The sequence below is a fragment of the Panicum virgatum genome, chromosome 9K (genome assembly GCF_016808335.1).
Source record: "Panicum virgatum strain AP13 chromosome 9K, P.virgatum_v5, whole genome shotgun sequence".
In the NCBI taxonomy this organism is placed as follows: Eukaryota; Viridiplantae; Streptophyta; class Magnoliopsida; order Poales; family Poaceae; genus Panicum; species Panicum virgatum.
In genome coordinates, this window is record NC_053144.1 from 25,112,222 (window position 1) to 25,181,523 (window position 69,302).

The 69,302-nt window shown below is 48.1% G+C and overlaps 7 protein-coding genes, 2 long non-coding RNA genes and 2 pseudogenes across 9 annotated transcripts; 2 read left to right on the forward strand and 9 right to left on the reverse strand.

Annotated features, from left to right (window-relative positions):
• Positions 1 to 9,451: 9,451 nt before the first annotated feature.
• Positions 9,452 to 10,488, reverse strand: LOC120648613 (annotated as a pseudogene).
• A 3,516-nt stretch (positions 10,489 to 14,004) lies between these two features.
• Positions 14,005 to 15,249, reverse strand: LOC120648614 (expansin-A31-like). The gene is made up of 2 exons (XM_039925341.1): positions 15,051 to 15,249; positions 14,005 to 14,903 (listed from the first exon to the last, which is right to left on the reverse strand). Exons 1-2 carry the CDS (start codon positions 15,184 to 15,186, stop codon positions 14,272 to 14,274), a joined length of 768 nt encoding a protein of 255 aa, XP_039781275.1. The 5' UTR covers positions 15,187 to 15,249; the 3' UTR covers positions 14,005 to 14,271.
• Positions 15,250 to 17,714: 2,465 nt separating this feature from the next.
• Positions 17,715 to 18,532, reverse strand: LOC120648615 (expansin-A31-like). The gene is made up of 2 exons (XM_039925342.1): positions 18,415 to 18,532; positions 17,715 to 18,301 (listed from the first exon to the last, which is right to left on the reverse strand). The coding sequence occupies exons 1-2, from the start codon at positions 18,530 to 18,532 to the stop codon at positions 17,715 to 17,717; spliced, it is 705 nt and encodes a 234-aa protein (XP_039781276.1).
• A 12,155-nt stretch (positions 18,533 to 30,687) lies between these two features.
• LOC120648616 lies at positions 30,688 to 31,261 on the forward strand. The gene is made up of 2 exons (XR_005665016.1): positions 30,688 to 30,828; positions 30,955 to 31,261. It is a non-coding gene; the product is annotated as an uncharacterized LOC120648616 (long non-coding RNA).
• A 332-nt stretch (positions 31,262 to 31,593) lies between these two features.
• Positions 31,594 to 32,595, reverse strand: LOC120648617 (annotated as a pseudogene).
• A 3,508-nt stretch (positions 32,596 to 36,103) lies between these two features.
• On the reverse strand, positions 36,104 to 37,435 carry LOC120647868 (expansin-A31-like). The gene is made up of 3 exons (XM_039924689.1): positions 37,428 to 37,435; positions 37,158 to 37,222; positions 36,104 to 37,010 (listed from the first exon to the last, which is right to left on the reverse strand). The coding sequence occupies exons 1-3, from the start codon at positions 37,433 to 37,435 to the stop codon at positions 36,379 to 36,381; spliced, it is 705 nt and encodes a 234-aa protein (XP_039780623.1). The 3' UTR covers positions 36,104 to 36,378.
• Positions 37,436 to 39,263: 1,828 nt separating this feature from the next.
• Positions 39,264 to 40,081, reverse strand: LOC120648618 (expansin-A31-like). The gene is made up of 2 exons (XM_039925344.1): positions 39,964 to 40,081; positions 39,264 to 39,850 (listed from the first exon to the last, which is right to left on the reverse strand). The coding sequence occupies exons 1-2, from the start codon at positions 40,079 to 40,081 to the stop codon at positions 39,264 to 39,266; spliced, it is 705 nt and encodes a 234-aa protein (XP_039781278.1).
• Positions 40,082 to 52,267: 12,186 nt separating this feature from the next.
• Positions 52,268 to 52,841, forward strand: LOC120648619. The gene is made up of 2 exons (XR_005665017.1): positions 52,268 to 52,408; positions 52,535 to 52,841. It is a non-coding gene; the product is annotated as an uncharacterized LOC120648619 (long non-coding RNA).
• Positions 52,842 to 53,088: 247 nt separating this feature from the next.
• LOC120648620 (expansin-A31-like) lies at positions 53,089 to 54,168 on the reverse strand. The gene is made up of 2 exons (XM_039925345.1): positions 53,962 to 54,168; positions 53,089 to 53,869 (listed from the first exon to the last, which is right to left on the reverse strand). The coding sequence occupies exons 1-2, from the start codon at positions 54,083 to 54,085 to the stop codon at positions 53,238 to 53,240; spliced, it is 756 nt and encodes a 251-aa protein (XP_039781279.1). The 5' UTR covers positions 54,086 to 54,168; the 3' UTR covers positions 53,089 to 53,237.
• A 3,453-nt stretch (positions 54,169 to 57,621) lies between these two features.
• Positions 57,622 to 58,940, reverse strand: LOC120648621 (expansin-A31-like). The gene is made up of 2 exons (XM_039925346.1): positions 58,738 to 58,940; positions 57,622 to 58,590 (listed from the first exon to the last, which is right to left on the reverse strand). The coding sequence occupies exons 1-2, from the start codon at positions 58,871 to 58,873 to the stop codon at positions 57,959 to 57,961; spliced, it is 768 nt and encodes a 255-aa protein (XP_039781280.1). The 5' UTR covers positions 58,874 to 58,940; the 3' UTR covers positions 57,622 to 57,958.
• Positions 58,941 to 61,200: 2,260 nt separating this feature from the next.
• LOC120648622 (expansin-A31-like) lies at positions 61,201 to 62,146 on the reverse strand. The gene is made up of 2 exons (XM_039925347.1): positions 62,026 to 62,146; positions 61,201 to 61,912 (listed from the first exon to the last, which is right to left on the reverse strand). Exons 1-2 carry the CDS (start codon positions 62,141 to 62,143, stop codon positions 61,281 to 61,283), a joined length of 750 nt encoding a protein of 249 aa, XP_039781281.1. The 5' UTR covers positions 62,144 to 62,146; the 3' UTR covers positions 61,201 to 61,280.
• Between the last annotated feature and the right edge of the window lie 7,156 nt (positions 62,147 to 69,302).

A 69,302-nucleotide genomic window follows, 5' to 3' on the forward strand; every position in this document is an offset into this window, starting at 1 on the left:
CTTTTCTCTCCTCTGAGAAACTCTTTCTCTAGGAAAACTCCGTTCCGAGCGACAAACACTTTGCCCTCAGATCGATTGTAGAAGTAATACCCTAAGGTCTCCTTTAGGTATCCCACGAATATACACTTATCCGATTTGGGTGCAAGCTTGTCAGACTGGAGTCGTTTGACAAATACTTCACAACCCCAAATCTTTAGAAAAGACAAACTGGGAGTCTTGCCAGTCCATATCTCATATGGTATCTTATCTACGAATTTTGATGGCACCCTATTTAATGTGAAAGCTACTGTTTCTAGAGCGTAACCCCAAAATGATAACGGTGGGTCCGACTGGCTCACCATTGATCGAACCATGTCCAACAGAGATCGATTATGTCACTCAGACACACTGTTTCTCTGAGGTGTTCCAGGCGGCGTAAGTTGTGGAACAATTCCGCAACTCTTTAGATGATTGCTAAACTCGTGGCTCAGATATTCACCTCCACGATCAGATCGTAAAGCTTTAATTTTCTTACCACACTGATTTTCAACTTCACTCTGAAATTCTTTGAATCTTTCAAAAGTTTCAGACTTATGCTTCATCAAGTAGACATAGCCATATCTACTCAAGTCATCAGTGAAAGTTATGAAGTATTGGAATCCACCTCTAGCAATCGAGCTCATTGGTCCACATACATCAGTATGTATGAGTTCCAGTAAGTCCAATGCTCTCTCTAGAAAACTTGTGAATGGCGTCTTGGTCATCTTGCCTAGCAAACAAGCTTCGCATGTCTCGTATGACTCAAAATCAAACGAAGTTAGAAGTCCATCCGAATGGGGCTTCTTCATGCATGTCTCGCTTATATGATCGAGACGACAATGCCACATGTAGGTAGGATTCAAATCAGCAAGCCGAGGCCTTTTAGCATTAATATTACAGATAGGTGAATCATCAAGATTTAAAACAAATAGCCCATTCACAATGGACGCAAAAGCCACAAACATATTATTTTTAGAGATTGCACAACCATTATTTTCACTCACAAAAGAATAACCATCCTTCATCAAACATGAAGGAGACAGAATGTTTCGACTCAAACTAGGAACAAAATAACAATTACTAAGCTCCAAGACAAATCCTGACGGTAGGTGAAGTTGCATCGTCCCGACGGCCACAGCAGCAACTCTTGCATTATTGCTGACGCGAAAGTCAACTTCTCCTCTTTCAACACTTCTACTCTTTGTCATTCCCTGCATCGAATTGCATATATGAGCAACCGATCTGGTATCAAATACCCAAGAATTAACATAAGAGTCAGCGAGAAATATTTCTGTAATATGAACAACAAGCGTACCCGAGGTGAAAGAACGGTTCTTCAACGAGGCGAGGTACAGCTTGCAATTCCTCTTCCAGTGTCCCTTCTCATGACAATGAAAGCACTCATTATATGCAGCTGGACCAGGTTTAGCCTTGGGTGCAGGGTTTGGCTTAGGGTTCGCAACCTTAGCCTTGCCCTTCTTCTTCCAAGAAGAACCTTTCTTCTTGAAAGCAGGACTTGTTCTGGACAGCCATCACATGGCTGCCGCTTGTGCTCTTCTTGATGTCACTCTCTGCTGTCTTGAGCATGCCACACAGTTCAGTCAGACCCTTTTCAGCCCCATGCATATGGTAGTTCGAGATGAAGTTCCCATAGCTTGGCGGTAAAGAGGCGGGAATGAAATCAGTGGCCAATTCTTGGCCAAGTGGGAAGCCCAGCTTCTCCAACCTCTGTGTGTAACCAACCATCTTGATTACATGCGGACCCACTGCAACGCCTTCTGCCAGCTTGCTCTCGACAAAGGCCTTGGACACATTGAACCTTTCAGTCCTAGCCTGAGTTTGAAACATGTCCTAAAGCACCACGATCATATCGTGTGCCTCATGGTTTGTCTCGAACTGCATCTGTATGTCAGGTTCCATGCAAGCGAGCATAAGACAGCTTATTTCAAGGTTGTTGTCACAAGCCTTTCTGTAAGCAGTCTTTTCCTCAGCAGCTGCATCATCAGCAGGCTCTTCTGCTAATGGGATATCCAGAACATCTTCCTTTTTCTCTGCCCTGAGAACAATTCTCAGGTTGCGGATCCAATCCACATAGTTAGTCCCATTCAGTTTGACCTTCTCAAGGACCGAACGTAATGAAAAGGATTGAGTGTTATTACCGACCATGATCTACAACAAAATAATAATGTAAAATACTAAGACAAACATATTCATGATGGAGTAAACGACTTTAAGCAATTAATAGAATTTACTCCCACTAAAATCAATATCCCTCTATTGATTCTTAGCGATTCAAGACCCACAACTATCAAGTCGACTAGTGAGCTTTAGCATCACCGCTAGAAGACTAGATAGATCGGTAAGCAACTATTTTCTAATCATATCACATATGACTCTTGTTGTTGGGTGACATCTCCATGTCTCGCTCCCAACCTTTATGCCCTTAGGTCCTTAACCGCTAAGATGACCTTGTCAAGCTAACCAACTCTTTATGCGTGCATGTATCCGATACAGCCTGTCTAGTCAAGGAAAACCAGTGGCGCCCTAATTACATAGACCCACCACCAATCGTACAAGACATGTGACAGTGCAAGGTTTAGTTGGTAGGGCATGATAGCTCGAAATTTGTGAGAGATCGTTCTACTTCTACTCTGACGCACGTATTAGTAAAACGTCAAGAACGGCAAGCACATAATTGTGAATTAGTATGACCCTTGTTCTTCTGGTGATCTCCATCTCCATAGAACTTGTTCGCCATGTAGATCTCCATCTTCATGGAACTTGTTCACCATGTTGATCTCCATCTCCATGTACATGTGCACCATCCTTCATGTGATGAAAACTCCAAAAACTAGAACTTGCTATTACACCTAATAGCTAGTAAATAAAATTACATTCACGACTTGGATCATCACAGGTTGGCACGCAGGCCATTACATCAAAGGCAACAATTCATATGGCTCCAGCCGAATTGTCATAATCACGACACGCAGGTCATGGAACAATTACACACATGCATCACATACACATAGGGGCCATACCGATCACAAAACCTGCAAAACAGAGTTATGCGATTCCGACGTCCGAACTTAAAACGCCAAAAACTCTATCTTCTGGGCCGAATTTCGCAAATCTAAATTTTGCGAAAACACTCATTTTGTTCTGAACCAAATCTAACTTTTTCTGTAGATACAAATCGATATAAAATTCGCCTAAATCCGAGTTCGTATGCAAAAGTTATGATTGTTTTACTGTAAAACAATCATAACTTTTGCAATAAAACGGAATTCGCAGTAGATCTGGCTTATGCCCTAAGTTTCGATTCGACCAATCACATTGATCTCCAACCGCAGCGACCGGATTTATGTGCATCACTTAACTCCGATGGCGGAAAACCGACCGGTAGGAGTATGCCGTTGCACAACCTTCGCAGCTAGTTTACGAAACTAGGTCATAGATCGATCTGAAACTACGCATATCTCCATATGCACATATCCGAATCTATAACGAGACAGCACTGGCTCTGATACCACTGTAGAAATATGGAGTAGTAAAAATAAAAATTTTCTACCACATAAACCAGGATTACTGCAGTTATAGATCACGGGATTACCACTAGACGCGCGGTTGCGGAACTTCTGTAGCGCGTCGGTATAGTGCGGATGGAAGCCGGCAGTGCAGTTGCGTGAACCTCCTCACGAACGGCTCGTCCTTGTGCAGCAAGCACAGCACATCCACGAAGTGCACACGTACGGGAAGAAGTTTCGCACTCCGGATTGCTAGATCCGTGAGAACGAACTAGGGCTAGATGCACTCCGGATTGAAATGATTCGTCTCGCGATATACAGCCCATCTATGCAAAAAAATTTGTAAATAGACTTCATTTAGTACTCCATGCATGTGTCAAAGCATTCGATGTGACGGTTTTTTTGCGTTTACGGGTTTATGGGGTGTGAACTAACCAGGGTCATAGTTGGATCTCCTAGTAAATTTCTTTTGGAAGAAAAAAGCGGATCTTCATTTTTTTTTATGTACTCTACTGGAGGCGGCTTTGCGTATCAGAGGCTATCAGCTTGGTACTCTGAGCAGGAGGGGCCCACAGGAAGCGGCAGCCAGCACTCCCACCAGCGTGGTTGCAATTAGACGCGGGGTGACCAGCGTGGTTGCAATCGGACGGGGGGTGAGAACAGAGAAGCCAGCCCGTGTGGAGATTTTTGCGTGGGTGCGGTGGACGGAAGTGAAAAAAATAATCCGTTTTCAGTAGAAAAATTCTCTAAAACTTGCAGTTTTTATGGGTATATGCCCTTCCTCCCACCTTCGCCAACCCGACAGGGGTCCAGCGTGAGGGTAAAGCGAATCCAATATAGGTGAGAATTATTTTAATTATTTTCGATTTTTATAGTATAATAAATTAATTGATGAATGAAAAAGTGTAACAGTGAGGTAAGCGTAAGCCCCACAGTTTTTTGTTAAATAACATTTTTCGTGTTTAGAGGACACACGAACTCCTTTGCTCGAGGATTTCTTTTTTAAAACTAGTCCCGTAAAAATTCTCTCTCGCAAAGATCTGCTAGGTGCTACTCCAGTGCTCTAATCAGTAGGGTAGAGGCTCTCTCACTTAATTGAGTAATTAAGCATGTGACAAAATATTACGTTGAATTACACATGATGATCTATGGCATCTCTTGGTAAACCAGGGAAATTAAACAAAGTACCAATTTTAGTACGAATACAATTCCATTCTACCAGCATATGGTAGAAAGATGCAGAGTAGGAGCAACACGGAGGGGGAGGACACCCATATATAGTAACTGCCTGCGGTCACTAGAACTGGCCTGGCCATCTACAATACTACGTAATAGAGTTGAGTATGAGTGTCAAGTGTCAACGCGACCCCTCAATCCTGCTAAGTCCTAATTCCTAAGGCCATTCTCAGTAGAAGTGTCATCGACATAGTTATATAGACTGGAATCTTAAGAACTGTGCCAGTGGAGTGTCATGCTGATGACACTTGTCGGTACCTCTGGACTAGGGTACCCCCTCTTGCTGTGTCAAGACTCGCGTAGTTATTCGTAACTACGCCCTAAAGAGCTTAACAGCCGGACCCCTGGGGTCCGACTCCATCTCACCGGACCAACGGTCCCGGACCCGCTTTCCGCTCAGGGGAGCGCTCAGCCAAAACGGCCGGGGCCCCGGACCACCCATCGGGTCCCGGAACCCCAAATACTATCTGGACCCCTCAGCGGGAGGGAACAGACACTCCGCCTGGGGGGTCCGGAGCCGCCACGTGTCCGCAGGCGTAGGCACGCGCGCATCTGCAAAGCTTCCCCTGGAACACTCGCTCACCTACCGCATTCAATGCGGTAGACGTAAGTGCGCTCTGCCACAACAGAGCCCGAGGTGACTTTTGCCAGGCGGTAGTATTGACCGCGCGTTACCAAGGCGCACAGTGTAGCCTCTGGCGCCGCACACGCCACGTTGTCAGTCTGCAACGCCAGTTAGACACGACAGCTCGGCGACGGGGTATCATAACACCTACGCGGTAGACCCAACAGTCTACGCCGCAACCTACACCGCCTCAATGGGCGCCTCGCCGATGGGACAGGTGAAAACCCCCCTCGGTCAGAGAGTCTACAGGGCGATGAAGCATATCCGGAAAGAGATTCATAAAGCACTGTTAATGTCTTTTTCATAGTAAACTATACATCCTTGTTGGGCCCACCTATCGGGGTCCAACGCCTGTGTACGCATCCTCCTTGCGCTATAAAAGGGGGGCGTCCGCTAGAAAAAAGGGACGGAGGAGCAGAGGACAGACTCATCCTCAGAGAAAAGTGCAATAGAGGTCTCAGTGGACGTAGGGTATTACGCTCCGGCGGCCCGAACCACTCTAAATCCCCGTGTGTTCTTGTGTTCTTGCTTCATAAGTAGATCGGTAGAATCGCTTGCACATCCTCGAGAAACCACCCTCTGGGATTAGGCGGGTGCACTACGCCACCCGGCTGTGGCCCTCCTCCTTGAGCCACGACATCTGGCGCCGACCGTGGGGAGCGTGCAAACGTTGGCCAGATCTTCGCTCACCTCCCGGCTTCTGAGGTTGAGCTCATCCTCTGCAACGATGACAAGAAGATGAAGAGTGGCACGGCGTCACCTACGCCGCATGCCCTGGCACCGAGGCAGCAGTGTCCTCGGTGCGGTAGCGCACGGCAGCGGTGCCTGCTATGCATCGCCACTGCGGCACCTCAGAGCTGGCACGGTGGCGCGCAGGGGCGACGCCTGCTGTGCATCACCCTGCGACACCTTAGCGTCGACTCAAGGTTTTCTCTCAAGCAACCACCGGGGGTCCCCTGCGCAGCACGGCGTCGGCTCAAGGTTTCCTCTCAAAATGAAACCTGGAGCCGACGGCTGTGGCTCGGGAAGGATGTCTGTCGCCTTCTCCCTCGCCTGGCTCAGGCCTCCATTGGAGCTGCTGCAGACAGGCGTCGACCTCCGCCACAAGACGAAGGGGCCCTGTGCGAGCACCAAGGTGAAGCCGGCGAACGACCGCCCTTCTCCACGCTCCGTGCTCGTCCAAACGAGCACCCGTCCTTCCGCTGCGACTGGGCGGCAAGCCAGCTTCAGCACATCGAGAGCGGCCATTGGGCTGGCTTCCGTCGGCCGCTGGCAACGGCAGGGCCACTCCCATTCAAAGCCAAAGAATTTGTTCCTATGCTATCTGAGTGTGGGATAGTTCTTGTACTGGGAAGGGCCCTGCAAGCTCCCGAGGTGATGCTGGATGATGCTGTACAGGCACGTCCAAGGCGCTTTCGCCTCCAACGACTAAGAAGAGCCCCCAAAGTGGCAGTTCCACTCCAGCTAGGAACGTACATCCCTTACGGGACGACGGCTGAAGGTTACCCCTAGATAGGATTGAGCGTATTTCTCCTTTGTAATGATGTGGTACCTACGTGTGGTCCAGAGCGGTAAAGGTCCGCCCTTGTAAACCCGACCTCTGGCTTCATCGCACAAACAGGCGACACCAGCGAGTGGTCCAGAGCGGTAGAGGTCCGCCCTCATAATCCCGACCTCTGATATACACCACAAATCAAGTAATAAAGGAGATTTGCTTTCTCAGTCTTATCTTTACATTAACTTAATTGCACTCGTCTGTTCGGCTTGCATGTTTTTCCTTCTCCAGTACGGAGTCCTTTCTCTTTTCGCTAACATCCAAATTGAGTTGTTGGCTTGTGGACAGGTCGGGACACCCCTTCTAGCTGGAAGACGGTCCAACTTCAACTTCTAGGGACCGGCTCCGGGGAAGTGGTGCTTGTATCCTGAGGTGGAGAAGTTCTGCGTAGCCGCTTAGCCTGGTAATGTACCCTAAGCCTACGCACTTCACTGCCCTGTTACAAGTACCCTAGTATCCGAGGCTGCCGTTCCTAGAGGTCCGGACCCCTTTCTAGTATAAGGCATGGTTTCCTATGCCCCACCACGAGGTTCGGTAACGTATCTCGGTGGATCGATGGCGACAGCTCAAGTCCACTCCAGTGGCCCGCTCCGGCGGAGACCGCTCGCCACGGTCGCTCAAAGTCCACTCTGGTGGCCCGCTCCGACGGAGATCGCTCGCCACGGTCGCTCAAAGTCCACTCCGGTGGCCCGCTCCAGCGGAGACCGCTCGCCACGGTCGCTCAAGTCCACTCCGGTGGCCCGTTCCGGCGGAGACCGCTCGCCACGGTCGCCTGGAGACAGGTCCGGGGAAGTGCTTGCTCCCTGGAAGGTTCGAGGTCCGTGCAGCCGCTTAGCTTGGTTTCGTACCCTAAGCCTGCACCTTCACCGTCCTACGGAGCGCTCTAGTACCTGAACCTGGCAACAAGTCCTACGGCCTTTAGGGGGTCCGGAGCACCCGCTCGCGGCATGAGCACGCAGCACAGCCAAGTTGTGCCGGAACACATCACGATAACGACCCCACCTGCGGGTTCGTACCTCCCCCGAGGTGGGCCCGGGGGCCACTATCGGTACCTCTGGACTAGGGTACCCCCTCTTGCTGTGTCAATACTCGCGTAGTTATCCGTAACTACGCCCTAAAGAGCTGAACAGCCGGACCCCTGAGGTCCGACTCCATCTCACCGGACCAACGGTCCCGGACCCGCTTTCCGCTCAGGGCAGCGCTCAGCCAAAACGGCCGGGGCCCCGGACCTCCCATCGGGTCCCGGAACCCCAAATACTATCCGGACCCCTCAGCGGGGAGGGAACAGACACCCCGCCTAGGGGGGGTCCGGAGCCGCCATGTGTCCGCAGGCGCAGGCACGTGTGCATCTGTGAAGCTTTCCCGGGAAGACTCGCCCACCTACCGCATTCAATGCGGTAGACGTAAGTGTGCTCTGCCACAGCAGAGCCCGAGGTGACTGTTGCCAGGCTGTACTATTGACCGCGCGTTACCAAGGCGCACAGTGCAGCCTCTGGCGTCGCCCACAGCATGCGCGTCAGTCTGCAACGCCAGTTAGACACAACAGCTCGGCGACGGGGTATCATAACGCCTACGCGGTAGACCCAACAGTCTACGCCGCAACCTACACCGCCTCAACGGGCGCCTCGGCGATGGGACAGGTGAAGACCCCCCTCGGTCAGAGAGTCTACAGGGCGATGAAGCATATCTGGAAAGAGATTCACAAAGCACTGTTAATGTCTTTTTCATAGTAAACTATACATCCTTGTTGGGCTCACCTGTCGGGGTCCAACGCCTGTGTACGCATCCTCCTTGCGCTATAAAAGGGGGGCGCCCGCTAGAAAAAAGGGACGGAGGGGCAGAGGACAGACTCATCCTCGGAGAAAAGTGCAATAGAACTCTCATTGGACGTAGGGTATTATGCTCTGGCGGCCCGAACCACTCTAAATCCCCGTGTGTTCTTGTGTTCTTGCTTCATAAATAGATCTGTAGAATCGCTTGCACATACTCGAGAAACCACCTTCTGGGATTAGGCGGGTGGACTACGCCACACGGCTGTGGCCCTCCTCCTTGAGCCACGACAACACTCCTCTCACATTTCATGACACTCATCTCTTCTCTCTCCTTACACTATTAGTACATATTAGCAAATTTAATATCTATGATATTCTTATGATACTTCCACTGAAATTGGTCTAATGGACGGTTGGTGTTGCTGTGACCCTGTCACTAATTAATACTAACTACTCATGATGACCGAATGACGGTTGCGTCTCCTTTGGTGAGGAAATCACATGGTCAAAGCCTAACCAACGGCTTACGAATTTAACCGGGAGATTCGTGCTTATGATTGCAAGAATATAATAATGCCACTACTCAAGTTTGGAAGTCTGATATAGAGTGTTGAAAGAGCTTTACATTTGGTATATATGTGTTATATATATATATGATGTATCGCAAGATTTTAAGAACAATAGTATGAGTTGGTAACTACAGTGTAGGGGGAAAAAATCCTTTTCGACCTCCTGCAGTCGAACTATCGCCGATCTATGCCAGTCAGTCGTCATCACCAACGATGCACTGGCAAGTTGACCGCATTGTATAAGTTTGGAAATCTTAGTAGTAGAAGTTCTGGTTGGTGGTGTAGGTCTCGCCGAACTTCCACCACGCCGGGACGACGTTGAGGAACTGAATGTACTGCCCGCCGGTGCTGGTCACGGCGAAGCTGAGCCCCTGGCCGACGAGCCCGGAGAGCGCCTGCCAGTTTGCTCCCCAGTTCCTGGACATCTGGATCCACCCGGTGTTGTCGCCCTTGATCCATGCGTTGCCCACGGAGCCGCTGCCACTGAGGTTCTGGATGTTGATGAGAAGGAAGTAGTTGAACCCGGCGATGCTGAAGCGCACGCCGCCGCTGCGCCAGCACTTGACCTGCTGGTACACGACGGGGATGACGCCGGCCTGGTAGACGCCAATGTGCTCCCACGCCGGCTGCGACATGTCGAAGTGGGGGCGCCCCGGGCCGCACCAGCCGCCTGTTGGGCAGCGCGAAGTTGGCCGGGCACAGGTTGGTGGCCGAGACGGTGATCGACGTGCCGGGCTTGCAGTACTCGCCGCCCGGGCGCGACCCGTCGCACGAGATGGTGTAGCACTGCCCGCACGACGCGCCTCCCTTGAACAGGGTCTCGCTCAGCGCCGCGTTGAGAATACCGTAGCCAGCGTTGTACAGGTTGCCGTACCCGCACGCGCCACCTGATGATCAGTACGATCAGAGTAAGCAAAATGTGTGCATGTATATACAGATCTTTCTTGTACCGGAATTGGTAGCAAACAAGGCAGCTTACCCATGGTGTCGGAGCCGTCGGGTCCGCCGTAGAACGTGGCGGTGCCAGGGTTCCACTGGGCGGCGGTGTGCGCGAGGCACGCTGCAAGGACTGTGCACAAGATCAGAGACCTGGCCACGTCCATGGAAGCCTATGCAAAGGTAGCTGCAGAGAACGAGATGGAAATGGAGGACGAGGAGAGAGGCTAGGCAATGGAGCTAGGCTGACAGCTTTTGTGGGATGAGATACAATGGCGTCAGGGAGACTGGTGCTTAAATAGGGGATCGAATGAGGCGCCGAGGCTAACCGAAGCTACAAGAGTATGTTAATCACAACAGGGGAATAATGGTCTGGCCGATCGCTGGAAATCCGTGTTCCATCGAAGCACATGGCATCCGTCCGGACGGACGTACGGTAGATCATCTGGATGCTAAGCTCCAAGTAAGGCCTCTGACTTTGGCGTTGGATTTAATAAATAATTATATATAGGATGCACGGCTAATAACTATAAATTTTTTCATGTGTTCCGTCACCGTCATGAAAATTCGCGGGCAACGAACTCAACCAACCCGTATTCCTTCCACATTAGTTGGTCAGACCATGCTTCAGAGTACTGTTCATTGCAAGCCACACGTTATTTTAATCTTACTCGTTAATGTCCTGTGATACAATTAAGCCGGGAATCATTGTAGAAAGATACAGTATAGTAGTAGCAGTACAATTCAGCAATTGAAGCTGCCTTGCCGGCGCTAGCAACGTGCCAGTTGTAATTATGCCATGTCGGTTGTCCACTACCACAAAATAACCCATCACCACCGGTATGATACGATCCCGCGGTGATAGTTTATCGTCGCCACATATTAATGTACTACTAAAAATGATTTGTAGAAGCATCTTTTTTTCCAAGAACGCCGCAAAAGGTAACCCGGCCGCTCCTACAAAAGAAGCGGGGTTACAGTATGTAGCATCCGACCCGTCTCTGAAAATGCATTTTTAGAGATGGATGATGCTGTCACCCGTCCCTGGAATGACCACCATGATTGGAAAATAGAAGCATGGGCTTATCGGTTACTACTCCCTATATCAATTGGAATGACCACCATGAAAATTAAGGCACATGATTGGTTCAGCACCTATATCAACAACTTAAGCTGGAGAGAATTCCAAGTCTTATTTTTTCCTTACTCCCTCCATCCCAAAATAGTGTTCGTTTAGAAACTTTCAGATACATTACTAGTAGCAGAAAATGATCATGTTACCCCTGATTAACTATAGCAATTGTGATTGAAACTGTGCTGTTTATGTGGTTTCCTAGATTATCAATAAATGCAAATGCATTGGACCAAAAAAAAGTAACATGTACTTAAGCATTTGATTGGATCCATGCATTTCTCTATATATTTTTTCTTAGTATTTGACAGTGCTTTAATTAGATGGACTTTACTACAATCTATCTAAAAGAACACTCTTTGTGGTATAAATTTGAAGACTATACAAACGTTTATTTTGGAACAGAGGGAGTACACATTTTTACGGTGTCATACATACATGAACTCCTATTAAATAATACAACATCCAAGCATTGACTTCAACATGTACAGTCCAATGATTGATATACCAATCCAATTCTTGTTGGTTGTTCAAAATGATTAGGCAGCGTTCCTAACTAGTACATCGTCTCCAACCAACCTAAATTAGCTTAGCTTGTTAAATAGCAGTGAATATACTTGTACAAGTCTCTGAATCACATTGTTAGGAGCATTTCGGTGGCATGTTATTCTCCTCCCAAACTAGAGAAGCGTGTTCAGTAGTATCCGCATTCAAAGGAAAATGTATCATAATGTTTTTCCGATGAACACATACCCATTCTTTGAGGCATGAAAAGCACACACCAGGTATACCGTACGTATACATCATGCTATATGACATTGCTGATCTGATCCTCCTTGGGTTAGTCTAACTTGATTGTATTAGTTAGTCTAACATAACAACATGATTGTATTAGTTAGTCTAACTTGGTAGTTAAGGCACATGATTGGTTGACTTGCTAAATAGGTAAACTAAACTGCTCCCCCTCTAAAAACTCACTTGTGGGTTATGTAAGTATGAGCTCTGATCAGATGCAATACACATTTTTTGACACGGTACTTCTGTCTTTTGTGTACAGAGAGTCCCTTGTTCAATCAAACGATCTTTGCAACGTCGTCATACAGAATTGAATTTCACATTGCAATGATTAATTCATTCCCCAACTCAAAAATCTCTGGTTAATAATCTTGTAACAAACGTCGGGGAGAGGGGGGCACAATAATAATTGCAAGACTCATACGTATGCTAGGTTTCTCTTAACCCAAGGAACAAATACTATAAATTTAATTTGTATAAACTTGTGAGACTTGGTGAAATTTATGCTCAAGATTTTGATATATATTGCTGACATAATTGTGTTACCTGGTCAACTTCATGAATTCAGTGGCCATGCATGCTAGGAGAAGTCAAATATTTTCTTTGATGTACAGAGCTTCTGAGGTTGCTAAAATTATCTGCTCATCGAGCTAACACTGATACTTCCGGAGGGAATGACTTCGGTTCTTTTCAGCTATGTTTATCATAAAGATAGATATGTGGAGCAAAAAAGATGATGAATAGCTTCATCACTAGACGATATGCTACACTGAGAAGGATATATTTTGATAGTATTATTAATGATAAATAAAATCATAAAACGCCTTGAAGAGAAAAAACAATGTCGTATTTATGTTAGTTCTTCAAAAGAATTCATCAGTGGTACACTTCATTGTCCTCTACTTGCAGAACTTAGAATTTTCAAATTAATATTTGCCTTGTCACTAATTTATTGTGTATAGATTGCTCGTCATGAAGAATAATGGACGTCATGCGTCAACTGCTTGCCTTGGTTTGGTATGCATAAATTGCATATTTTACTTCTTCCCATGATGTATTTTGATTTATCCATCCGAATATTCATATATATGAACTGTTTTAAGCTACAACAATAATAATGATGTTGTGTATATTTAGATACATCTCGTATCTCTCCTAGTTGTTAGGATAGATAGGCTCTAGAGGTTGTTGTAATCCTTGACTTGTAAGTCCAGTTGTGTAACTTTTTGTACAAGATGTATGTGCCACGCTAGGGGTATCTCGTTTCACCATTTTCCACATGGTAATCAGAGCTCGGTTCTTTTTTGACCTAATCCATGGCGAGCCCTGATACCATGTAGAAAATTGTGAAATGAGATGCCTTCTTAGGCTCTCGGTTACATGTTAATATAGGCTAAAGAAAGCCCCTAGCATGGCACATACATTTTATACAAGAAGTTACACAACTTGACTTCACAAGCCAAGGATTAGAACAACCTCTAGAGCCTATCTATCCTAACAACTAGGAGAGATACGGGATGTATCTTAACACCCCCTCAATCATAACCGCTCCTGTAGGTTGAGATTGTTCCTAAATAAATTCAATTGTCGAATAGAAAGTGCTTTGGTGAAACCATCAGCCACTTGATCAGCAGTACTAATGAACCGAACATCCAACTGCTTCAAATTAACTTGCTCCTGACAAAGTGATAATCGATTTCAATGTACTTTGTTCGAGCATGAAACACAAGATTTTCAGACAGATATTTCGCACCCTAAAGCAGCATGTCTTTGGTGTGAATATTGGTGCCAGATAAACTTAGCGCACCGTATATTTTTTTTCATGGATCCGAACCTATTTCCAGATACACCAATATAGTATGTATATTGACCACTAAAATTTGGAATTCTACACATAGCACAATCGGCAGAACTTATAATTTGATAATACAATGTTGAAAAGAATGATTCTCGCAAAAAGAAAGAAAAACATAATGTTTTGTATCTTCTGGAGGGAAAATAAATTAAAGGGGCCTTGAGGTCTGGGTTGCATCCCTTGTTCGTGCAACCCTGCCATCAAGAGATGGCTATAAGGGCGGTCGATCACTCTGCTACCTGTAATAAGTTTCAGTAGTCGAAATTCTGGTACGTGTTGAAGGTCATGCCGAACTGCCACCACGCTGGCACGACGTTGAGGAACTCAATGTACTGCCCGCCCGTGCTGGCCACGGCGAAGCTGAGCCCCTGTCCGACTAGTCCGGAGAGCGCCTGCCAGTTGGCTCCCCAGTTCCTGGTCATCTGGATCCACCCGGTGTTGTCGCCCTTGATCAAGGCTGCGCCCACGGAGCCGCTGCCGGCGAGGTTCTGGATGTTGACGAGAAGGAAGTAGTTGAACCCGGCGATGCTGAAGCGCACGCCACCGTTGCGCCAGCACTTCACCTGCTGGTACAGGACCGGGATGATGCCGGCCTGGTAGATGCCGATGTTCTCCCACGCCGGCTGTGACATGTCGAAGTGGGGGCGCCCCGGGCCGCACCAGCCGCCGTTGGGCAGCGCGTCGTTGGCCGGGCACAGGTTGGTGGCCGAGATCGTGATCGCCGTGCCGGGCTTGCAGTACTGGCCGCCTGGTCGTGACCCGTCGCAGATGATGAGGTAGCACTGCCCGCATGACGCGCCGTTGTTGAACAGCGTCTCGCTCAGCGCCGCGTTATTGATGCCGTACCCGGCGTTGTACAAGTTGCCGTACCCACACGCGCCGCCTGTATCGTCGTCACACATACATACACATTCATTATTAGCGACGCCATCAGTTTGTACGTGCGCCGCCGTTTGGAAAAATGTTCACATAGCTCAGCTCGACAGCTCTTGCACCAAAGTGCAACGCTATTAGTACATAGTAAGCTTACCCATGGTGTCGGAACCGTCGGGTCCGCCGTAGAACGTGGCGGTGCCCTGACACCAGTCGGCGGCGGCGAGCGCGAGGCACGCCGCGAGCGCTGTGCACAAGAAGATCAGGGACTTGACCATTTCCGTGGTCGTCATCAGTGTTGAGGTAGCTGATTGAAGAGTGTCGACAAGGAGATGGCAGTGAGGGTTTCTGTTTGGTTTGAGCTGTGGGAAGATGAGATGCAAAGCACTAGGGAAGCCGCTGCTTAAATAGGAGATCGCTGGGAGGCCACATTATCAGCTCCTAACTGAAGGTGCGAGGGTTTGTCAATAACTACAGCTGTGTGGGGTCAGTGTAATGATAGTCGTGGTCACTGCGCGGAAATCCGTTTCCACCGTACCGAAGCCCAACCATGCGAACTACCCAGGCTCCATGGCATCAGAATATAATGTGGCGTTGGAACGAACTGACTAATCATGGATGTTGGCAGCAGCAGGGAGTTGTGTTTTCATCCTATATAAAAACATGCAGAGTGTAGACGAAGTGTAAGTAGCTGCCTCCGTCAAGACAGTTCGCGCTGCAACGAACGATCAACTAACAAAAATTCCTTCGACATTAGGTGAGGCTTTAGAAGGAGGTGCAACCGATCGAAAACCACGTCTGGCCATAGTTCATTCAGAGTGAGATTAACACAAGGAGCATGGGTAGTTTGTTAAACATTATTAGGCTTCCTATATGAAAAGTACAATTCATGTACGGTTCCTATATTTATGAAAAACATTAGCTCATCAGCGAGAAGAATAATAATGGAGATTGATTGTATGGTTCACTGATTCATGGCTGAAACAAGTAGTGTTTTCAAGTCGTCCGACTAATTGCGATTAGTCACGACTAATCATCCTTATCGGTCCGCCGCTACCGACTCGATTACCTCGACTAGAATTCTAGTCATCCAACTAATCATCGACTAACCACGATTAGTCGTCCGATTAGCGTGAGGATGACTAGTTTTGGTGTGCCAAAACTTTGGTCTGGGTAATTTTTGGGCCGGTAATTTGGTGGCCCATTAGGTTTAGGTATACAAGTGTCAGCGTTACTTCCAGCTCTAGGCTTCTGGCTACTGCACTGCAAGTCGCCGACCACCTGCAAGCAACAACTTGCCGGTCTGGATTTTTTATGTTTGGATACTTTGGAGTTTGGATTCTGCGCAATGTTTTCCTGAGGGACCGTGTATCTCTTCTATATATCTTGCTGTTGTTTTGGCTCTAGTCTAGTGCTTTTTTAGTCTAATACACAAATTAAATTACAAAGTTAGTGACCATCTGAGTATCTGACTATCAATATTATCTTCATATTTGCTTTAAACAACATACTATAATGTATATAGGTCTGATATATATATATATATATATATATATATATATATATATATATATATATATATATATATATATATATATATATATATAGTATCGATCTTGGAATATATATACAGGACGACTAGACTACGACTAGGGCTAGGACCAACTAGGCTCGACTAATAATCGAGCTGATCGTTGACTAATCACGACTAATCGCCTTATCGGTGGCCTTACGACTAGGTTCGATAATACGATTTGAAAACATTAGAAAAAACTCATTAGTTTAGAACTGCAAGTTCAAACGTGCCAGTTGTGACATTTAAGTGTCCTAATCTAGTAGAGTTTGTTTCCTTTCACTAGTAGAAAAGAGATCATTGGTCCACCTCAAAAGTACCAGAACCAAAGTGATCCAGTACTAATTCTAGCATTAGTATCATGTCATCTTTGTTCCGGTACTTTTGAGGTGGATGGAAAGGTCTATAGACCCTTTAGTACCTAATGGGTCCTCCCACATTATTAGTACCGGGTGGAAACATCACCCAGTACCAATGTCTAGCTTTTGGTACCGGGTGGTGTTATCAACTGGTACTAAAGGGTCATTCATGAGTTACTTCAAATGCAAAATATCTCTCTTCCTATCACGACTGCTGTGTAGGTGAGATGGTAAGGGAGGTACGCACGAGACAGGAGGTTGCAGGTTCGAATCGGTGCGGTCCTCTTCCTGGTTTGATATATTTTTTTAATCAAAAATACTTTGGTACGTGGTGGAGCCTTCACCCGGTACTAAGTGGCTTAGGTGCTAGGAGTTTAACCCGGGTTTTGGGGTACCGGTTCAAAAACTGATACCTAAAGACCTTACCAACCAATGCTTATAGCCTCTTTTCTAGCAGTGGTTATGGAACCGTATGTAATGTTGATTACCTCGGCTAGCAAACCATCCACCGGATGGGGATAAATAGAGTTTAAGGGAACAAGTGTAATCACTAATTCGTCTAAGAATTCAATTAATTACATTCTTTTTGGGACGGACAAAGTATCTAGTACTGAAATATCGAAGTTTACAGCGTTCAAATAAAGAAATTCAAATTTAGTTTATACATATCATAATTCATAACATGTTAAGAACAAATGCATAATGTATTATCTGCAATGTTGAACAAATGACGGCGAGTGCATATAGCTCCATCAAAAATCAAGAGCACGCAGTCACTATTTCGAGTGAACCGCAACAAAAGGCGAAGGACATCGACAACTCCAACACTGGCATGTTTTTTTAGCTAGTAAACGAAGTTCTGGTTGGTGGAGAAGGCCATGCCGAACTGTCACCACGCTGGCACGACGTTGAGGAACTGAATGTACTGCCCACCGGTGCTGGTCACGGCGAAGCTGAGCCCTTGGCCGACAAGCCCGGCGAGCGCCTGCCAGTTGGCTCCCCAGTTCCTGGACATCTGGATCCACCACGTGTTGTCGCCCTTGACCCATGCTGCCGCCACGGAGCCGCTGTCACTGAGGTTCTGGATGTTGACGAGCAGGAAGTAGTTGGAGCCGGCCATGCTGAAGCGCACGCCGCCGCTGCGCGAGCACTGCACCCGCTGGTAGAGGACCGGGACTACGCCGGCCTGGTAGACGCCGATGTGCTCCCACGCCGGCTGCGACATGTCGAAGTGGGGGCGCCCCGGGCCGCACCAGCCGCCGTTGGGGAGCGCGAAGTTGGGCGGGCACAAGTTGGTGGCCGAGACGGTGATGCAATTGCCAAGCTTGCAGTACTCGCCGCCCGGGCGTGAGCCGTCGCAGGTGATGAGGTAGCACTGGCTGCAGGACGCGCCATCGTTGAAGAGCGTCTGGCTCAGCGCCGCGTTGAGCACGCCGTACCCAGCGTTGTACAGGTTGTCGTACCCGCACGCGCCTCCTGTGCATCGCAGGAGTCACGACATATGTATATGCAATGTCAGCCGCAACATAATTCGATGTAGTTCTCTTGAGCTAGATCTTGGACCGGACTATATATATGTGCATGCTTACCCATGGTGCCGGAGCCGTCGGCGCCGCCGTAGAATGTGGCGGTGCCGGGAGACCAGTCGGCGGCGGCAAGTGCGAGGCACGCCGCAACCATCGTGCACAGCATGAGGAGTTTAGCCATTTCCGTGGACGAGCTAGAACGAGAGATGGGGTGTGAGGTGTGTTGGTAAAGGGAGGGAAAGAGCACAGAGGATGATGTTGCATTGAAGGATGATGCATGACGCTGGGTGTAACGCCCAGGAAGAACCGCGGACGGTCCGCCAGAGTAATGCCCAGATATTTAACTGGATGTGGGCCCGGTCGTCATCTCCTCCTTCCTCATTCCCACCTCGACCAGAGACGAGCGGAGCTCGTCCGCTCGCGCCGCCGTCGCCTCCTCCCGTCGATCTCCCTCCTCCGGCCACCATACTTCGATTCCTCGCGCAATAACCTTCCCCGGCACCCCCTCCACCTTCCCCAACCCCCATACCGGTTTCTTACGGCCGGAATCGCCCCCGCCACCGCCCGTCACCATTGGAGGTGCTTGAAGCCTTGCTCAACCGTCGATCCGCTTCTCCGGTCATCCTCCGCCCGAACCGATCGCGGGAATGGATTTGTGGTGAGTTTTTTGTGCTCCCCGGTCTTTTTCCCCTTCCGCGGTGTGTCGCCGGCGCCGGTGAACGGCCGCCGCCGTCGCCGCCGCACTTGCTGCCACCTGTGGTGCGAGTCAAAAGTTATGCATCGCGGACGGTCCGCCTGGGAGGTGCGGACAGTCTGCCGGTCAGATTAGATTTCGTCCAGAGACGATGTTGTCTCTGGTGGTTTAACAGAACCGAACTGCGGACGGTCCGCTATATGAAAGCGGACGGTCCGCTATAGGAAAGCGGACGTTCCGCCGTTGAAACTTGAAATTTGTCCAGAGACAATATTGTCTCTAGTGAGGTTCGCAGGATTGAGCTACAGACGGTCTGCTGCTGCATAGCGGACAGTCCGCCGTAGAGTCTAGGATTTTGTCCAGAGACGTTGTCGTCTCTGGTGGTTGGGCAGAGTGAACTGCGGACGGTCCGCCAAGGGGGGCCGGACGGTCCGCCGTTATGATTAGAAATTCGACCAGAGATGTTGTTGTCTCTGGTGGATTGGCGTAGGTGTGTTGCGGACAGTCCGCTACTGAGGCGCGGACAATCCGCTCTCTGAAACCGGTCTGACCGGTCTGGGTTTTTGAACTCTAGCCCGACCGGTCTTACCGGTTGGAGAGAGCAGTCTGACCGGTCCGAGTCTGCCTGGTCTGCAGATTTTCTCGTTCGCTTCCATGTTTTCTTTCGCACGTTCGAGGGGTGTTTTGTGTTGGTTTAGCTCTTTCATAGCTATTCCAAGCTTCACCTAAAACTCTTGAGGGCTCGCGGTGATTTTGGGATATAGGCCAACAGATTAATTTCGAGAGAAATTTTGATCGGCTCCCATTCACCCCCCTCTGGTCGCCAGTTTCGGTCTCCTCAATTGGTATCAGAGTTTGGTTGAGATTTTCAGTACCTTAACCGGTTCGAAAACCACTTGGCGACCATGGAGAGTCTTGGAAAGATCCCAGTGTTTTCCGGCGAGGACTATGCCTACTGAAAGGTTCGCATGAGAGCCTTCTTGCAGAGCATGGGAGCCGAGGTCTGGGATATTACCAAGAACCAGACTTACGTGGTGCTTGCCGCTCGGGTCACTCCACTTCAAGTGACTGAGCATGAGGCTAACGCCAAGGCTGTCAATGCCTTGTTCGCTGGCATTTCTCGTGTAGAGTTCTCACACGTCTAGGATTTTCAGGAAGCCCACAAGATTTGGACGTGCCTTGAGAACTACCACGAGGGCACACCTCAGGTCAAGGCCAGGCTGTACGAGACTCACCGGCGTGAATATGAGAACTTCACACAGGAGCCGGGTGAGAGCATTGACTTGATGTTCAGTCGGTTTCAATCGATTGTGAACAAAGTCAATGCGAACAGATCTGCTGATGCCCTTGAGTACATAGAGCACGAGAAGGCCCTCAAGTTGCTCTACGCACTTGACCGCTCTGTGTGGGATCTCAAGGTGAACACGATCATTGAGTCTGCTGGCTATGAGACTCTGACTGTGAACGAGCTTTTCAGCAAGCTCAAGGCCACAGAGGTGGATAACCAGACACGAGCCAAGCTCAATAGTGCCCCTCCTTCCAAGAGCATCGCTCTTGTGACTGGCCCAGTTGGATCGAGCTCTAACGCTAACTCTGCTCTTGGCTTTTCTCTTGCCTCTTTGCCTTCTGTTACAGATGAGCAGCTGGAGACGCTGGGCGACGACGACTTGTGCCTCCTCATCAGCAAGTTCCAGTGCGTCTACCACAACAGGCAGAGGAAGAAGAACCTCAGGTGCTACAACTGTGGTGATTTGAACCACTTCATCGCCGATTGCCCCAAGAAGTCCGGCGGTGGCCAGAACAACCACTTCGACTACTACCGCCACCACGACCGCGATGAGGGAGGCTCCAACTAGGAGCGTTGGCGCCACAAGCACCGCAGTCGTGACCGGGGAGGATGCTTCGACAAGGAGTTGCTCAAGAAGCGCTTCCAGTACAAGGCCAAGAAGCGGGAGAAGGCCTTTCTGGCGCAGCTCAGCGACCTCGACAAGAGCTCCGACACCGACCGCTCTTCTTCACCGACCTCCGACGATGACGACAAGAAGAAGAAGAAGCGGGACAAGAAAGCCACCGACTTCATCGGCCTGTGCTTGGCGGCCGGTCGGCGCAAGGGTTTCTGCACCATGGCGGGCGAAGCCGATGGTGCTCGGGCGTCTTCGGGTGGACATGCTACACCGATGCGCACCGATTCTTCTCCTGGATCCGAGAGTGATTCAGAGGTAAACTCCACAATTGACCTGCTTGATATAGAAGTTAGGGAGTTGTACGCCGCTCTCGACAACCAGAAAAGGCTGATTAAGGAAGCAGCTAGAGAGCGTAGAAAGATTTGGGCTGAGCTGGCTTGTGCTAGGGAGAAATCTAGTGAGGATGAGTGCACTGGCTGCATATCTCACATGAACAATCTTGTTGCTCTCCGTGCCAAGCATGATGAGAACGTCGCGAACTTAGATGTTGCTAAGACTTCGCTTGCTGACGTGTCTCATGAGCTCGCTAAGGCCAAGCATGAACTAGAACTGGTTAAGGACGCTCCTATTGTTAGCGATGTGCTTGAATGTGATGAGTGTCCTATCTTTAAGTCCGATCTAGCTTCATTGCAGTCCAAGTTTGCAACTGTTGTGTGCGAGCTAGAGGAGATGAAGTCTAGGCCAGTTCTGCTTGGTGCTTGCTAGTTTTGTCCCACACTTAGGTCGGAGCTAGATGAGAAGAACGTCTTGGTTAAGTCTTTAGGGAAAACTAAGGTTGTGGAGTCTAGCCCACCTATTGACTGCTCTATTTGCCCTGGTTTGATCTCTGATTTGGATAATCTTGCGGTAGAGAAAGCCAACTTGGAGAATGAGAATATCTATCTTAGGGCAACTCTTAGTTGGGTTTCTGCTAGTGAGCCGCAGTTGGGCATGATGATTAAGCAGTTCAAGTGTGGTGATGGGTTTGGGGTCGATTACACATACACGAAGTCAGACTTTGACAAGTTGTATGGTAAGATCGGCAAGGCTGCTAGAAATACTGCTAGTACGAGCACGCAGCCTTCGCTTGTTGACCCCACGGATGGTGTGCTTAAAGAACCACCGAAAGCACCTCCACAGAAGCAGGTTTGGGTTCCAAAGCCCAATGAGCTGAAGAATCCCCTGGATACGCTCCTTGCTGCCGCAGCCCAGGTTGCCCAGAAGAAGGGGGCTGCTCCTTCCCATCCGCAGGTTAGGCCTCCACCTCCCAACCGTGATGTGAGGTACCACTGCGAGTACTGTGACAGGGAAGGTCACCTGGAGGAGTTTTGCTTCAGAAGGAAGCGGGCTGTGAGGCGTGAGCAGGAGAGACGGAACGCGGACATGTACTCTGCTCGGGTGCATGGTCCTCCTCGGCGTGGTGGTAGGCAAGATGCTAGGGCATGCCGTGTAGGTGGAGGTCAGGGAGACGGTGGTGGTTACCGTGCTCCAGCGGGTGGTCGCTTTGCCGGTCGTGCTCCTGGTTGTTTTCAGTACGGCTATGGACCACGGGACCGAGGCTTCGGAGGAGGTTTCGATGCTCCACGCTTTCCTCGTGGTGGTGTTCGTCAGTCACGCGGTAGACGGGATGGGGGATACGTTTTGCCTGGTTTTGTTAACCCTTCTATAGAGCAAATGGCTCGACACTGGTTTGCTTCTCACTTTGCTAACCCCAGTGTTGAGATATTTGCTCACCCTTTGTCTCACTACTGACGTGCAGGTTGGAGGCTTGGAGAAAAGGTGGATCATGGACTCCGGTTGTTCGCACCACATGACCGGAAATGACAAATGGTTCTCCAGCCTCACCCCGATGCGCTCAAAGGAGTACATTGTGTTCGGGGATAATGGAAGAGGAAAGGTACGTGGACTTGGCACTGTTCGAGTTTCTGATCGCTTTACCCTGAGAGAGGTTGCTTTGGTTTCGAACCTTGGGTTCAATTTGCTCTCTGTTTCGCAACTTCTTGATGAGGGGTTTGAGGTTCGCTTCAAGGAGGGTTGTTCGTGTGTTTTGGATTCCAGAGGAGATTTGGTTTGCCGGATTACACCTCGCGATCGGGTTTTCTTGGTTGACTTCTCTGGAACTCCTCTTGGCCCTTCTCGTTGCTTGTTGGCTGGTCCTTCCTCTGATTTGTGGAAGTGGCATAGGAGATTTGGACATTTGAGCTTCGATTTGTTGTTGAGACTTAACTCACTTGGCCTAATCCGAGGATTGCCCAAATTAAAGTTTAAAAAGGACCTTGTTTGCCATCCGTGTCACCACGGGAAGATGATTGCTACTTCACATCCACATATTAATCAGGTGATGACCGCTCACCCTGGAGAGTTGCGACACATGGACATAGTTGGTCCTTCTAGGGTGATGTCTGTTGGTGGGAAGTGGTACGTTCTTGTGATCGTGGATGATTTTTCTCGCTATTCTTGGGCCTTTTTTATGAGAACCAAGCATGAGGCTTTCGAGTTTGTTCGAGACTTGACCTTGAGGTTGAAAAACGAGCTACCCCAGACCATGCGAGCGATTCGCAGTGAAAATGGCACAGAATTCAAAAATGCTTGTTTTGACGCCTTTTGCAGTGATCAAGGGCTTGAACACCAGTATTCTTCTCCCTACACTCCACAGCAGAATAGAGTTGTAGAGCGAAAGAATCGGACGCTGGTGGAGATGGCAAGGACGATGCTCGATGAGCATAGGACTCCTCTCAAATACTGGGCTGAGGCGGTTAACACCGCTTGTTACGTGTTCAACCGCATTTTCTTGCGTGCTTTCATGCACAGGACTTCTTATGAGTTGCGATTTGGATGCCAACCCCATGTTGATCATCTCAGAGTTTTCGGTTGCTAGTACTTTGTACTGAAAGATGGAAATCTTGATAAGTTTGAGTCTCGCTCGTCTGACGGCATTTTTCTCGGTTATGCTTCTCACTCTAGAGCGTACCGTGTGCTGATTATTGATACTAACATCGTCAGAGAGACTTGTGAAGTCACTTTCGACGAGACTGCACCGTGCAATTCTTCTGTCTTTGAAGTTGCAAGAGATAATGAGCTCGGTACCTCCATCTTTGAAGATGAGGAGGAAGAAGCTGCGGAGGGCGAGGCTGAGGTTACCACGCGTGCTGTGGACCCAGTTGCCTCTGCCACGAGCTCAGACGATGATAACGGCCCCGATCCAACTACGTCCACTTCACGGGAGCCGATCGAGGAGGTGACTCAGGCTTCACCAGCTGCACCTGAGGAGACACCAGACTTAGTTGAGGAGGAGGCGACTTCGACGCGGGAAGCACCTCAACAAATTCAGCGTCGTCATCCACCTCAACAGATGCTAGGTGATCTCAACGAGCGAGTCACCAGGTCCAAGGTAACGAGTATCGCTGGTTTTGCTCATTCAGCATTTGTTGCCTCTTTTGAGCCCAAGTATATTGGACACGCTCTTTCTGATTCTAATTGGGTCAATACCATGCATGAGGAACTTGAAAATTTTGAAAGAAACCAAGTTTGGGTTTTAGTCGAGCCTCCACCTGCTTGTAATCCCATCGGAACGAAGTGGGTTTTCAAAAACAAGCAGGGTGAGGATGGGTTGGTTGTTCGAAACAGGGCTCATCTTGTTGCCCAGGGGTTTTGCCAGAAAGAGGGTATTGATTTTGAGGAGACTTTTGCCCCTGTTGCTCGTTTGGAAGCTATTCGAATTTTTTTTGCATTTGCTGCTTCCAAGGGTTTTAAAGTTTTTCAAATGGACGTTAAATCTGCCTTCTTGAATGGTTTTATCGAAGAAGAGATTTATGTGAAGCACCCCCCTGGTTTCGAAAATCCCAAGTTTTCAAACCGTGTTTATAAACTTCAGAAAGCTCTTTACGGTTTAAAACAGGCGCCTAGAGCTTGGTATGATAGACTGAAAACTTTTTTGCTGGCTCAGGGCTTTAAAATGGGATGTGTGGATAAAACTTTGTTCCTCATGCGGTCTGGCACTGATTTTTTATTAGTTCAGATATACGTGGATGATATTATCTTTGGTGGCTCTTCTCACGCTCTTGTCTCCAAGTTTTCTGAGCAGATGTCCAGGGAGTTAGAGATGAGTATGATGGGTGAGCTGCAGTTCTTCCTCGGGCTGCAGATCAAGTAAACTCCTTGGGGCACGTTCGTCCATCAAGCCAAGTACACTAGGGACTTGCTGCGGAAGTTCGACATGAGTGACTTGTCACCTCAGCCGTCTCCGATCAGCACTTCGACGACGCTTGATGAGGACTTGGATGGTGAGGCGGTGGATCAGAAGGAGTACAGAAGCATGATCGGCTCTCTCCTATACTTGACGGCGACGCGGCCGGACATTCAGTTCGGCGTCGGCCTTTGTGCGCGGTACCAGGCTTCTCCACGCACCTCCCACAGGCAGGTGGTGAAACACATCTTCAGGTATCTGAAATTCACCCCAGAATTTGGTCTTTGGTACTCTGCGGATTCTTCTCTGGTTTTGGTGTGCTTTTCTGATGCCGATTTCGGTGGGTGTCGGTTGGATCGCAAGTCGACATCCGGCACTTGTCAATTTCTCGGTACATCTTTGGTGTCTTGGTCCTCTCGCAAGCAGGCTAGCGTAGCACTTTCTTCCACAGAAGCTGAGTATGTTGCCGCTGCTAGCTGTTGCTCCCAGATACTTTGGACGAAACAAACCTTGCAGGATTATGGTTTAAGTTTCGGTAGGGTTCCCATCTTTGTAGACAACATGTCAGCCATTAGCATTGCAAAGAACCCTGTCCTACACTCTAGAACCAAACACATAGATATCAGATTCCATTTCCTGCGAGATAATCATGAGAGAGGACACATAGACCTGATCCACCGAGATCAAGTAAAGACTTCGAGTCAAAGAAAGAAACTCCGCCGTCGATTGAGTCTGTATAGCGGGCTACTGCAGACCCGACCGGTCCCATGGACCGGTCTGACCGGTCTGGCCGAGGAAGCCGGGTATTTAAGTCGCCCCTTCTCCAGGTCGTGGGTGGTGGAGTCTCTTGAGTCCTTTTTGGTTTTTCCATCCCCTTTTCCCTGCTCCAGGTTAGGGCCAAGGTCTCCAACGCAAAGGAAGGTTAGATTATAGCTAATCTCTTCAATCTAGAGGGTGGATGATGGTGTGGTCGGCTCTAACCTTTGTATAGGTGAATTCCTCCGTGATTTATGAATGAAATTGTTTTGAGATTCACCCGTGTGTGCTGAGCTTTTCGTCCTCCCCTTCCCTTTGTGTTTTGGACTTTATTTCTCCTCTTTTGATGTGTTTCGTGTTTGGAGGAGTCAAGTTCTTCGATTCGTGGTTTGATGGACTCGTTGTGACGATTCTAATCTATCTAGCCTAGTGCCAAACCCGCTGGAATCATGAGTTCTCACGAATTGGGATTTTTGGGTTCTTGAGAAAACCCCAATTCTCTTTGATCTTTCCTTAATTTCTCACGATCTGTTAATCTTTTGGGAAAGATCTTTTGGGGATATGTTCACGGGGTAGATGCGAAGCTATCCTCCAAGTTTCGTTGGATTTGGACTTCGTCTGCTCGAGATTTGCGTTTGAAGCATTGTTTGCGATCTGTCTGGGTGCAACCGGTCTGACCGGTCTCTGAAACCGGTCTAGGTTTTTGAACTCCAGCCCGACCGGTCTGACCGGTTGGAGAGAGCGGTCTGACCGGTCCGAGTCTACCAGGTCTGCAGATTTTCTCATTCGCTTCCATGTTTTCTTTCGCACGTTCTAGGGGTGTTTTGTGTTGGTTTAGCTCTTCCATAGCTATTCCAAACTTCACCTAGAACTCTTGAGGGCTCGTGGTGATTTTGGGATATAGGCCGACGGATCAATTTCGAGAGAAATTTTGATCGGCTCCCATTCACCCCCCTCTGGTCGCCAGTTTCGGTCCCTCACTCTCTCACTTAATTGAGTAATTAAGCATGTGACAAAATATTACGTTGAATTACACATGATGATGTATGACATCTCATGGTAAACCAGGGAAATTAAACAAAGTACCAATTTGTAACGAACATGGCAACATTTATACCATTTCGAGTGATTTTGGTGATTGTATGACAACGCAATCAATGTGGCTAATGGTTTAGTTAAGTGAATATTTCTAGATCCCAGGGATGAAGTAAAAAGGTCATGCAAAGCAAAACACGATGAAAGAACTCAAAGAAACGCTGAATTGGACGAGTTATACTCAAATCAGTAGTACCGGAAGAACCGATGCCTAAGCATCGGTGCATCCGATGATTGTCGGAAGATCCAACGCCCTGGCTTTGGCACAAGTCTGTGCGCCTCAGGAGATCAAGTGGAGAAAGAAGTGAAGCACCGGATGAACCGACGGTGTCATGAGAGGCATCGGTGCATTCAATGTACTGTGTTCCAGAGACGATGTCAAACGCGCAGGAGCCAAGTCTTCAGCACCGGTTGAACCAGCGATGCATCGGAGCATAGCACCGGTGTAATGATGTCAGCAGGAGAGAAAGAGGCCAATGGCTAGTTGAGTGTTTTGAGTGACCGGTTTAACCGACACACAGTCATCGGTTAAACCGGTGGTGTTGCAGACAGTGCGTCAGAAGCTCAACGGCTACTTCGGGTCTGAGAGTGACCGGATGAACCGACGCCACCCTAGACAGAGGCATCGGTTCATCCGATGGTATGCTGTTTTCTGCTGACCGTTGGAGCAACGGCTACAAGACTTGGTGGCCTATATATACGCCTCACCCCGGCCATTTGAAGCTTGCTGGAGTCCCAAGACATCACATACACACCCAAGAACACCTCCAAGCCATCCAAGAGCATAAAAATCAAATTCTTAGTCCTTAGCACAAGCTTTGTGAGTGTTAGTGCTAGGTTAGCTCTTGAGTGAGTGATCAAGCAAGGTTTAGATTCTTGTGCTGTGGTTCTAAAGTGAACCAAAAGTGTATCTTCGTGCGCCGGCCATCTTTGGAGCTTTAGTGGCTCGCCGGCAAGTCAACGACCCTCCGGCTTGGTGTCGAGCGGCGTCGACAACATTGTGCATGGGACGAAGACCCCTCCTTCGTGGGCAATCTCCCTTAGTGAAGATCGGGATCAAGTTGACCGTGATTGTGTTCACGGAAGAGACTTGATTGCCGGGAAGCGATACTCTTCGTGAGTACTTCAACAACGTGGACGTAGGGGCGCCTTTGTGGCAATCCGAACCACGGGATAAATCCTCGTGTTGAGAGTTCGCTTCCTCTCATCTCTCAATTTAAGCTTCCTCATTTCGTATTGCAACTTGTGTGCCTTTACTTTCTTAGTGTAGTATCTTGTTAGGATTGGCTATAGGTTGCAAAACTCTTTTGGGATGAGGGTTTCACACTAAGGTGAACCGTAGTTGCACATCTAGATAGCTTGATATAGTTTAAGTTTTGTGCAAACTAGTGGGAGCCATAAGTTAAGATTTTAATAGTGCCTAATTTACCCCCTCCCCCTCTTAGGCTAGAGCACCCGATCGCTTTCACAATTTTAGTACGAATACAATTCCATTCTAACAGCATATGGGAGAAAGATGCAGAGTAGGAGCAACACGGAGGGGGAGGTCACCCATATATAGTAACTGCCTGCGGTCACTAGAACTGGCCTGGCCATCTACAATACTACGTAATAGAGTTGAGTATGAGTGTCAAGTGTCAACGCGACCCCTCAATGCTGCTGAGTCCTAATTCCTAAGGCCGGTCTTAGTAAAAGTGTCATCGACACAGTTATCTAAATTGGAATCTTAAGAACTGTGCCAGTGGAGTGTCATGGTGATGACACTCCTCTCACATTTCATGACACTCATCTCTTCTCTCTCCTTATACTATTGATACATATTAGCAAATTTAATATCTATGACACTCTTATGATACTTTCACTGAGATTGGTCTAATGGACGGTTGGTGTTGCTGTGACCCTGTCACTAATTAATACTAACTACTCATGATGACCGAATGACGGTTGCGTCTCCTTTGGTGAGGAAATCACATGGTCAAAGCCTAACCAACGGCTTACGAATTTAACCGGGAGATTCGTGCTTATGATTGCAAGAATATAATAATGCCACTACTCAAGTTTGGAAGTCTGATATAGAGTGTTGAAGGAGCTTTACATTTGGTATATGTGTGTGTGTCTATATATATATATCTATCTCTACTCCTATAATGTGGGAGTGGTTCGTGCGTCGGCTAAGCCGCGCGGCAGCGCGAGCCGGACGAAGCCGCCGCGGCACGCGAGGCACGAGTGCACGACTAGGGATGGCAACCGGTACAAACCCGTCGGGTATCACTAACCCAAACCCGCACCCGCCAGGATAAAATCGTACCCGTTAAAAAACCCATACCCGTCGCGGGTACGATTTCATGCCCGTACCCGTACCCGTGCGGGTTTTTTGTACCCGCGGGTTTCCCGTACCCGATAGAAGAAGCAACAAAATTTAATAGAAAACATAAACAAATATACAATGCATTATAGCCAAATGAGTCTATGAATAGGTAATCATCGATGGAAATGGAAGTACATGAGTCTAAGTCTCTCTTAGCATGTGATTGGACCTTATTTTGATACAAGATCTTGTGACATTAGTATTTTAGGTTATATGTTGTCGGGTTTATTGTACCCACGGGTTTGCGGGTTTAGGGTACTTGAAGAACAAACCCGCACCCGCAAACCCGACGGGTACGAAGTTTATCCCATTAAGAAACCCGCGGGTATAGAATTTAGTCTATGCCCGCACCCTAATGGAGCAAAAACCCATCGGGTTTCGGGTTTCGGGTACCCGTTGCCATCCCTATGCACGACCCGCAGCCCACGCCACAGCGCCCCCTGCCCACGCACCCAACCGTCTGTCCCAGCACGTCCCTACCTCCACGTTGCCGTCCGCCCGGCCGCCGGCAACCGCATCGGCGTGCGCACCCGTCCGTCACGCCACCCCAAGTCGGCCGTCTCCCCCGGTCGCCGCCTTGCCCCACCTGGTCACGGTGCCTGGTCGCCGCAGGCGCGAAGCCCCGCCGCCACCGATCGACACTCCGCCCGGCTGCTGCCTCCATCGGTCGCGTAGGAACTTCGCGACTCCTACACTGGTGACTGGCAGCCACTATGTGGTGCGCCTCCCTTGGATCCAGGTATGCCTCGGCCTCCCCCAGATCCCCCCTCTCCTCTTTCCTTTCCTCCCTTTCCCGGAGAGCGCGGCCGACAACCACTCTAGGGTGCGCCTCCCTCGGATCCCCCTCTTCCTCTTCCCCCTCCCTCTCCTTCCCGGCGAGCGCGGGGCAGCGGCCGGCCTGGCCTCGGGTGGGCGAGCGTGGCCTCGTGCCGGCGGCGGCGATGGGGTTGTGGCGAGCGTGGGCTGGGGCAGGCTGCGGCGAGCGTGGCCGAGAGCGGGCCGGTGGTCGGCCTGGCCTCGGGCAAGCGTCACGCCGCACCGGCAGTGATGGGGCGCGGCCAGCCCAGCTTCGTGCCGGTGACGGCAAGCAAAGGCCTAGCGCGGAGCAGCAGTAGCAATGGCCTCACCGCTGGCCGCCCGCCTCCCGCGCCATGTCATAGCTCGTCAAGACCAACGGCTGCCGCGCATTCCTCGTCGACACCCTCGCCCTGGTAAAGCCTCTACGTCCTGGGTCCTACTCGGGAGGTGTTCGGCGAAATGCTCCTCCTCCGACGGGGACGCTGGCGTGGGTGTGGGGGGGCTGTGGTCGTCGCAGGTCAGGAAGCTCGAGTCGCAGGGAGTGCCCACCAAGCAGGCCGAGGCCATCACCGAGGTGCTCAACGACAGCCTCGACAGCATGTCCGAGTCGTTCGTCTCCAAGGCCGACATTCAGAAGGTAGTGCTAGGCATTGCGTGGCGGGCTGTTTCTTATCTTATGGTTTGATTTGATTTGGTTAGTCTATGGCTTGGGTACTAGCCTTCCTCATGTGTTGGTGGTACTTATTTGATTCCTTGTGTGCAGAGTGAGATGCTGGAGGAGTCCAATATCGATCTCCAAGTTCAAGTCGCAAGTGCAGATCTCGCATGTATTCTTCAAAGCTAAGCTGTCTCGTCGTGACCATTAGGCGTTGTTGGATTTTTCGCTCTAACTTGATCTTGGAGCTTGTACGAGTTTGTTTTAGAATGTTTAGTTTCTTTAGAATGTTCAGTTTCAACGTTACTGTGACGAAGGTTTATACAACCACCTTTAGAACTGCTGCTCATTATGTGATGACCCTATTAGTTTGAGGGATTGATGTATGGGAAATGGCGATTGTCGGTTGAGATCACCATTTGAATTTCTGCCTTTTCGGGGATCAGATTATGGCGGAGACGGGCGACGACGAGCCGGAGGCCGTCGGCGACGTTCCTCACAGGCGGAGGCCAGCGGCACGGCCCCACGCCGGTGGAGGCCAGCGGTGCGACCACACGTATCACGGACGATGGGGCGAATGAGCAGGCAAAACAGATTGGAGACCGTAGCAAAGCACGGGTACTTTACTAGTATATATATATGTGTGTGTGTGATGTATCGCAAGATTTTAAGAACAATAGTATGAGATCCTATCTACAGTGTAGGGGGGGAAATCCTTTCGACCTCCTGCAGTCGAAATATCGCCGATCTATGCCAGTCAGTCGTCATCACCAACGATGCACTGGCAAGTTGACCGCATTGTATAAGTTTGGAAATCTTAGTAGTAGAAGTTCTGGTTGGTGGTGTAGGTCTCGCCGAACTTCCACCACGCCGGGACGACGTTGAGGAACTGAATGTACTGCCCGCCGGTGCTGGTCACGGCGAAGCTGAGCCCCTGGCCGACGAGCCCGGAGAGCGCCTGCCAGTTTGCTCCCCAGTTCCTGGACATCTGGATCCACCCTGGTGTTGTCGCCCTTGATCCATGCGTTGCCCACGGAGCCGCTGCCACTGAGGTTCTGGATGTTGATGAGAAGGAAGTAGTTGAACCCGGCGATGCTGAAGCGCACGCCGCCGCTGCGCCAGCACTTGACCTGCTGGTACACGACGGGGATGACGCCGGCCTGGTAGACGCCAATGTGCTCCCACGCCGGCTGCGACATGTCGAAGTGGGGGCGCCCCGGGCCGCACCAGCCGCCGTTGGGCAGCGCGAAGTTGGCCGGGCACAGGTTGGTGGCCGAGACGGTGATCGACGTGCCGGGCTTGCAGTACTCGCCGCCCGGGCGCGACCCGTCGCACGAGATGGTGTAGCACTGCCCGCACGACGCGCCTCCCTTGAACAGGGTCTCGCTCAGCGCCGCGTTGAGAATACCGTAGCCAGCGTTGTACAGGTTGCCGTACCCGCACGCGCCACCTGATGATCAGTACGATCAGAGTAAGCAAAATGTGTGCATGTATATACAGATCTTTCTTGTACCGGAATTGGTAGCAAACAAGGCAGCTTACCCATGGTGTCGGAGCCGTCGGGTCCGCCGTAGAACGTGGCGGTGCCAGGGTTCCACTGGGCGGCGGTGTGCGCGAGGCACGCTGCAAGGACTGTGCACAAGATCAGAGACCTGGCCACGTCCATGGAAGCCTATGCAAAGGTAGCTGCAGAGAACGAGATGGAAATGGAGGACGAGGAGAGAGGCTAGGCAATGGAGCTAGGCTGACAGCTTTTGTGGGATGAGATACAATGGCGTCAGGGAGACTGGTGCTTAAATAGGGGATCGAATGAGGCGCCGAGGCTAACCGAAGCTACAAGAGTATGTTAATCACAACAGGGGAATAATGGTCTGGCCGATCGCTGGAAATCCGTGTTCCATCGAAGCACATGGCATCCGTCCGGACGGACGTACGGTAGATCATCTGGATGCTAAGCTCCAAGTAAGGCCTCTGACTTTGGCGTTGGATTTAATAAATAATTATATATAGGATGCACGGCTAATAACTATAAATTTTTTCATGTGTTCCGTCACCGTCATGAAAATTCGCGGGCAACGAACTCAACCAACCCGTATTCCTTCCACATTAGTTGGTCAGACCATGCTTCAGAGTACTGTTCATTGCAAGCCACACGTTATTTTAATCTTACTCGTTAATGTCCTGTGATACAATTAAGCCGGGAATCATTGTAGAAAGATACAGTATAGTAGTAGCAGTACAATTCAGCAATTGAAGCTGCCTTGCCGGCGCTAGCAACGTGCCAGTTGTAATTATGCCATGTCGGTTGTCCACTACCACAAAATAACCCATCACCACCGGTATGATACGATCCCGCGGTGATAGTTTATCGTCGCCACATATTAATGTACTACTAAAAATGATTTGTAGAAGCATCTTTTTTTCCAAGAACGCCGCAAAAGGTAACCCGGCCGCTCCTACAAAAGAAGCGGGGTTACAGTATGTAGCATCCGACCCGTCTCTGAAAATGCATTTTTAGAGATGGATGATGCTGTCACCCGTCCCTGGAATGACCACCATGATTGGAAAATAGAAGCATGGGCTTATCGGTTACTACTCCCTATATCAATTGGAATGACCACCATGAAAATTAAGGCACATGATTGGTTCAGCACCTATATCAACAACTTAAGCTGGAGAGAATTCCAAGTCTTATTTTTTCCTTACTCCCTCCATCCCAAAATAGTGTTCGTTTAGAAACTTTCAGATACATTACTAGTAGCAGAAAATGATCATGTTACCCCTGATTAACTATAGCAATTGTGATTGAAACTGTGCTGTTTATGTGGTTTCCTAGATTATCAATAAATGCAAATGCATTGGACCAAAAAAAAGTAACATGTACTTAAGCATTTGATTGGATCCATGCATTTCTCTATATATTTTTTCTTAGTATTTGACAGTGCTTTAATTAGATGGACTTTACTACAATCTATCTAAAAGAACACTCTTTGTGGTATAAATTTGAAGACTATACAAACGTTTATTTTGGAACAGAGGGAGTACACATTTTTACGGTGTCATACATACATGAACTCCTATTAAATAATACAACATCCAAGCATTGACTTCAACATGTACAGTCCAATGATTGATATACCAATCCAATTCTTGTTGGTTGTTCAAAATGATTAGGCAGCGTTCCTAACTAGTACATCGTCTCCAACCAACCTAAATTAGCTTAGCTTGTTAAATAGCAGTGAATATACTTGTACAAGTCTCTGAATCACATTGTTAGGAGCATTTCGGTGGCATGTTATTCTCCTCCCAAACTAGAGAAGCGTGTTCAGTAGTATCCGCATTCAAAGGAAAATGTATCATAATGTTTTTCCGATGAACACATACCCATTCTTTGAGGCATGAAAAGCACACACCAGGTATACCGTACGTATACATCATGCTATATGACATTGCTGATCTGATCCTCCTTGGGTTAGTCTAACTTGATTGTATTAGTTAGTCTAACATAACAACATGATTGTATTAGTTAGTCTAACTTGGTAGTTAAGGCACATGATTGGTTGACTTGCTAAATAGGTAAACTAAACTGCTCCCCCTCTAAAAACTCACTTGTGGGTTATGTAAGTATGAGCTCTGATCAGATGCAATACACATTTTTTGACACGGTACTTCTGTCTTTTGTGTACAGAGAGTCCCTTGTTCAATCAAACGATCTTTGCAACGTCATACAGAATTGAATTTCACATTGCAATGATTAATTCATTCCCCAACCCAAAAATCTCTGGTTAATAATCTTGTAACTAACGTCGGGGAGAGGGGGGGGGCACAATAATAATTGCAAGACTCATACGTATGCTAGGTTTCTCTTAACCCAAGGAACAAATACTATAAATTTAATTTGTATAAACTTGTGAGACTTGGTGAAATTTATGCTCAAGATTTTGATATATACTGCTGACATAATTGTGTTACCTGGTCAACTTCATGAATTCAGTGGCCATGCATGCCAGGAGAAGTCAAATATTTTATTTGATGTACAGAGCTTCTGAGGTTGCTAAAATTATCTGCTCATCGAGCTAACACTGATACTTCCGGAGGGAATGGCTTCGTTCTTTTCAGCTATTTCTATCATAAAGATAGATATGTGGAGCAAAAAAGATGATGAATAGCTTCATCACTTGAAGATATGCTACACTGAGAAGGATATATTTTGATAGTATTATTAATGATAAATAAAATCATAAAACGCCTTGAAGAGAAAAAACACTGTTGTATTTATGTTAGTTCTTCAAAAGAATTCATCAGTGGTACACTTCATTGTCCTCTACTTGCAGAACTTAGAATTTTCAAATTAATATTTGCCTTGTCACTAATTTATTGTGTATAGATTGCTTGTCATGAAGAATAATGGGCGTCATGCGTCAACTGCTTGCCTTGGTTTGGTATGCATAAATTGCATATTTTACTTCTTCCCATGATGTATTTTGATTTATCCATCCGAATATTCATATATATGAACTGTTTTAAGCTACAACAATAATAATGATGTTGTGTATATTTAGATACATCTCGTATCTCTCCTAGTTGTTAGGATAGGCTCTAGAGGTTGTTGTAATCCTTGACTTGTAAGTCCAGTTGTGTAACTTTTTGTACAAGATATACGTGCCACGCTAGGGGTGTCTCGTTTCACCATTTTCCACATGGTAATCAGAGCTCGGTTCTTTTTTGACCTAATCCATGGCGAGCCCTGATACCATGTAGAAAATTGTGAAAGGAGACGCCTTCTTAGGCTCTCAGTTACATGTTAATATAGGCTAAAGAAAGCCCCTAGCATGGCACATACATTTTATACAAGAAGTTACACAACTTGACTTCACAAGCCAAGGATTACAACAACCTCTAGAGCCTATCTATCCTAACAACTAGGAGAGATACGGGATGTATCTTAACACCCCCTCAATCATAACCGCTCCTGTAGGTTGAGATTGTTCCTAAATAAATTCAATTGTCGAATAGAAAGTGCTTTGGTGAAACCATCAGCCACTTGATCAGCTGTACTAATGAACCGAACATCCAACTGCTTCAAATTAACTTGCTCCCTGACAAAGTGATAATTGATTTCAATGTGCTTTGTTCGAGCATGAAACACAAGATTTTCAGACAGATATTTCGCACCCTAAAGCAGCATGTCTTTGGTGTGATAATATTGGTGCCAGATAAACTTAGCGCACCGTATATTTTTTTCATGGATCCGAACCTATTTCCAGATACACCAATATAGTATGTATATTGACCACTAAAATTTGGAATTCTACACATAGCACAATCGGCAGAACTTATAATTTGATAATACAATGTTGAAAAAAATGATTCTCGCAAAAAGAAAGAAAGAAAACATAATGTTTTGTATCTTCTGGAGGGAAAATAAATTAAAGGGGCCTTGAGGTCTGGGTTGCATCCCTTGTTCATGCAACCCTGCCATCAAGAGATGGCTATAAGGGCGATCGATCACTCTGCTACCTGTAATAAGTTTCAGTAGTCGAAATTCTGGTACGTGTTGAAGGTCATGCCGAACTGCCACCACGCTGGCACGACGTTGAGGAACTCAATGTACTGCCCGCCCGTGCTGGCCACGGCGAAGCTGAGCCCCTGTCCGACTAGTCCGGAGAGCGCCTGCCAGTTGGCTCCCCAGTTCCTGGTCATCTGGATCCACCCGGTGTTGTCGCCCTTGATCAAGGCTGCGCCCACGGAGCCGCTGCCGGCGAGGTTCTGGATGTTGACGAGAAGGAAGTAGTTGAACCCGGCGATGCTGAAGCGCACGCCACCGTTGCGCCAGCACTTCACCTGCTGGTACAGGACCGGGATGACGCCGGCCTGGTAGATGCCGATGTTCTCCCACGCCGGCTGTGACATGTCGAAGTGGGGGCGCCCCGGGCCGCACCAGCCGCCGTTGGGCAGCGCGTCGTTGGCCGGGCACAGGTTGGTGGCCGAGATCGTGATCGCCGTGCCGGGCTTGCAGTACTGGCCGCCTGGTCGTGACCCGTCGCAGATGATGAGGTAGCACTGCCCGCATGACGCGCCGTTGTTGAACAGCGTCTCGCTTAGCGCCGCGTTATTGATGCCGTACCCGGCGTTGTACAAGTTGCCGTACCCACACGCGCCGCCTGTATCGCCGTCACACATACATACACATTCATTATTAGCGACGCCATCAGTTTGTACGTGCGCCGCCGTTTGGAAAAATGTTCACATATCTCAGCTCGACAGCTCTTGCACCAAAGTGCAACGCTATTAGTACATAGTAAGCTTACCCATGGTGTCGGAACCGTCGGGTCCGCCGTAGAACGTGGCGGTGCCCTGATACCAGTAGGTGAGGCTTTAGAAGGAGGTGCAACCGATCGAAAACCACGTCTGGCCATAGTTCATTCAGAGTGAGATTAACACAAGGAGCATGGGTAGTTTGTTAAACATTATTAGGCTTCCTATATGAAAAGTACAATTCATGTACGGTTCCTATATTTATGAAAAACATTAGCTCATCAGCGAGAAGAATAATAATGGAGATTGATTGTATGGTTCACTGATTCATGGCTGAAACAAGTAGTGTTTTCAAGTCGTCCGACTAATTGCGATTAGTCACGACTAATCATCCTTATCGGTCCGCCGCTACCGACTCGATTACCTCGACTAGAATTCTAGTCATCCAACTAATCATCGACTAACCACGATTAGTCGTCCGATTAGCGTGAGGATGACTAGTTTTGGTGTGCCAAAACTTTGGTCTGGGTAATTTTTGGGCCGGTAATTTGGTGGCCCATTAGGTTTAGGTATACAAGTGTCAGCGTTACTTCCAGCTCTAGGCTTCTGGCTACTGCACTGCAAGTCGCCGACCACCTGCAAGCAACAACTTGCCGGTCTGGATTTTTTATGTTTGGATACTTTGGAGTTTGGATTCTGCGCAATGTTTTCCTGAGGGACCGTGTATCTCTTCTATATATCTTGCTGTTGTTTTGGCTCTAGTCTAGTGCTTTTTTAGTCTAATACACAAATTAAATTACAAAGTTAGTGACCATCTGAGTATCTGACTATCAATATTATCTTCATATTTGCTTTAAACAACATACTATATTGTATATAGGTCTGATATATATATATATATATATATATATATATATATATATATATATATATATATATATATATAGTATCGATCCTGGAATATATATACAGGACGACTAGACTACGACTAGGGCTAGGACCAACTAGGCTCGACTAATAATCGAGCTGATCGATGACTAATCACGACTAATCGTCTTATCGGTGGCCTTACGACTAGGTTCGATAATACGATTTGAAAACATTAGAAAAAACTCATTAGTTTAGAACTGCAAGTTCAAACGTGCCAGTTGTGACATTTAAGTGTCCTAATCTAGTAGAGTTTGTTTCCTTTCACTAGTAGAAAAGAGATCATTGGTCCACCTCAAAAGTACCAGAACCAAAGTGATCCAGTACTAATTCTAGCATTAGTATCATGTCATCTTTGTTCCGGTACTTTTGAGGTGGATGGAAAGGTCTATAGACCCTTTAGTACCTAATGGGTCCTCCCACATTATTAGTACCGGGTGGAAACATCACCCAGTACCAATGTCTAGCTTTTGGTACCGGGTGGTGTTATCAACTGGTACTAAAGGGTCATTCATGAGTTACTTCAAATGCAAAATATCTCTCTTCCTATCACGACTGCTGTGTAGGTGAGATGGTAAGGGAGGTACGCACGAGACAGGAGGTTGCAGGTTCGAATCGGTGCGGTCCTCTTCCTGGTTTGATATATTTTTTAATCAAAAATACTTTGGTACGTGGTGGAGCCTTCACCCGGTACTAAGTGGCTTAGGTGCTAGGAGTTTAACCCGGGTTTTGGGGTACCGGTTCAAAAACTGATACCTAAAGACCTTACCAACCAATGCTTATAGCCTCTTTTCTAGCAGTGGTTATGGAACCGTATGTAATGTTGATTACCTCGGCTAGCAAACCATCCACCGGATGGGGATGAATAGAGTTTAAGGGAACAAGTGTAATCACTAATTCGTCTAAGAATTCAATTAATTACATTCTTTTTGGGACGGACAAAGTATCTAGTACTGAAATATCGAAGTTTACAGCGTTCAAATAAAGAAATTCAAATTTAGTTTATACATATAATAATTCATAACATGTTAAGAACAAATGCATAATGTATTATCTGCAATGTTGAACAAATGACGGCGAGTGCATATAGCTCCATCAAAAATCAAGAGCACGCAGTCACTATTTCGAGTGAACCGCAACAAAAGGCGAAGGACATCGACAACTCCAACACTGGCATGTTTTTTTAGCTAGTAAACGAAGTTCTGGTTGGTGGAGAAGGCCATGCCGAACTGTCACCACGCTGGCACGACGTTGAGGAACTGAATGTACTGCCCACCGGTGCTGGTCACGGCGAAGCTGAGCCCTTGGCCGACAAGCCCGGCGAGCGCCTGCCAGTTGGCTCCCCAGTTCCTGGACATCTGGATCCACCACGTGTTGTCGCCCTTGACCCATGCTGCCGCCACAGAGCCGCTGTCACTGAGGTTCTGGATGTTGACGAGCAGGAAGTAGTTGGAGCCGGCCATGCTGAAGCGCACGCCGCCGCTGCGCGAGCACTGCACCCGCTGGTAGAGGACCGGGACTACGCCGGCCTGGTAGACGCCGATGTGCTCCCACGCCGGCTGCGACATGTCGAAGTGGGGGCGCCCCGGGCCGCACCAGCCGCCGTTGGGGAGCGCGAAGTTGGGCGGGCACAAGTTGGTGGCCGAGACGGTGATGCAATTGCCGAGCTTGCAGTACTCGCCGCCCGGGCGTGAGCCGTCGCAGGTGATGAGGTAGCACTGGCCGCAGGACGCGCCATCGTTGAAGAGCGTCTGGCTCAGCGCCGCGTTGAGCACGCCGTACCCAGCGTTGTACAGGTTGTCGTACCCGCACGCGCCTCCTGTGCATCGCAGGAGTCACGACATATGTATATGCAATGTCAGCCGCAACATAATTCGATGTAGTTCTCTTGAGCTAGATCTTGGACCGGACTATATATATGTGCATGCTTACCCATGGTGCCGGAGCCGTCGGCGCCGCCGTAGAATGTGGCGGTGCCGGGAGACCAGTCGGCGGCGGCAAGTGCGAGGCACGCCGCAACCATCGTGCACAGCATGAGGAGTTTAGCCATTTCGGTGGACGAGCTAGAACGAGAGATGGGGTGTGAGGTGTGTTGGTAAAGGGAGGGAAAGAGCACAGAGGATGATGTTGCATTGAAGGATGATGCATGACGCTGGGTGTAACGCCCAGGAAGAACCGCGGACGGTCCGCTAGGGATCGGCGGACGGTCCGCCAGAGTAATGCCCAGATATTTAACTGGATGTGGGCCCGGTCGTCATCTCCTCCTTCCTCATTCCCACCTCGACCAGAGACGAGCGGAGCTCGTCCGCTCGCGCCGCCGTCGCCTCCTCCCGTCGATCTCCCTCCTCCGGCCACCATACTTCGATTCCTCGCGCAAGAACCTTCCCCGGCACCCCCTCCACCTTCCCCAACCCCCATACCGGTTTCTTACGGCCGGAATCGCCCCCGCCACCGCCCGTCACCATTGGAGGTGCTTGAAGCCTTGCTCAACCGTCGATCCGCTTCTCCGGTCATCCTCCGCCCGAACCGATCGCGGGAATGGATTCGTGGTGAGTTTTTTGTGCTCCCCGGTCTTTTTCCCCTTCCGCGGTGTGTCGCCGGCACCGGTGAACGGCCGCCGCCGCACTTGCTGCCACCTGTGGTGCGAGTCAAAAGTTATGCATCGCGGACGGTCCGCCTGGGAGGTGCGGACAGTCTGCCGGTCAGATTAGATTTCGTCCAGAGACGATGTTGTCTCTGGTGGTTTAACAGAACCGAACTGCGGACGGTCCGCTATAGGAAAGCGGACGTTCCGCCGTTGAAACTTGAAATTTGTCCAGAGACAATATTGTCTCTAGTGAGGTTCGCAGGATTGAGCTACGGACGGTCTGCTGCTTCATAGCGGACAGTCCGCCGTAAAGTCTAGGATTTGGTCCAGAGACGTTGTCGTCTCTGGTGGTTGGGCAGAGTGAACTGCGGACGGTCCGCCAAGGGGGGCCGGACGGTCCGCCGTTAGGATTAGAAATTCGACCAGAGACGTTGTTGTCTCTGGTGGATTGGCGTAGGTGTGTTGCGGACAGTCCGCTACTGAGGCGCGGACAATCCGCTCTCTGAAACCGGTCTGGGTTTTTGAACTCTAGCCCGACCGGTCTTACCGGTTGGAGAGAGCAGTCTGACCGGTCCGAGTCTGCCTGGTCTGCAGATTTTCTCGTTCGCTTCCATGTTTTCTTTCGCACGTTCGAGGGGTGTTTTGTGTTGGTTTAGCTCTTTCATAGCTATTCCAAGCTTCACCTAAAACTCTTGAGGGCTCGCGGTGATTTTGGGATATAGGCCGACAGATTAATTTCGAGAGAAATTTTGATCGGCTCCTATTCACCCCCCTCTGGTCGCCAGTTTCGGTCCCTCAATTGGTATCAGAGTTTGGTTGAGGTTTTCAGTACCTTAACCGGTTCGAAAACCACTTGGCGACCATGGAGAGTCTTGGAAAGATCCCAGTGTTTTCCGGCGAGGACTATGCCTACTGAAAGGTTCGCATGAGAGCCTTCTTGCAGAGCATGGGAGCCGAGGTCTGGGATATTACCAAGAACCAGACTTACGTGGTGCTTGCCGCTCGGGTCACTCCACTTCAAGTGACTGAGCATGAGGCTAACGCCAAGGCTGTCAATGCCTTGTTCGCTGGCATTTCTCGTGTAGAGTTCTCACACGTCTAGGATTTTCAGGAAGCCCACAAGATTTGGACGTGCCTTGAGAACTACCACGAGGGCACACCTCAGGTCAAGGCCAGGCTGTACGAGACTCACCGGCGTGAATATGAGAACTTCACACAGGAGCCGGGTGAGAGCATTGACTTGATGTTCAGTCGGTTTCAATCGATTGTGAACAAAGTCAATGCGAACAGATCTGCTGATGCCCTTGAGTACATAGAGCACGAGAAGGCCCTCAAGTTGCTCTACGCACTTGACCGCTCTGTGTGGGATCTCAAGGTGAACACGATCATTGAGTCTGCTGGCTATGAGACTCTGACCGTGAACGAGCTTTTCAGCAAGCTCAAGGCCACAGAGGTGGATAACCAGACACGAGCCAAGCTCAATAGTGCCCCTCCTTCCAAGAGCATCGCTCTTGTGACTGGCCCAGTTGGATCGAGCTCTGACGCTAACTCTGCTCTTGGCTTTTCTCTTGCCTCTTTGCCTTCTGTTACAGATGAGCAGCTGGAGACGCTGGGCGACGACGACTTGTGCCTCCTCATCAGCAAGTTCCAGTGCGTCTACCACAACAGGCAGAGGAAGAAGAACCCCAGGTGCTACAACTGTGGTGATTTGAACCACTTCATCGCCGATTGCCCCAAGAAGTCCGGCGGTGGCCAGAACAACCACTTCGACTACTACCGCCACCACGACCGCGATGAGGGAGGCTCCAACAAGGAGCGTTGGCGCCACAAGCACCGCAGTCGTGACCGGGGAGGATGCTTCGACAAGGAGTTGCTCAAGAAGCGCTTCCAGTACAAGGCCAAGAAGCGGGAGAAGGCCTTTCTGGCGCAGCTCAGCGACCTCGACAAGAGCTCCGACACCGACCGCTCTTCTTCACCGACCTCCGACGACGACGACAAGAAGAAGAAGAAGCGGGACAAGAAAGCCACCGACTTCATCGGCCTGTGCTTGGCGGCCGGTCGGCGCAAGGGTTTCTGCACCATGGCGGGCGAAGCCGATGGTGCTCGGGCGTCTTCGGGTGGACATGCTACACCGATGCGCGCCGATTCTTCTCCTGGATCCGAGAGTGATTCAGAGGTAAACTCCACAATCGACCTACTTGATATAGAGGTTAGGGAGTTGTACGCCGCTCTCGACAACCAGAAAAGGCTGATTAAGGAAGCAGCTAGAGAGCGTAGAAAGATTTGGGCTGAGCTGGCTTGTGCTAGGGAGAAATCTAGTGAGGATGAGTGCACTGGCTGCATATCTCACATGAACAATCTTGTTGCTCTCCGTGCCAAGCATGATGAGAACGTCGCGAACTTAGATGTTGCTAAGACTTCGCTTGCTGACGTGTCTCATGAGCTCGCTAAGGCCAAGCATTACTAGAACTGGTTAAGGACGCTCCTATTGTTAGCGATGTGCTTGAATGTGATGAGTGTCCTATCTTTAAGTCCGATCTAGCTTCATTGCAGTCCAAGTTTGCAACTATTGTGTGCGAGCTAGAGGAGATGAAGTCTAGGCCAGTTCTGCTTGGTGCTTGCTAGTTTTGTCCCACACTTAGGTCGGAGCTAGATGAGAAGAACGTCTTGGTTAAGTCTTTAGGGAAAACTAAGGTTGTGGAGTCTAGCCCACCTATTGACTGCTCTGTTTGCCCTGGTTTGATCTCTGATTTGGATAATCTTGCGGTAGAGAAAGCCAACTTGGAGAATGAGAATATCTATCTTAGGGCAACTCTTAGTTGGGTTTCTGCTAGTGAGCCGCAGTTGGGCATGATGATTAAGCAGTTCAAGTGTGGTGATGGGTTTGGGGTCGGTTACACATACACGAAGTCAGACTTTGACAAGTTGTATGGTAAGATCGGCAAGGCTGCTAGAAATACTGCTAGTACGAGCACGCAGCCTTCGCTTGTTGACCCCACGGATGGTGTGCTTAAAGAACCACCGAAAGCACCTCCACAGAAGCAGGTTTGGGTTCCAAAGCCCAATGAGCTGAAGAATCCCCTGGATACGCTCCTTGCTGCCGCAGCCCAGGTTGCCCAGAAGAAGGGGGCTGCTCCTTCCCATCCGCAGGTTAGGCCTCCACCTCCCAACCGTGATGTGAGGTACCACTGCGAGTACTGTGACAGGGAAGGTCACCTGGAGGAGTTTTGCTTCAGAAGGAAGCGGGCTGTGAGGCGTGAGCAGGAGAGACGGAACGCGGACATGTACTCTGCTCGAGTGCATGGTCCTCCTCGGTGTGGTGGTAGGCAAGATGCTAGGGCATGCCGTGTAGGTGGAGGTCAGGGAGACGGTGGTGGTTACCGTGCTCCAGCGGGTGGTCGCTTTGCCGGTCGTGCTCCTGGTTGTTTTCAGTACGGCTATGGACCACGGGACCGAGGCTTCGGAGGAGGTTTCGATGCTCCACGCTTTCCTCGTGGTGGTGTTCGTCAGTCACGCGGTAGACGGGATGGGGGATACGTTTTGCCTGGTTTTGTTAACCCTTCTATAGAGCAAATGGCTCGACACTGGTTTGCTTCTCACTTTGCTAACCCCAGTGTTGAGATATTTGCTCACCCTTTGTCTCACTACTGACGTGCAGGTTGGAGGCTTGGAGAACAGGTGGATCATGGACTCCGGTTGTTCGCACCACATGACCGGAAATGACAAATGATTCTCCAGCCTCACCCTGATGCGCTCAAAGGAGTACATTGTGTTCGGGGATAATGGAAGAGGAAAGGTACGTGGACTTGGCATTGTTCGAGTTTCTGATCGCTTTACCCTGAGAGAGGTTGCTTTGGTTTCGAACCTTGGGTTCAATTTGCTCTCTGTTTCGCAACTTCTTGATGAGGGGTTTGAGGTTCGCTTCAAGGAGGGTTATTCGTGTGTTTTGGATTCCAGAGGAGATTTGGTTTGCCGGATTACACCTCGCGATCGGGTTTTCTTGGTTGACTTCTCTGGAACTCCTCTTGGCCCTTCTCGTTGCTTGTTGGCTGGTCCTTCCTCTGATTTGTGGAAGTGGCATAGGAGATTTGGACATTTGAGCTTCGATTTGTTGTTGAGACTTAACTCACTTGGCCTAATCCGAGGATTGCCCAAATTAAAGTTTAAAAAGGACCTTGTTTGCCATCCGTGTCACCACGGGAAGATGATTGCTACTTCACATCCACATGTTAATCAGGTGATGACCGCTCACCCTGGAGAGTTGCGACACATGGACACAGTTGGTCCTTCTAGGGTGATGTCTGTTGGTGGGAAGTGGTACGTTCTTGTGATCGTGGACGATTTTTCTCGCTATTCTTGGGCCTTTTTTATGAGAACCAAGCATGAGGCTTTCGAGTTTGTTCGAGACTTGACCTTGAGGTTGAAAAACGAGCTACCCCAGGCCATGCGAGCGATTCGCAGTGAAAATGGCACAGAATTCAAAAATGCTTGTTTCGACGCCTTTTGCAGTGATCAAGGGCTTGAACACCAGTATTCTTCTCCCTACACTCCACAGCAGAATAGAGTTGTAGAGCGAAAGAATCGGACGCTGGTGGAGATGGCAAGGACGATGCTCGATGAGCATAGGACTCCTCTCAAATACTGGGCTAAGGCGGTTAACACCGCTTGTTACGCGTTCAACCGCATTTTCTTGCGTGCTTTCATGCACAGGACTTCTTATGAGTTGCGATTTGGATGCCAGCCCCATGTTGATCATCTCAGAGTTTTCGGTTGCTAGTACTTTGTACTGAAAGATGGAAATCTTGATAAGTTTGAGTCTCGCTCGTCTGACGGCATTTTTCTCGGTTATGCTTCTCACTCTAGAGCGTACCGTGTGCTGATTATTGATACTAACATCGTCAGAGAGACTTGTGAAGTCACTTTCGACGAGACTGCACCGTGCAGTTCTTCTGTCTTTGAAGTTGCAAGAGATGATGAGCTTGGTACCTCCATCTTTGAAGATGAGGAGGAAGAAGCTGCGGAGGGCGAGGCTGAGGTTACCACGCGTGCTGTGGACCCAGTTGCCTCTGCCACGAGCTCAGACGATGATAACGGCCCCGATCCAACTACGTCCACTTCACGGGAGCCGATCGAGGAGGTGACTCAGGCTTCACCAGCTGCACCTGAGGAGACACCAGACTTGGTTGAGGAGGAGGCGACTTCGACGCGGGAAGCACCTCGACAAATTCAGCGTCGTCATCCACCTCAACAGATGCTAGGTGATCTCAACGAGCGAGTCACCAGGTCCAAGGTAACGAGTATCGCTGGCTTTGCTCATTCAGCATTTGTTGCCTCTTTTGAGCCCAAGTATATTGGACACGCTCTTTCTGATACTAATTGGGTCAATACCATGCATGAGGAACTTGAAAATTTTGAAAAAAACCAAGTTTGGGTTTTAGTCGAGCCTCCACTTGCTTGTAATCCCATCGGAACGAAGTGGGTTTTCAAAAACAAGCAGGGTGAGGATGGGTTGGTTGTTCGAAACAGGGCTCGTCTTGTTGCCCAGGGGTTTTGCCAGAAAGAGGGTATTGATTTTGAGGAGACTTTTGCCCCTGTTGCTCGTTTGGAAGCTATTCGAATCTTTTTTGCATTTGCTGCTTCCAAGGGTTTTAAAGTTTTTCAAATGGACGTTAAATCTGCCTTCTTGAATGGTTTTATCGAAGAAGAGATTTATGTGAAGCAACCTCCTGGTTTCGAAAATCCCAAGTTTTCAAACCGTGTTTATAAACTTCAGAAAGCTCTTTACGGTTTAAAACAGGCGCCTAGAGCTTGGTATGATAGACTGAAAACTTTTTTGCTGGCTCAGGGCTTTAAAATGGGATGTGTGGATAAAACTTTGTTCCTCATGCGGTCTGGCACTGATTTTTTATTAGTTCAGATATACGTGGATGATATTATCTTTGGTGGCTCTTCTCACGCTCTTGTCTCCAAGTTTTCTGAGCAGATGTCCAGGGAGTTAGAGATGAGTATGATGGGTGAGCTGCAGTTCTTCCTCGGGCTGCAGATCAAGTAAACTCCTTGGGGCACGTTCGTCCATCAAGCCAAGTACACTAGGGACTTGCTGCGGAAGTTCGACATGAGTGACTTGTCACCTCAGCCGTCTCCGATCAGCACTTCGACGACGCTTGATGAGGACTTGGATGGTGAGGCGGTGGATCAGAAGGAGTACAGAAGCATGATCGGCTCTCTCCTATACTTGACGGCGACGCGGCCGGACATTCAGTTCGGCGTCGGCCTTTGTGCGCGGTACCAGGCTTCTCCACGCACCTCCCACAGGCAGGTGGTGAAACACATCTTCAGGTATCTGAAATTCACCCCAGAATTTGGTCTTTGGTACTCTGCGGATTCTTCTCTGGTTTTGGTGTGCTTTTCTGATGCCGATTTCGGTGGGTGTCGGTTGGATCGCAAGTCGACATCCGGCACTTGTCAATTTCTTGGTACATCTTTGGTGTCTTGGTCCTCTCGCAAGCAGGCTAGCGTAGCACTTTCTTACACAGAAGCTGAGTATGTTGCCGCTGCTAGCTGTTGCTCCCAGATACTTTGGACGAAACAAACCTTGCAGGATTATCGTTTAAGTTTCGGTAGGGTTCCCATCTTTGTAGACAACATGTCAGCCATTAGCATTGCAAAGAACCCTGTCCTATACTCCAGAACCAAACACATAGATATCAGATTCCATTTCCTGCGAGATAATCATGAGAGAGGACACATAGACCTGATCCACCGAGATCAAGTAAAGACTTCGAGTCAAAGAAAGAAACTCCGCCGTCGATTGAGTCTGTACAGCGGGCTACTGCAGACCCGACCGGTCCCATGGACCGGTCTGACCGGTCTGGCCGAGGAAGCCGGGTATTTAAGTCGCCCCTTCTCCAGGTCGTGGGTGGTGGAGTCTCTTGAGTCCTTTTTGGTTTTTCCATCCCCTTTTCCCTGCTCCAGGTTAGGGCCAAGGTCTCCAACGCAAAGGAAGGTTAGATTATAGCTAATCTCTTCAATCTAGAGGGTGGATGATGGTGTGGTCGGCTCTAACCTTTGTATAGGTGAATTCCTCCGTGATTTATGAATGAAATCGTTTTGAGATTCACCCGTGTGTGCTGAGCTTTTCGTCCTCCCCTTCCCTTTGTGTTTTGGACTTTATTTCTCCTCTTTTGATGTGTTTCGTGTTTGGAGGAGTCAAGTTCTTCGATTCGTGGTTTGATGGACTCATTGTGACGATTCTAATCTATCTAGCCTAGTGCCAAACCCGCTGGAATCATGAGTTCTCACGAATTGGGATTTTTGGGTTCTTGAGAAAACCCCAATGCTCTTTGATCTTTCCTTAATTTCTCACGATCTGTTAATCTTTTGGGAAAGATCTTTTGGGGATATGTTCACGGGGTAGATGCGAAGCTATCCTCCAAGTTTCGTTGGATTCGGACTTCGTCTGCTCGAGATTTGCGTTTGAAGCATTGTTTGCGATCTGTCTGGGTGCAACCGGTCTGACCGGTCTCTGAAACCGGTCTAGGTTTTTGAACTCCAGCCCGACCGGTCTGACCGGTTGGAGAGAGCGGTCTGACCGGTCCGAGTCTACCAGGTCTGCAGATTTTCTCATTCGCTTCCATGTTTTCTTTCGCACGTTCTAGGGGTGTTTTGTGTTGGTTTAACTCTTCCATAGCTATTCCAAACTTCACCTAGAACTCTTGAGGGCTCGTGGTGATTTTGGGATATAGGCCGACTGATCAATTTCGAGAGAAATTTTGATCGGCTCCCATTCACCCCCCTCTGGTCGCCAGTTTCGGTCCCTCACTCTCTCACTTAATTGAGTAATTAAGCATGTGACAAAATATTACGTTGAATTACACATGATGATGTATGACATCTCATGGTAAACCAGGGAAATTAAACAAAGTACCAATTTGTAACGAACATGGCAACATTTATACCATTTCGAGTGATTTTGGTGATTGTATGACAACGCAATCAATGTGGCTAATGGTTTAGTTAAGTGAATATTTCTAGATCCCAGGGATGAAGTAAAAAGGTCATGCAAAGCAAAACACGATGAAAGAACTCAAAGAAACGCTGAATTGGACGAGTTATACTCAAATCAGTAGTACCGGAAGGACCGATGCCTAAGCATCGGTGCATCCGATGATTGTCGGAAGATCCAACGCCCTGGCTTTGGCACAAGTCTGTGCACCTCAGGAGATCAAGTGGAGAAAGAAGTGAAGCACCGGATGAACCGACGGTGTCATGAGAGGCATCGGTGCATTCAATGTACTGTGTTCCAGAGACGATGTCAAACGCGCAGGAGCCAAGTCTTCAGCACCGGTTGAACCAGCGATGCATCGGAGCATAGCACCGGTGTAATGATGTCAGCAGGAGAGAAAGAGGCCAATGGCTAGTTGAGTGTTTTAAGTGACCGGTTTAACCGACACATAGTCATCGGTTAAACCGGTGGTGTTGCAGACAGTGCGTCAGAAGCTCAACGGCTACTTCGGGTCTGAGAGTGACCGGATGAACCGACGCCACCCTAGACAGAGGCATCGGTTCATCCGATGGTATGCTGTTTTCTGCTGACCGTTGGAGCAACGGCTACAAGACTTGGTGGCCTATATATACGCCTCACCCCGGCCATTTGAAGCTTGCTGGAGTCCCAAGACATCACATACACACCCAAGAACACCTCCAAGCCATCCAAGAGCATAAAGATCAAATTCTTAGTCCTTAGCACAAGCTTTGTGAGTGTTAGTGCTAGGTTAGCTCTTGAGTGAGTGATCAAGCAAGGTTTAGATTCTTGTGCTGTGGTTCTAAAGTGAACCAAAAGTGTATCTTCGTGCGCCGGCCATCTTTGGAGCTTTAGTGGCTCGCCGGCAAGTCAACGACCCTCCGGCTTGGTGTCGAGCGGCGTCGACAACATTGTGCGTGGGACGAAGACCCCTCCTTCGTGGGCAATCTCCCTTAGTGAAGATCGGGATCAAGTTGACCGTGATTATGTTCACGGAAGAGACTTGATTGCCGGGAAGCGATACTCTTCGTGAGTGCTTCAACAACGTGGACGTAGGGGCGCCTTTGTGGCAATCCGAACCACGGGATAAATCCTCGTGTTGAGAGTTCGCTTCCTCTCATCTCTCAATTTAAGCTTCCTCATTTCGTATTGCAACTTGTGTGCCTTTACTTTCTTAGTGTAGTATCTTGTTAGGATTGGCTATAGGTTGCAAAACTCTTTTGGGATGAGGGTTTCACACTAAGGTGAACCGTAGTTGCACATCTAGATAGCTTGATATAGTTTAAGTTTTGTGCAAACTAGTGGGAGCCATAAGTTAAGATTTTAATAGTGCCTAATTTACCCCCTCCCCCTCTTAGGCTAGAGCACCCGATCGCTTTCACAATTTTAGTACGAATACAATTCCATTCTACCAGCATATGGGAGAAAGATGCAGAGTAGGAGCAACACGGAGGGGGAGGTCACCCATATATAGTAACTGCCTGCGGTCACTAGAACTGGCCTGGCCATCTACAATACTACGTAATAGAGTTGAGTATGAGTGTCAAGTGTCAACGCGACCCCTCAATGCTGCTGAGTCCTAATTCCTAAGGCCAGTCTTAGTAAAAGTGTCATCGACACAGTTATCTAAATTGGAATCTTAAGAACTGTGCCAGTGGAGTGTCATGGTGATGACACTCCTCTCACATTTCATGACACTCATCTCTTCTCTCTCCTTATACTATTGATACATATTAGCAAATTTAATATCTATGACACTCTTATGATACTTTCACTGAGATTGGTCTAATGGACGGTTGGTGTTGCTGTGACCCTGTCACTAATTAATACTAACTACTCATGATGACCGAATGACGGTTGCGTCTCCTTTGGTGAGGAAATCACATGGTCAAAGCCTAACCAACGGCTTACGAATTTAACCGGGAGATTCGTGCTTATGATTGCAAGAATATAATAATGCCACTACTCAAGTTTGGAAGTCTGATATAGAGTGTTGAAAGAGCTTTACATTTGGTATATGTGTGTGTCTATATATATATATATATATATATATATATATATATATATATATATATATATATATATATATATATATATATATCTACTCCTATAATGTGGGAGTGGTTCGTGCGTCGGCTAAGCCGTGCGGCAGCGCGAGCCGGACGAAGCCGCCGCGGCACGCGAGGCACGAGTGCACGACTAGGGATGGCAACGGGTACAAACCCGTCGGGTATCACTAACCCAAACCCGCACCCGCCAGGATAAAATCGTACCCGTTAAAAAACCCATACCCGTCGCGGGTACGATTTCATGCCCGTACCCGTACCCGTGCGGGTTTTTTGTACCCGCGGGTTTCCCGTACCCGATAGAAGAAGCAACAAAATTTAATAGAAAACATAAACAAATACACAATGCATTATAGCCAAATGAGTCTATGAATAGGTAATCATCGATGGAAATGGAAGTACATGAGTCTAAGTCTCTCTTAGCATGTGATTGGACCTTATTTTGATACAAGATCTTGTGACATTAGTATTTTAGGTTATATGTTGTCGGGTTTATTGTACCCACGGGTTTGCGGGTTTGGGTACTTGAAGAACAAACCCGCACCCGCAAACCCGACGGGTACGAAGTTTATCCCATTAAGAAACCCGCGGGTATAGAATTTAGTCTATGCCCGCACCCTAATGGAGCAAAAACCCATCGGGTTTCGGGTTTCGGGTACCCGTTGCCATCCCTATGCACGACCCGCAGCCCACGCCACAGCGCCCCCCGCCCACGCACCCAACCGTCTGTCCCAGCACGTCCCTACCTCCACGCTGCCGTCCGCCCGGCCGCCGGCAACCGCATCGGCGTGCGCACCCGTCCGTCACGCCACCCCAAGTCGGCCGTCTCCCCCGGTCGCCGCCTTGCCCCACCTGGTCACGGTGCCTGGTCGCCGCAGGCGCGAAGCCCCGCCGCCACCGATCGACACTCCGCCCGGCTGCTGCCTCCATCGGTCGCATAGGAACTTCGCGACTCCTACACTGGTGACTGGCGGCCACTATGTGGTGCGCCTCCCTTGGATCCAGGTACGCCTCGGCCTCCCCCAGATCCCCCCTCTCCTCTTTCCTTTCCTCCCTTTCCCGGAGAGCGCGGCCGACAACCACTCTAGGGTGCGCCTCCCTCGGATCCCCCTCTTCCTCTTCCCCCTCCCTCTCCTTCCCGGCGAGCACGGGGCAGCGGCCGGCCTGGCCTCGGGTGGGCGAGCGTGGCCTCGTGCCGGCGGCGGCGATAGGGTTGCGGCGAGCGTGGGCTGGGGCAGGCTGCGGCGAGCGTGGCCGAGAGCGGGCCGGTGGTCGGCCTAGCCTCGGGCAAGCGTCACGCCGCACCGGCAGCGATGGGGCGCGGCCAGCCCAGCCTCGTGCCGGCGACGGCAAGCAAAGGCCTAGCGCGGAGCAGCAGTAGCAATGGCCTCACCGCTGGCCGCCCGCCTCCCGCGCCATGTCATAGCTCATCAAGACCAACGGCTGCCGCGCATTCCTCGTCGACACCCTCGCCCTGGTAAAGCCTCTACGTCCTGGGTCCTACTCGGGAGGTGTTCGGCGAAATGCTCCTCCTCCGACGGGGACGCTGGCGTGGGTGTGGGGGGGCTGTGGTCGTCGCAGGTCAGGAAGCTCGAGTCGCAGGGAGTGCCCACCAAGCAGGCCGAGGCCATCACCGAGGTGCTCAACGACAGCCTCGACAGCATGTCCGAGTCGTTCGTCTCCAAGGCCGACATTCAGAAGGTAGTGCTAGGCATTTCGTGGCGGGCTGTTTCTTATCTTATGGTTTGATTTGATTTGGTTAGTCTATGGCTTGGGTACTAGCCTTCCTCATGTGTTGGTGGTACTTATTTGATTCCTTGTGTGCAGAGTGAGATGCTGGAGGAGTCCAATATCGATCTCCAAGTTCAAGTCGCAAGTGCAGATCTCGCATGTATTCTTCAAAGCTAAGCTGTCTCGTCGTGACCATTAGGCGTTGTTGGATTTTTCGCTCTAACTTGATCTTGGAGCTTGTACGAGTTTGTTTTAGAATGTTTAGTTTCTTTAGAATGTTCAGTTTCAACGTTACTGTGACGAAGGTTTATACAACCACCTTTAGAACTGCTGCTCATTATGTGATGACCCTATTAGTTTGAGGGATTGATGTATGGGAAATGGCGATTGTCGGTTGAGATCACCATTTGAATTTCTGCCTTTTCGGGGATCAGATTATGGCGGAGACGGGCGACGACGAGCCGGAGGCCGTCGGCGACGTTCCTCACAGGCGGAGGCCAGCGGCACGGCCCCACGCCGGTGGAGGCCAGCGGTGCGACCACACGTATCACGGACGATGGGGCGAATGAGCAGGCAAAACAGATTGGAGACCGTAGCAAAGCATGGGTACTTTACTAGTATATATATGTGTGTGTGATGTATCGCAAGATTTTAAGAACAATAGTATGAGATGCTATCTACAGTGTAGGGGGGAATCCTTTCGACCTCCTGCAGTCGAAATATCGCCGATCTATGCCAGTCAGTCGTCATCACCAACGATGCACTGGCAAGTGGACCGCATTGTATAAGTTTGGAAATCTTAGTAGTAGAAGTTCTGGTTGGTGGTGTAGGTCTCGCCGAACTTCCACCACGCCGGGACGACGTTGAGGAATTGAATGTACTGCCCGCCGGTGCTGGTCACGGCGAAGCTGAGCCCCTGGCCGACGAGCCCGGAGAGCGCCTGCCAGTTTGCTCCCCAGTTCCTGGACATCTGGATCCACCCGGTGTTGTCGCCCTTGATCCATGCGTTGCCCACGGAGCCGCTGCCACTGAGGTTCTGGATGTTGATGAGCAGGAAGTAGTTGAACCCGGCGATGCTGAAGCGCACGCCGCCGCTGCGCCAGCACTTGACCTGCTGGTACACGACGGGGATGACGCCGGCCTGGTAGACGCCAATGTGCTCCCACGCCGGCTGCGACATGTCGAAGTGGGGGCGCCCCGGGCCGCACCAGCCGCCGTTGGGCAGCGCGAAGTTGGCCGGGCACAGGTTGGTGGCCGAGACGGTGATCGACGTGCCGGGCTTGCAGTACTCGCCGCCCGGGCGCGACCCGTCGCACGAGATGGTGTAGCACTGCCCGCACGACGCGCCTCCCTTGAACAGGGTCTCGCTCAGCGCCGCGTTGAGAATACCGTAGCCAGCGTTGTACAGGTTGCCGTACCCGCACGCGCCACCTGATGATCAGTACGATCAGAGTAAGCAAAATGTGTGCATGTATATACAGATCTTTCTTGTGCCGGAATTGGTAGCAAACAAGGCAGCTTACCCATGGTGTCGGAGCCGTCGGGTCCGCCGTAGAACGTGGCGGTGCCAGGGTTCCACTGGGCGGCGGTGTGCGCGAGGCACGCTGCAAGGACTGTGCACAAGATCAGAGACCCGGCCATGTCCATGGAAGCCTATGCAAAGGTAGCTGCAGAGAACGAGATGGAAATGGAGGACGAGGAGAGAGGCTAGGCAATGGAGCTAGGCTGACAGCTTTTGTGGGATGAGATACAATGGCGTCAGGGAGACTGGTGCTTAAATAGGGGATCGAATGAGGCGCCGAGGCTAACCGAAGCTACAAGAGTATGTTAATCACAACAGGGGAATAATGGTCTGGCCGATCGCTGGAAATCCGTGTTCCATCGAAGCACATGGCATCCGTCCGGACGGACGTACGGTGGATCGTCTGGATGCTAAGCTCCAAGTAAGGCCTCTGACTTTGGCGTTGGATTTAATAAATAATTATATATAGGATGCACGGCTAATAACTATAATTTTTTCATGTGTTCCGTCACCGTCATGAAAATTCGCGGGCAACGAACTCAACCAACCCGTATTCCTTCCACATTAGTTGGTCAGACCATGCTTCAGAGTACTGTTCATTGCAAGCCACACGTTATTTTAATCTTACTCGTTAATGTCCTGTGATACAATTAAGCCAGGAATCATTGTAGAAAGATACAGTATAGTAGTAGCAGTACAATTCAGCAATTGAAGCTGCCTTGCCGGCGCTAGCAACGTGCCAGTTGTAATTATGCCATGTCGGTTGTCCACTACCACAAAATAACCCATCACCACCGGTATGATACGATCCCGCGGTGATAGTTTATCATCGCCACATATTAATGTACTACTAAAAATGATTTGTAGAAGCATCTTTTTTTTCCAAGAACGCCGCAAAAGGTAACCCGGCCGCTCCTACAAAAGAAGCGGGGTTACAGTATGTAGCATCCGACCCGTCTCTGAAAATGCATTTTTAGAGATGGATGATGCTGTCACCCGTCCCTGGAATGACCACCATGATTGGAAAATAGAAGCATGGGCTTATCGGTTACTACTCCCTATATCAATTGGAATGACCACCATGAAAATTAAGGCACATGATTGGTTCAGCACCTATATCAACAACTTAAGCTGGAGAGAATTCCAAGTCTTATTTTTTCCTTACTCCCTCCATCCCAAAATAGTGTTCGTTTAGAAACTTTCAGATACATTACTAGTAGCAGAAAATGATCATGTTACCCCTGATTAACTATAGCAATTGTGATTGAAACTGTGCTGTTTATGTGGTTTCCTAGATTATCAATAAATGCAAATGCATTGGACCAAAAAAAAGTAACATGTACTTAAGCATTTGATTGGATCCATGCATTTCTCTATATATTTTTTCTTAGTATTTGACAGTGCTTTAATTAGATGGACTTTACTACAATCTATCTAAAAGAACACTCTTTGTGGTATAAATTTGAAGACTATACAAACGTTTATTTTGGAACAGAGGGAGTACACATTTTTACGGTGTCATACATACATGAACTCCTATTAAATAATACAACATCCAAGCATTGACTTCAACATGTACAGTCCAATGATTGATATACCAATCCAATTCTTGTTGGTTGTTCAAAATGATTAGGCAGCGTTCCTAACTAGTACATCGTCTCCAACCAACCTAAATTAGCTTAGCTTGTTAAATAGCAGTGAATATACTTGTACAAGTCTCTGAATCACATTGTTAGGAGCATTTCGGTGGCATGTTATTCTCCTCCCAAACTAGAGAAGCGTGTTCAGTAGTATCCGCATTCAAAGGAAAATGTATCATAATGTTTTTCCGATGAACACATACCCATTCTTTGAGGCATGAAAAGCACACACCAGGTATACCGTACATATACATCATGCTATATGACATTGCTGATCTGATCCTCCTTGGGTTAGTCTAACTTGATTGTATTAGTTAGTCTAACATAACAACATGATTGTATTAGTTAGTCTAACTTGGTAGTTAAGGCACATGATTGGTTGACTTGCTAAATAGGTAAACTAAATTGCTCCCCCTCTAAACACTCACTTGTGGGTTATGTAAGTATGAGCTCTGATCAGATGCAATACACATTTTTTGACACGGTACTTCTGTCTTTTGTGTACAGAGAGTCCCTTGTTCAATCAAACGATCTTTGCAACGTCGTCATACAGAATTGAATTTCACATTGCAATGATTAATTCATTCCCCAACTCAAAAATCTCTGGTTAATAATCTTGTAACAAACGTCGGGGAGAGGGGGGCACAATAATAATTGCAAGACTCATACGTATGCTAGGTTTCTCTTAACCCAAGGAACAAATACTATAAATTTAATTTGTATAAACTTGTGAGACTTGGTGAAATTTATGCTCAAGATTTTGATATATATTGCTGACATAATTGTGTTACCTGGTCAACTTCATGAATTCAGTGGCCATGCATGCTAGGAGAAGTCAAATATTTTCTTTGATGTACAGAGCTTCTGAGGTTGCTAAAATTATCTGCTCATCGAGCTAACACTGATACTTCCGGAGGGAATGACTTCGGTTCTTTTCAGCTATGTCTATCATAAAGATAGATATGTGGAGCAAAAAAGATGATGAATAGCTTCATCACTTGACGATATGCTACACTGAGAAGGATATATTTTGATAGTATTATTAATGATAAATAAAATCATAAAACGCCTTGAAGAGAAAAAACAATGTCGTATTTATGTTAGTTCTTCAAAAGAATTCATCAGTGGTACACTTCATTGTCCTCTACTTGCAGAACTTAGAATTTTCAAATTAATATTTGCCTTGTCACTAATTTATTGTGTATAGATTGCTCGTCATGAAGAATAATGGACGTCATGCGTCAACTGCTTGCCTTGGTTTGGTATGCATAAATTGCATATTTTACTTCTTCCCATGATGTATTTTGATTTATCCATCCGAATATTCATATATATGAACTGTTTTAAGCTACAACAATAATAATGATGTTGTGTATATTTAGATACATCTCGTATCTCTCCTAGTTGTTAGGATAGATAGGCTCTAGAGGTTGTTGTAATCCTTGACTTGTAAGTCCAGTTGTGTAACTTTTTGTACAAGATGTATGTGCCACGCTAGGGGTATCTCGTTTCACCATTTTCCACATGGTAATCAGAGCTCGGTTCTTTTTTGACCTAATCCATGGCGAGCCCTGATACCATGTAGAAAATTGTGAAATGAGATGCCTTCTTAGGCTCTCGGTTACATGTTAATATAGGCTAAAGAAAGCCCCTAGCATGGCACATACATTTTATACAAGAAGTTACACAACTTGACTTCACAAGCCAAGGATTAGAACAACCTCTAGAGCCTATCTATCCTAACAACTAGGAGAGATACGGGATGTATCTTAACACCCCCTCAATCATAACCGCTCCTGTAGGTTGAGATTGTTCCTAAATAAATTCAATTGTCGAATAGAAAGTGCTTTGGTGAAACCATCAGCCACTTGATCAGCAGTACTAATGAACCGAACATCCAACTGCTTCAAATTAACTTGCTCCCTAACAAAGTCATAATCAATTTCAATGTGCTTTGTTCGAGCATGAAACACAAGATTTTCAGACAGATATTTCGCACCCTAAAGCAGCATGTCTTTGGTGTGATAATATTGGTGCCAGATAAACTTAGCGCACCGTATATTTTTTTTCATGGATCCGAACCTATTTCCAGATACACCAATATAGTATGTATATTGACCACTAAAATTTGGAATTCTACACATAGCACAATCGGCAGAACTTATAATTTGATAATACAATGTTGAAAAGAATGATTCTCGCAAAAAGAAAGAAAGAAAAACATAATGTTTTGTATCTTCTGGAGGGAAAATAAATTAAAGGGGCCTTGAGGTCTGGGTTGCATCCCTTGTTCATGCAACCCTGCCATCAAGAGATGGCTATAAGGGCGATCGATCACTCTGCTACCTGTAATAAGTTTCAGTAGTCGAAATTCTGGTACGTGTTGAAGGTCATGCCGAACTGCCACCACGCTGGCACGACGTTGAGGAACTCAATGTACTGCCCGCCCGTGCTGGCCACGGCGAAGCTGAGCCCCTGTCCGACTAGTCCGGAGAGCGCCTGCCAGTTGGCTCCCCAGTTCCTGGTCATCTGGATCCACCCGGTGTTGTCGCCCTTGATCAAGGCTGCGCCCACGGAGCCGCTGCCGGCGAGGTTCTGGATGTTGACGAGAAGGAAGTAGTTGAACCCGGCGATGCTGAAGCGCACGCCACCGTTGCGCCAGCACTTCACCTGCTGGTACAGGACCGGGATGATGCCGGCCTGGTAGATGCCGATGTTCTCCCACGCCGGCTGTGACATGTCGAAGTGGGGGCGCCCCGGGCCGCACCAGCCGCCGTTGGGCAGCGCGTCGTTGGCCGGGCACAGGTTGGTGGCCGAGATCGTGATCGCCGTGCCGGGCTTGCAGTACTGGCCGCCTGGTCGTGACCCGTCGCAGATGATGAGGTAGCACTGCCCGCATGACGCGCCGTTGTTGAACAGCGTCTCGCTCAGCGCCGCGTTATTGATGCCGTACCCGGCGTTGTACAAGTTGCCGTACCCACACGCGCCGCCTGTATCGTCGTCACACATACATACACATTCATTATTAGCGACGCCATCAGTTTGTACGTGCGCCGCCGTTTGGAAAAATGTTCACATAGCTCAGCTCGACAGCTCTTGCACCAAAGTGCAACGCTATTAGTACATAGTAAGCTTACCCATGGTGTCGGAACCGTCGGGTCCGCCGTAGAACGTGGCGGTGCCCTGACACCAGTTGGCGGCGGCGAGCGCGAGGCACGCCGCGAGCGCTGTGCACAAGAAGATCAGGGACTTGACCATTTCCGTGGTCGTCATCAGTGTTGAGGTAGCTGATTGAAGAGTGTCGACAAGGAGATGGCAGTGAGGGTTTCTGTTTGGTTTGAGCTGTGGGAAGATGAGATGCAAAGCACTAGGGAAGCCGCTGCTTAAATAGGAGATCGCTGGGAGGCCACATTATCAGCTCCTAACTGAAGGTGCGAGGGTTTGTCAATAACTACAGCTGTGTGGGGTCAGTGTAATGATAGTCGTGGTCACTGCGCGGAAATCCGTTTCCACCGTACCGAAGCCCAACCATGCGAACTACCCAGGCTCCATGGCATCAGAATATAATGTGGCGTTGGAACGAACTGACTAATCATGGATGTTGGCAGCAGCAGGGAGTTGTGTTTTCATCCTATATAAAAACATGCAGAGTGTAGACGAAGTGTAAGTAGCTGCCTCCGTCAAGACAGTTCGCGCTGCAACGAACGATCAACTAACAAAAATTCCTTCGACATTAGGTGAGGCTTTAGAAGGAGGTGCAACCGATCGAAAACCACGTCTGGCCATAGTTCGTTCAGAGTGAGATTAACACAAGGAGCCTGGGTAGTTTGTTAAACATTATTAGGCTTCCTATATGAAAAGTACAATTCATGTACGGTTCCTATATTTATGAAAAACATTAGCTCATCAGCGAGAAGAATAATAATGGAGATTGATTGTATGGTTCACTGATTCATGGCTGAAACAAGTAGTGTTTTCAAGTCGTCCGACTAATTGTGATTAGTCATGACTAATCATTCTTATCGGTCCGCCGCTACCGACTCGATTACCTCGACTAGAATTCTAGTCATCCGACTAACCACGAATAGTCGTCCGATTAGCGTGTGAATGACTAGTTTTGGTGTGCCAAAACTTTGGTCTGGGTAATTTTTGGGCCGGTAATTTGGTGGCCCATTAGGTTTAGGTATACAAGTGTCAGCGTTACTTCCAGCTCTAGGCTTCTGGCTACTGCACTGCAAGTCGCCGACCACCTGCAAGCAACAACTTGCCGGTCTTGATTTTTTATGTTTGGATACCTTGGAGTTTGGATTCTGCGCAATGTTTTCCTGAGGGACCGTGTATCTCTTCTATATATCTTGCTGTTGTTTTGGCTCTAGTCTAGTGCTTTTTTAGTCTAATACACAAATTAAATTACAAAGTTAGTGACCATCTGAGTATCTGACTATCAATATTATCTTCATATTTGCTTTAAACAACATACTATATTGTATATAGGTCTGATATATATATAGTATTGATCCTGGAATATATATACAGGACGACTAGACTACGACTAGGACCGACTAGGCTCGACTAATAATTGAGCTGATCGATGACTAATCACGACTAATCATCTTATCGGTGGCCTTACGACTAGGTTCGATAATACGATTTGAAAACATTAGAAAAAACTCATTAGTTTAGAACTGCAAGTTCAAACGTGCCAGCTGTGACATTTAAGTGTCCTAATCTAGTGGAGTTTGTTTCCTTTCACTAGTAGAAAAGAGATCATTGGTCCACCTCAAAAGTACAAGAACCAAAGTGATCCAGTACTAATTCTAGTGTTAGTATCATGTCATCTTTGTTCCGGTACTTTTGAGGTGGATGGAAAGGTCTATAGACCCTTTAGTACCTAATGGGTCCTCCCACATTATTAGTACCGGGTGGAAACATCACCCAGTACCAATGTCTAGCTTTTGGTACCGGGTGGTGTTATCAACTGGTACTAAAGTGTCATCTATGAGTTACTTCAAATGCAAAATATCTCTCTTCCTATCACGACTGCTGTGTAGGTGAGATGGTAAGGGAGGTACGCACAAGACAGGAGGTTGCAGGTTCGAATCGGTGCGGTCCTCTTCCTGGTTTGATATATTTTTTTAATCAAAAATACTTTGGTATGTGGTGGAGCCTTCACCTGGTACTAAGTGGCTTAGGTGCTGGGAGTTTAACCCGGGTTTTGGGGTACCGGTTCAAAAACTGATACCTAAAGACCTTACCAACCAATGCGTATATAGCCTCTTTTCTAGTAGTGGTTATGGAACCGTATGTAATGTTGATTACCTCGGCTAGCAAACCATCCACCGGATGGGGATAAATAGAGTTTAAGGGAACAAGTGTAATCACTAATTCGTCTAAGAATTCACTTAATTACATTCTTTTTGGGACGGACAAAGTATCTAGTACTGAAATATCGAAGTTTACAGCGTTCAAATAAAGAAATTCAAATTTAGTTTATACATATCATAATTCATAACATGTTAAGAACAAATGCATAATGTATTATCTGCAATGTTGAACAAATTAAACGACGGCGAGTGCATATAGCTCCATCAAAAATCAAGAGCACGCAGTCACTGTTTCGAGTGAACCGCAACAAAAGGCGAAGGACATCGACAACTCCAACACTGGCATGTTTTTTTAGCTAGTAGACGAAGTTCTGGTTGGTGGAGAAGGCCATGCCGAACTGCCACCACGCCGGCACGACGTTGAGGAACTGAATGTACTGCCCACCGGTGCTGGTCACGGCGAAGCTGAGCCCTTGGCCGACAAGCCCGGCGAGCGCCTGCCAGTTGGCTCCCCAGTTCTTGGACATCTGGATCCACCCCGTGTTGTCGCCCTTGACCCATGCTGCCGCCACGGAGCCGCTGCCACCGAGGTTCTGGATGTTGACGAGCAGGAAGTAGTTGGAGCCGGCCATGCTGAAGCGCACGCCGCCGCTGCGCGAGCACTGCACCCGCTGGTAGAGGACCGGGACAACGCCGGCCTGGTAGACGCCGATGTGCTCCCACGCCGGCTGCAACATGTCGAAGTGGGGGCGCCCCGGGCCGCAACAGCCGCCGTTGGGGAGCGCGTAGTTGGGCGGGCACAAGTTGGTGGCCGAGACGGTGATGCAATTGCTGAGCTTGCAGTACTCGCCGCCCGGGCGTGAGCCGTCGCAGGTGATGAGGTAGCACTGGCTGCAGGACGCGCCGTCGTTGAAGAGCGTCTGGCTCACCGCCGCGTTGAGCACGCCGTACCCGGCGTTGTACAGGTTGTCGTACCCGCACGCGCCTCCTGTGCATCTCAGGAGACACGACATATGTATATGCAATGTCAGCTGCAACGTAATTCCATGTAGTTCTCTTGAGCTAGATCTTGGACCGGACTATATATATGTGCATGCTTACCCATGGTGCTGGAGCCGTCGGCGCCTCCGTAGAATGTGGCGGTGCCGGGAGACCAGTCGGCGGCGGCAAGTGTGAGGCACGCCGCAACCATCGTGCACAGCATGAGGAGTTTAGCCATTTCGGTGGACGAGCTAGAACGAGAGATGGGGTGTGAGGTGTGTTGGTAAAGGGAGGGAAAGAGCAGAGAGGATGATGTTGCATTGAAGGATGATGCATGACGCTGGGTGTAACGTCCAGGAAGAACCGCGGACGGTCCGCTAGGGATCGGCGGACGGTCCGCCAGAGTAATGCCCAGATATTTAGCTGGATGTGGGCCCGGTCGTCATCTCCTCCTTCCTCATTCCCACCTCGACCAGAGATGAGCGGAGCTCGTCCGCTCGCGCCGCCGTTGCCTCCTCCCGTCGATCTCCTTCCTCCGGCCACCATACTTCGATTCCTCGCGCAAGAACCTTCCCCGGCACCTCCTTCACCTTCCCCAACCCCAGACCGGTTTCTTACGGCCGGAATCGCCCCCACCACCGCCCGTCACCATTGGAGGCGCTTGAAGCCTTGCTCCACCGTCGATCCGCTTCTCCGGTCATCCTCCGCCCGAACCGATCGCGGGAATGGATTCGTGGTGAGTTTCTTGTGCTCCCCGGTCTTTTTCCCCTTCCGCGGTGTGTCGCCGGCGCCAGTGAACGGCCGTCGCCGTCGCCGCCATACTTGCTGCCGCCTGTGGCGTGGATCAAAAGTTATGCATCGCGGACGGTCCGCCTGGGAGGTGCGAACAGTCCGCCGGTCAGATTAGATTTCGTCCAGAGACGATGTTGTCTCTGGTGGTTTAACAGAACCGAACTGCGGACGGTCCGCTATAGGAGAGCGGACGGTCCGCCATTGAAACTTGAAATTTGTCCAGAGACAATGTTGTCTCTGGTGGGGTTCGCAGGATTGAGCTGCGGACGGTCCGCTGCTGCATAGCGGACAGTCCGCCATAGAGTCTAGGATTTTGTCCAGAGACGTTGTCGTCTCTTGTGGTTGGGCAGAGTGAACTGCGGACGGTCCGCCAAGGGGGGCCGGACGGTCCGCGATTAGGATTAGAAATTCGACCAGAGACATTGTTGTCTCTGGTGGATTGGCGTAGGTGTGTTGCGGACAGTCCGCTACTGAGGCGTGGACAGTCCGCCAGCCAGTCTAGAAATTCATCCAGAGACGTTGTAGGTCTGGCAAGTTGGCAGAGGTGTACTGTGGACAGTCGGCTACTGGATCGCGGACCGTCTGCCGTATAGTCGTAAGTTTATCCAGAGACATGGGTAGGTCTGGTAGGTCGGCAAGTTTGAGTTGAGGACAGTCCGCTGCTGCGTTGCGGACAGTCCGCCAACTAGTTCATTTTTTAGTATGATTCTTTTGTAAGTAGGGGATTTTAGCTGCACTAATTTGTGTCATATGCATGTGCATTAATCGGCATTTCATATATATTCATGCATATGTATTATTGCACCTCATTTAGGTGCGCTAGAGGTACACGTGTGGACGTGAAGCACGCGATGTTGGAGTCGACCCACAAGACGGTGTTCGACGGATATCGTCAGAAGATGGAAGGACCCGCTGAAGCAACCAAAGACCCGGCCCAAGGTCGGAAGGGCCCAAGGCCGGAAATAATATTAGCACTGACTTAGTGTTACCCTCAGGCAGGCCCCGGTGCACATCCTATTAATTTAAATTATGACACCTATATATGTATTTATTACTTATGCATTACGTTTAGGAGTTGTTTGAAACCCTAGTTGCATGAACCCTAGGTGTCCTTGAGTTGTACTAGTATGTATAGGACGATAGAAATACTATGCTAGATAGGGTTCGGTAGAAGTCGAGTAATTCTTGGTTACTCGCGAGATATAGGATAGTTTTATGTTTCCAGATATGAGTTACTAATTTTTGGATGAAAGTCTTGGAATGAAAGAAAGAATAGAATCTGAGACCGGGCGGGAGAAGTGTAGTTCCGCCTGTGTCGGTTAAGGACCGAGCCGTTGTTGGCCCTGCTGATCATGTTTGAACTGTACTAACCGCATGCCAGGAGTAGGAGGTAGTCGAAACCGGTAAGCCGAGTACTGTCTTGCTTCGGAAGTACAGAACTTCTACCCACCCCTTAGGACGAGTCGAGTGGCTGCGGTGAATTGGGATGCATGAGTTTACTTTTGGTGGTCTCTCGTAGGGCTCGGCTGACTATATGCAGGTGGGGCGGTTCTGTAGTTCGAGACAGGGAGGGAAAAAGTTTGTGCGCGTGGTCCGACGGGGCTAATGCGTGCCGTGTTGGTTAGGTCCACCTTGCAAGGTTAAATCGAATCGATTCGCCGTCAGTCGCTCTCGGATATGAGCACCTTGGTCACTGCGTCGCAGCGTAGTGTTGTGATAGAATAATGGTTATACCTATGTTGATGAGCATATAATTTAGTATTTATTGCTCCACTATGTTTGCTCTAGATTTGGTTATGCAAATATTAGACTATGTTAATTTATATAGAACTTGGGCTAAAATAAGGAAAGTGAGGAATTACTTTAGTCGCTGTTTTATGCAAGATAACCACCAGCCAAAAGCCTTGCATGTTTAGATATGTGGGCTAAGTTATACCCACTGGTCGGGTAAGTCTTGCTGAGTATTAGTTGCTCAGGGTTTGTTGTTTACTCTATTTCAGGTTTAGGAGCTAACTAGGTGTCATATCAGTGGGCTCGATGTGGCGCCTTTTCTTCACGTTTCGGTAGTTCTCGATTTATTTAATTTATTCTCTAGTAAAAAATGCTCTGTATGTTAGATTCTTTTCCGCTGCTATCTTTTCATTTGTAAATTTTAAATTTTAAACTGTTTTGTAAAAGTCTTAATATAATTTGCTGTTTTTTAAGATTGTATCATGCCGGTACCTTCTGCGCTCGCTTTCGTGCGAGACTTCTGGTGTTTCGGTCGGCCTGTGGGTTGGAAACAGCCTGTCAGGTTATACTTAATTAAGCTAATGCGTCCACCGATGGCGGTTATGCTTAATTAAGCATTTTAACTCGACGGGTCTATCACACTGGGATACCGTTGCTTAAATAGACAAGAGGCGAGGCCACCAGAGGTATGCATGCAGGGCTAGCTTACCGCAAGGTAGGAGAAGATAGCAGCTAGCTAGAGTTTTAATTCATTAGTAATCATAATCACGATAGGTTGAGGACTAGGCGACTGATGATGGTCGATCTTTTCCGTGTCTCAGAAGCTGATCATTAGAACATACAAAAATCCGTGTTCCATGGAAGCACAGGAAGACGCGTCACGGACGGGCAAGCTAGGCACCGAGGCCTCTGACTTCGGCGTTGGAACTAATCATGCATGGATGCGGACCTTATTAACCGGCCGTTTAGTATGTTTATTTATCGGTCCAAATTAGCGACCTCCGTCTAGAACAAGAAGATTCGCGTGGCAACGAACTCAACGAACCGGTGTTGCATCTGCATTAGTTGAAACCCTCACCGAAGCTTGTTCTGTGGATCCAAGGTCAAGCACGTACCAATATGAAGCACGAATGTTTGTTGGTTCATTTATCACAATAGGAACGGGATCAAACAAGATTCGGTAATTAATTCAGGGTTATTCATATCTCCTTACTAAGGTGTGTTATGGTGGTTAGAAAGGTACCGGGATGTACCTCCAACTATCACAAAAATCCGATTTTCAACCTTCAACTACGAAGCCGAACAACATAGGCCATCCAACTGTCAAACCCGGGCAAATTTTGCTCCTGGGGTGGTTTTGAAGGTGGTTTTCCATTTTGTGAGAATTAAAAATATTCAATTTTACATTAAAAATTATAAGTAATTCATTTTAAGATAAAAAATTATGAAATGGGTATCAAAAGTTTTCTAAAAATGTAACATATCTATTGTCACATGACTTGTGAGCTATTCAGATCTAATTTTTTTATGTTCATAATATTTGGTTGCTTGCAGTTATGCCTATATTATTTTTAATAACAAAGATTCAAATGGAGCAATAAAGTGAATTAGTTTTGATTTTTTAGATCTAATTAGATTTATTTAATTTTTTAGAAAATGCAAAACCACCCAAGTACCAAATTTGCCTGGTTTTGACAGTTGGATGGCCTATGTTGTCCGATTTCATAGTTGAATGTTGAAAATCAAACTTTTGCGATAGCTTGAAGGTGAAAATTGGACTTTTCCCATTAAAATTTGAGCAAACTCAAAAACTGCTAACCACTACCAAAAAAAAGAGAAAAAGTATAAAAATGTTCATATATTAGTGCCTTACATAGTGGATAATATATTGGAGAGCATTATTTCACAACTCATCGGTCCGCCCAAAAAATACTAGTATTTTTGAGGCGCATGGAAGGTTCAGGGACCTTTAGTACCAGGTTATGCAACCAATATTAATGCCCAAGACTTTTAGTCTCGGCTGCGCAGTACCAGTTGCAAAACCAGTACTGATGGCCTTTTTCACCCGGTGCTGATCAACATTTCTCTAGTATTGTTTACATCCAAATTTGTACCTTTTGGTTATATAATGTACTTATGTGCAATTTATTCTTGTTGCTATGCCTCTAGATAGTCTTTTGTGAATGTGTAAGCGTAACAACGCAATGTGGGATGCGTTGTTCAATACAACAATCGCAAGCTATCATTGCAATATTCTAGCATTGGCTAATAATTCCCACCATCTCGTTTTGTTCATCTAATATAATGGGCTTGCAACACTTATGTATCATTCCACCCAATCCAAACTACGTTAACTCAAATAGTGGTTGATTACAATAATAGTAGAAATCGTCCAAATGGCATGATTAGCTAGGTATAGGCAGTTGCATATTGTGCTCTATTTAACTAGAGTAAATGTCTGCAGCACTATCCCGATATCTGAATCTGAATTCATTAGAAATATCTTAATTTCAACGAGCGTAACCGTCACTATAAAAATAAAAACAGACAAAAGGGGCCAAGAAATTTCAAACACTACTAAATGCATGTTCGAAGCGGATGATTTTGACATCATTCACAAGTTATTTTAGGGTTCTGGTGTAAATTAAAGAATTATTTCTAGGGTTAAGTGGAAAACAGAAGCATGTGATTATATCAATTAGTCTAACTGAGTAGTCAGTGCGCGTGATTGGTTCGGTACTTGCATTGGCTAATGTAACACGCTACACTATTTAACCTAACTGTTTGAGAAAACTCCAGTCTTAGATCCAAAAATGTACTTTATTCAATGCACTTAGGTAATGCACTTTATAAAGTAATGCCTCTAGATTGTCTTTGTGAAGTACTAATGCAATATGTACAGGATCGTTGTTCAAATCAACGATGGAAGGCTCAATATCATTGCAGTGTTAAGCGTTGACTTGCACATTGGGATGATTGATTCACCAATCATTTATTCTCAGCTTGGGTGTCCAAAATGATCAAGTAGAAAAAGAAAAGATCAATCATCGCCTAACTAATGGTACATCGATCTCCGCCCAATCTAACTGGCCAGTTTAACAAAAATTTCAAGTGAGGGGGGATTGTAAGAGCACAGGTCATCAAAATCAGGCGGTTAGGTACTTTTCAGTAGCATATGTTGTTCTCATATCCAACAAGAAAAACTAGAAGGTAATATCCACCGTAAAGAGATGTGGGGTCACGTTCTGACTATAATTGCCCCATCTTACTAACTATATCAGAGAACATTGAGAATTTTACTGAGATGTAGAGATCGAGGCTTGAATACTGAACTATATTCCTTTATCTAAATTTGGGAACAGGAGTTGGGGTGTTCAATTCAGCTATATATTCTTGGCTTGTCTGAAACAAAAGCAACATTATTATTTTGATTCTTACCCACTTGGTCAGTATTTATTTTTTGTCCAATATTAGAATTAGGTTAGTCGTCATCCTTAGCCATTTAGATCTCCTTCGATGAGTTACGCTTTCCTATAGCTGGCTAGCTTTCATGAAGCCTGCTGGCATCAGGGGAAAGCAAATCCTAGATTCAGGGGGAAAGCAAATCCAATATCTTTGATCGTTTTCACTGTTTTGCCCATCAGGATTCTGGACAGAAAGGAACAACCATGTGGCGTTATGCCAGCCACCCTGGCACAGCTAGCAGATTGTAAGGAAGATCACTGGCTCATCAGTGTTGGTCCAGACTCCAGAGCCGGCCGGTTTAAGTTGCTTAGACAAGCAAGCTTCCTATTAATATTACCCCGGGGCTAGACATATGGTAATCTTGATCTGTTGGATGCTCTGGAAGGAAAGGAACAACAGAACTATTGACCGTAGCATTAATTAGAACATTAGCTGGGGCCCTAGTCTGTGTGGTAGATGAGATCGTGGCCTGGTTTCAGGCAGGTTTTAGCCAACTTCAACCTGTGGTTCGTGCTTTAGGTAGATTACCGGGTCGCGCATTGCCTTCGATGTAATTGTCGAGATTGTTGTACCGGGTTGGTTTCACTACTCCAAAACTAACTCGTTTGCTGTACTATGTTTTCTACTCGCTCCTCTTAATGAAAAACGTGTTTTTTTTTTGAAAAGGGAAATTTTATTGATTTCAAGCACAATACATCAAGGTGATACATCGTCTTGAAATTTTCCCGACCTCTGTCTAAACGACACACAGCCTAAAAAGAGTTTGATAAAGATTCTTCCACACTAATGACTGTCAATCCGAAGACTAGACCGCCACCCATGTGCCCGGGCAAAAAAATCCTTGGCCACCTGTGCCAAGAAATGAGAGGCCGCTACAAGTTTGTCCTGCAAAGTATACTTTTGAAGGATAGCCCATGTACGGAGCCAGTGCGTAGTTGAGTAGATAACCTGCAAAAAGGAAGATTTTTTGTTATCGAACACCACCGCATTTCTGCATAGCCAAACAGACCAACACAAGGCTGTCGCGCCCAGAAGTACTAGTGGCTTATATTCTTTAGAAATTCCATTGAGCCAACTCCCACACATACTAGGCATATTATGAGGTTTTGGTATGCCCCAGGCCGCATAGACCGAAGCCCATATCATTCTCGCGAATCGGCAGTCAAAAAACAGATGTTGTATCGTTTCATTCTCATGACAGAAACAGCACTGTTGGTTCCCCTGCCAATTCCGTTTTGCAAGATTATCCTTTGTAAGAATGACGTCTCGTCTAAGATACCAGAGGAATATCTTTATCTTGAGTGGGGCTTTTAATTTCCATATTCTCTTATTTAGATTAGGAGTGTTCTGATTGATTAAACCCAAATAATGTGACTTTACCGAAAAAACACCTGTCTGGTCTAGGTTCC

Excerpts from the sequence above, each read along its gene's own strand:
- LOC120648614 (XM_039925341.1), bottom strand. The coding sequence starts at position 15,186 with ATGACGACCACGGAAATGGTCAAGTCCCTGATCTTCTTGTGCACAGCG. Across the intron at positions 14,904-15,050 it reads CGACGGTTCCGACACCATGG|GCGGCGCGTGTGGGTACGGC; the intron begins GTAAGCTTACTA and ends ACGACGATACAG.
- LOC120648615 (XM_039925342.1), bottom strand. The coding sequence starts at position 18,532 with ATGGCTAAACTCCTCATGCTGTGCACGATGGTTGCGGCGTGCCTCGCA. Across the intron at positions 18,302-18,414 it reads CGACGGCTCCGGCACCATGG|GAGGCGCGTGCGGGTACGAC; the intron begins GTAAGCATGCAC and ends TGCGATGCACAG.
- LOC120647868 (XM_039924689.1), bottom strand. Across the intron at positions 37,011-37,157 it reads CGACGGTTCCGACACCATGG|GCGGCGCGTGTGGGTACGGC; the intron begins GTAAGCTTACTA and ends ACGGCGATACAG.
- LOC120648618 (XM_039925344.1), bottom strand. The coding sequence starts at position 40,081 with ATGGCTAAACTCCTCATGCTGTGCACGATGGTTGCGGCGTGCCTCGCA. Across the intron at positions 39,851-39,963 it reads CGACGGCTCCGGCACCATGG|GAGGCGCGTGCGGGTACGAC; the intron begins GTAAGCATGCAC and ends TGCGATGCACAG.
- LOC120648620 (XM_039925345.1), bottom strand. The coding sequence starts at position 54,085 with ATGGACATGGCCGGGTCTCTGATCTTGTGCACAGTCCTTGCAGCGTGC. Across the intron at positions 53,870-53,961 it reads CGACGGCTCCGACACCATGG|GTGGCGCGTGCGGGTACGGC; the intron begins GTAAGCTGCCTT and ends ACTGATCATCAG.
- LOC120648621 (XM_039925346.1), bottom strand. The coding sequence starts at position 58,873 with ATGACGACCACGGAAATGGTCAAGTCCCTGATCTTCTTGTGCACAGCG. Across the intron at positions 58,591-58,737 it reads CGACGGTTCCGACACCATGG|GCGGCGCGTGTGGGTACGGC; the intron begins GTAAGCTTACTA and ends ACGACGATACAG.
- LOC120648622 (XM_039925347.1), bottom strand. The coding sequence starts at position 62,143 with ATGGCTAAACTCCTCATGCTGTGCACGATGGTTGCGGCGTGCCTCACA. Across the intron at positions 61,913-62,025 it reads CGACGGCTCCAGCACCATGG|GAGGCGCGTGCGGGTACGAC; the intron begins GTAAGCATGCAC and ends TGAGATGCACAG.